The sequence below is a fragment of the Xyrauchen texanus genome, chromosome 14, assembly GCF_025860055.1.
Source record: "Xyrauchen texanus isolate HMW12.3.18 chromosome 14, RBS_HiC_50CHRs, whole genome shotgun sequence".
Lineage (NCBI taxonomy): Eukaryota > Metazoa > Chordata > Actinopteri > Cypriniformes > Catostomidae > Xyrauchen > Xyrauchen texanus.
This window is the reverse complement of record NC_068289.1, coordinates 18,437,711-18,509,799: the sequence shown is the minus strand read 5'-3', so window position 1 is coordinate 18,509,799 and position 72,089 is coordinate 18,437,711. Positions and strand designations below refer to the sequence as shown.

The 72,089-nt window shown below is 39.7% G+C and overlaps 2 protein-coding genes across 2 annotated transcripts in view; both read left to right on the top strand.

Moving 5' to 3' along the window:
• kif5aa (kinesin family member 5A, a) overlaps positions 1-31,024 on the top strand; it is a 42,360-nt gene extending 11,336 nt beyond the window's left edge. Inside the window, exons 8-29 of the mRNA XM_052142895.1 lie at positions 1,105-1,229; positions 1,983-2,087; positions 3,892-4,040; positions 5,213-5,361; positions 6,620-6,843; positions 8,112-8,180; positions 9,446-9,652; positions 9,737-9,883; positions 10,787-10,975; positions 11,284-11,401; positions 13,620-13,678; positions 15,374-15,480; positions 16,522-16,623; positions 18,664-18,724; positions 19,291-19,362; positions 19,482-19,586; positions 21,460-21,676; positions 23,656-23,797; positions 23,880-23,944; positions 24,648-24,675; positions 29,801-29,892; positions 29,993-31,024. Of these exons, the coding sequence (XP_051998855.1) occupies positions 1,105-1,229; positions 1,983-2,087; positions 3,892-4,040; positions 5,213-5,361; positions 6,620-6,843; positions 8,112-8,180; positions 9,446-9,652; positions 9,737-9,883; positions 10,787-10,975; positions 11,284-11,401; positions 13,620-13,678; positions 15,374-15,480; positions 16,522-16,623; positions 18,664-18,724; positions 19,291-19,362; positions 19,482-19,586; positions 21,460-21,676; positions 23,656-23,797; positions 23,880-23,944; positions 24,648-24,675; positions 29,801-29,879 (2,519 nt within the window). The 3' untranslated portion in view covers positions 29,880-29,892; positions 29,993-31,024. The remainder of the gene's footprint in view (positions 1-1,104; positions 1,230-1,982; positions 2,088-3,891; positions 4,041-5,212; positions 5,362-6,619; positions 6,844-8,111; positions 8,181-9,445; positions 9,653-9,736; positions 9,884-10,786; positions 10,976-11,283; positions 11,402-13,619; positions 13,679-15,373; positions 15,481-16,521; positions 16,624-18,663; positions 18,725-19,290; positions 19,363-19,481; positions 19,587-21,459; positions 21,677-23,655; positions 23,798-23,879; positions 23,945-24,647; positions 24,676-29,800; positions 29,893-29,992) is intronic.
• Positions 31,025-43,623: 12,599 nt separating this feature from the next.
• Positions 43,624-60,174, top strand: LOC127654919 (poly(rC)-binding protein 2). Its single transcript, XM_052142479.1, has 12 exons — positions 43,624-43,809; positions 44,369-44,508; positions 47,373-47,405; positions 47,518-47,634; positions 48,282-48,413; positions 48,547-48,675; positions 54,527-54,601; positions 54,685-54,726; positions 54,894-54,966; positions 55,512-55,567; positions 58,858-59,027; positions 59,158-60,174. The coding sequence occupies exons 2-12, from the start codon at positions 44,416-44,418 to the stop codon at positions 59,192-59,194; spliced, it is 957 nt and encodes a 318-aa protein (XP_051998439.1). The 5' UTR covers positions 43,624-43,809; positions 44,369-44,415; the 3' UTR covers positions 59,195-60,174.
• Positions 60,175-72,089: the final 11,915 nt, after the last annotated feature.

Sequence of the window (72,089 nt, the reverse complement as noted above, 5' to 3'; positions counted from 1 at the left end):
CTCGCCGACCCAAGCCACTGCGGGTACCCTGATGGCTACCCTGTACTGGTATAGGTGCTCCACAGGTAAGGCCTCCTGCTCGGACTCCCCTGTGTGTAATTCCACGGTTCTGTCCCCTTACGAGCGGACCCCGTATCTCCCTTAGGCAGTTACAGCTGCCCGGTCGCTGTGCTGTAGCAACTCCCCCTTTCGAGGCTGGATCTACCACCGCACCATACTTTCCACACGAGCCCTAAGGCGGCCGTGTGACGTGTCTACCACTTTTCCTCCCCAAGAAAAAGGGCAGGTGTGGTCTCCGCGAGGGTCTGGGTAAGACCCCTTCCCTACGTGATTGCTTTATGCGAGAAACATAGAGAGAAAAGAGGCCCAGCCAGGCTGGCCCGTTCCCATGTTGGCAAACATCGCCTTGTTCCCCTTCCAGGGTATCTAGAAGGATTCCGATGTTCTTATGGGGCATTGGGGAAGGGTACGTGCAGCCAGGTACAGACGATGCGCGGCACTGGATGAAATCCCTGCCCGCCTCTGTATCGGCGGTTCACGTACACGGTTCAGCGCATGGCAAGATTGGAATGGGTCCCCTAGTGTCGCTTCTCTGACACAACATGGAGAGAGCAACAGAAGGGGAACGTTTGGTTACGTATGTAACCTCTGTTCCCCGAGGGAGGGAACGACACGTTGTGTCTTTCCTCCGCCATGTCGCTGAACCGAGCCACTGTTGTGGCCGGACCATTTCCGGCTCCTCAGAAAAATCCTGAATGAACTCCCGTATTTGCGCTGCTTAAATACCCGTATGTCCGTGGGCAGGACATGCAAATACCGGCTGCCAACTCTCATTGGCCTTTTTTCATAGATCAGAGGTGGATATCGGCGCTCAAGAGAGACCCCTAGTGTCGCTTCTCCGACACAACGTGTCGTTCCCTCCCTCGGGGAACGGAGGTTACATACGTAACCAAACGATTCACCTCGGAGCTGGTTGGATTTGTCCATAGCTTACAACTCTTTTATGAAGGATTTTATTAAATCCCTATGGAAAAAATTTATGGAAAAAATAGTTCCGGAACCAAGCACAGCACAAATCTAAATCCGAAATCCTTTCTCTGTCAGACATGAATGAGCACAGCTCTCGCAGTCACAGCATCTTCCTGATCAACATCAAACAGGAGCATGTGGAGACTGAGCAGAAACTCTGTGGAAAACTGTACCTGGTGGATCTGGCCGGCAGTGAAAAGGTCTTGAGTCTTTCTTTGTTATTATATTAACAAAAAAAACGTTAAATCTGCATCTTTAAACCAAACACGTCAAGGTAATGTAACACAATGAGTGATGTTGTATTTAAGTAGTAATCTACCATGGGCAGTGCAGACTGCTTTTCACTAAGCATTTGGAACCTTTTAAATTCTATTTTGTTTTTGTTTTTGTGCTTCAAGGGAATTCAACTAAAATAATTAATTTAATTTACACCTTTTTCTTCAGATTTCTAAAGTGCTAGTTATTCTGAAAAATCCATGAGTTGGCCACTTTACAGAGCCTATGGTTCTAGTGAATATATTTGTTTAGTACATAAAATATATATTATATTATATTATGTAGACATAATCATCCATATAGTATATGGGATACCATATATTATGGTATGGGCGGCAACGCTACCTGCTGCACTGTTCCAGATGACAAACTAAAATGAGCAGTTAATCTTAGCAATTTTATTTGAATGTTCCTTTTTCCTTTCTTTATTGCCTAAATTAACCTCTTCTAATGTGTGCTATCATTGTCTCACATCATGTTTACCACATCTGCTAACATTTAAAAAATGTCCTTTAGTGATTTTAGCAATTCTTGTTTAGTTAAATAGACTAGTAAATGATAGATGTTTCAAAAGATCTGTCAAAACCTCAAAACTCTCAGTCTGCATGAAAAGCAATGAAGTGAAATGAAATATATGATATGAGTTAAGCTTGTGTTTGCTAAATGTTGGTGTGTAGGTCAGTAAGACTGGTGCAGCTGGAGCTGTTCTGGATGAAGCTAAAAACATCAATAAGTCTTTGTCTTCGCTTGGCAATGTCATATCTGCACTCGCTGAAGGAACTGTAAGTACTGTGTACACACACACACACACACACACAATCATTATGTCTTTCCATAGACATAAGGATTTTTATACTGTACAAACTATAGATTATATCCCCTAAACCTAACAGAACCCCTAAACCTAACCCTCACAGAAATCTTTCTGCATTTTTAATGTGTTTTTTAAGCTATTTAAATTATGGGGACACTAGAAATGTCCTCATGAACCACATTTATAGCTTAATACCCTTAAGTATTACCCTTAATACCATTAAGTAATTACCAGTTTGTAACCTAAAATATTTTCCTCGCAAACCACATAAACATGCCCACACACACACACACACACATACAAATGCATGGCAAAAACAAATTCGAAAAACATTAGCAATTTTACAAAAATCTCACCTAACTCTCATGGGGTGGTTCTTTTTCTTAATGTTTACATGTACTTTTATTCAGGTGGAACAGTTTTTATCTCTTCAATAACCTGTTTCCCAGCAAGACATGATGCAACCATGTGCTAAATTACATTGTTGTTCTTGGAAGATACTTATAAAAATCGACTTTTAAGAATAACTTAAAACAAGCAGTTTAAGTTAAGCAGAGTAGTACTAAATCAATAATACTCACCAAGACGCATTATGCATATTTACAAAAGTTGACAAAATATACTGAAAATAGTAGGACTGAAAGATTTGGACAAAAAATTACAGTGTGATTATATTGAAAAATATTTTGATTGCGATTAGAACTGTAATATGATAAACATATAAACCCCATGCTGCTACAGCTTGTAAATAATTTTTAAAGCAACAAAAAGGCATTCAATTACATTAAATCACCAGCTCTCATGATGAACAATGTGTTAAAATTTGTTTAATTTCTTCTGTTACTTGTGTGTAGTTGAGTTCCAAATATGGTGCAATGTTCTCCTCACCCCTTCTGGCCACAACACCTGTCATAGATTTAAGTAACTTGTAGTGGCCAAACATATTTAGAATGACCCAAATGTGCAATTAAAGTAAATCTGGAGCGCTTTCAATATAACATGCTCAGCAAACATTAGTGATCCGCCTGAACCAAACTGGGAGCATATATGTTCTGTCTGTAGAGCATAACACAATCAGAGCATGAGATGGCCAGGGGTTAAATTGGGATCACTTCTTTTTGTAATAGGAGGTGCCGGAATGCCGTTCCGAACTGTTCCGTCCCAATGTAAACCCAGGTTGTAGTGATGGCCACTTGCGAAGCTCCAAAACCTTTATGAATCTTTTGTTTTCAAGCCATTGCTTCGGAGTGTGAATCAAACTGGCCAAAGTTGAAAAGTTTTGCTGATTTGACACTATTATGGCCGTGTATAGCCTATTATCATTAGCATTAGCATTAGCGACATGATTGCCCTTACAACAAAACTAAACTTGCCCCAAACTTGCAGCAAATTTGACGCTCGTTTTTTTCACATGCAAATGAGCTTGTGATTCGCCACAAATGTTTGCCAAAAGTTTGCAGCCCTTTGCCGGTAGTGGTGACCCTCTGGCAAACCTTTGGCAACAATGGACAATTTGCCGCAAGTTTTCCACAAAACTCATTTGCGTGTGAAAATTATCAGTGCCAAGTTTGCTGCATATTTGCCATGAACACTCTAATTTCGTAAGGGTGCAGAATGTAAACATGACAAATGACACATTATGTACTGTAAATATCTTGTTTTCAGCTATCATCGAGTGGTTCAAACAGCTTCTTTTACTGATCCGTATGTGTGTGTGTGTGTGTGTGTGTGTGTGTGTGTGTGTGTGTGTGTGTGTGTGTGTGTGTGTGCAGAAGACTCACGTGCCGTACCGTGACAGTAAGATGACCAGGATTCTGCAGGATTCTCTAGGGGGAAACTGCAGGACCACTATGTTCATCTGCTGTTCCCCATCCAGCTACAATGATGCAGAGACCAAATCCACACTCATGTTTGGACAGCGGTAACACACACACACACACACACACACACACACACACTTATACATACACTCATATGTACATAACTTACTGCAGAATTGTTGAATTTGGAAATGTTGGACGGTATATGTTGAGAAATTGAACAAAACTGTATTCTGCCATGCTAAAAACAATTAGCTCATATTGTAAACTTTTGTGTTTCTTTTTGAGACCCATTACTTGCTGAAATACAATTTCAGCCCTGAAGCATCACATTTGTATTCCCATCATGAAACATAATCATCTAACTTTCAAAATGCACGGTTAACATGAACTTCAGATCAATTGAAGTTAAATCAAATAGTCAGCAGAACTGTAAATACAACATTGCAATCATTTTATTAATTTAGTTACTTAGTAGTCGTGTAATAAGCTGTGCTTAGTCAATTACCCCAAAAAGTAATTCACTACAATTGACTAATTACTTCTCTAAAATTGTAGTCAGGTTACTGTATTTACTGATAACTGTAATGAAAAGTAATCACATTACAAATTACTTTTAATAATTTCTAAGACTTTACCAGAAAAGTTTTTGTTTTTCAACTTAATTAATGTAAAATAATCTCTGTATTTCCTCCTTTTCATTGCTGCACACAAATCATACATTTAGCACCATGTTTTTCGCCTTTACAATGACTAATTTAGGGAGCGCACGCACCTCACACACACAATTAGACATACATATGTGATTAACCTTAACTTGTATTGAATCCAGAATATTTTCTTTTAACTTATTTAGAGTCAGCAACAGATTAATTGGAATACTGTAACTAATCATGTTGTAATTAGATACACGAACACTGGTAATAAGTGGGATAATGTACAGTCAGCTCAAATTCATATCAGGGTCCTGATCACCCTATCAGGATTTATTTTGCGGTAATATCCAACGGACTGTACATTATCCTTTACTTACATTTACTTACAGTTCCGTGTTCCAAAAACTGCCTGAAAATTACATTTAAAATAAATTCAACCAATTTAATGAGCTGTTGTAAAATAAATTTCCATTGTGTTGTGTTTTCCTGTGTTCCTTACAAGTGCTGTGTCAGTCTTGTTTACATCCCTTTATAGGTGATACTGAAACCTCTCTGTCTTTGTGTGTGTGTGTGTGTGTGTGTGTGTGTGTGTGTGTGTGTGTGTGTGTGTGTGTTAGTGCTAAGACAATCAAGAATACTGCATCTATTAACCTGGAGCTGACAGCAGAGCAGTGGAAGAGGAAGTATGAGAAGGAGAAGGAGAAGAACAAGAGCTTTAGGGACACCATCCAGAAACTGGAGCTGGAGCTGAAGCGCTGGCGCAGTGGTGAGACATTAGAGCTCATCTCACCAGTCCACACACACACACACTGATGGCTAGAAGTCCACTAAAGAAAACCACAAAGGCTGTGAACAACTTTTAATCATAAAATGACAAAAGTGTCACGCTACGAAGTCCAGCTCCAAGTGCGGCATTTGAGGTGGGGTAACACATTAATTATTAGTATAAAAAGAGCTTTAAATTTTCTAAATGGTCTTCTTGAGATGGGACTACTTTTCTAGGTGGATGACCTTCTGGTCTGAGTTTGCTCAATGTAAGCAGTGCTTTAAATATCACATCCTTTCTTGGTATTCTTGTGTGAACAGTAAAAGTAACCCGGTTTACTTTACTTGCCGGACATGACATGAGTTGAAAGATCGTGTTGGGTGTAATTTGATTACAATTTAATTAGTTACTGTTGTTATTTAATTGACTTTTTAATTGTAGAAAATGTACTGTAATCAATGACATTTTAAACTCTTGTAACTAGTGGAGTAACTTGGAGTGGTGGTGGCATAGTGGGCTAAAGCACAGAACTTGTAAGCAGAAGGTTGCATTGGTTCCTTGAGCAAGGCACTTAACTCCAGGTTGCTCCAGGGGGACTGTCCTGTAATACGTGCACTGTAAGTCACTTTGGATAAAAGTGTCTGCCAAATGCATAAATGTAAATGAAACTTTATTGCAATTACAGATTTTCAATTAAATATAATACATTTAAAGCACGAATGATGTTCATATTTAATACTGTTTGTGTTTCTGTGACATCTGAAGGGTGTGCGACTCCAACAGTAATTTACGAGAGAAATGAGAGGTGCTGTGTGCATGACTATTGTGCAAAATTATACACAAAGGAAATAAGAGACATTGGTTGGAATTGGTTGTGCAGAAAACAAAACTTTTCTGTGAAAAGGTTTTTTAGAAAGTAACTTAAAAATAAACAAACATCTGTAAAGCAATCTGATTACAGTTTTTAGAGATTAGTCATTTTTTTTTATTCATTTTTGAGTAACTTAACATTGGTGGTAAGTGATTTTATCACACTAGTCTCATGCTAACATGTTGAGGAGTTATAGTTATATTTTAAAACATTGTGATAGTTGCATATTTTGAACATTTATTCACAGTGCTGCACAAAATAAATGTGTAAAAAGAGAAATAACAATCGCACTTGTATTGAAGTACAATGACACGTGTTGTTTTGTTGTCTTTGATTATAGCTAGACAGACCGAGGATTAAATAGATTGTGATGTTTTTTTTTTGAAGGAGAGAAGGTTCCAGAAATGGAGCAGACTGATCCAGCTGATGCAGATGTGGTGAAGCTGGACGGCAGTGATGACGTGTCTCTAGATAACGAGAGATCATCCGAGCGTCAGCGTGAAAGAGAGAGAGACTCGGACACGTCCTCTATTGTGGTGCGAATCTCTGAAGAAGAGAGGCAGAAATATGAAGAAGAGATCCGCAAACTCTACAGACAGCTGGATGATAAGGTTACAGTTGGATTATTATTTATGTAAACACTTAATAACAACAAATATCAAATTCACTGTGCACCATGTGAATTGGTACATATACCATCATATACATTTTATACAGTCAGTGTGTGGGTATTTCTTCAACTTCGGGCCCTCATCACTGTGGATAAAAAATTAATTCTCATTTAAAAAAAATTCAAACAGAATTTGTACAATTTGTAGAATGAATTTAAATTGTTAGTACGAGTTGAACAACTACAGGGTGTCCGATAAGAACAGGGATGTCTCACACCAGGATTGTATTTAAGTAAGTAGTCTTTATTGAGTACCTATGCGTGAGTGTGCAATTATAAAAAAAACTATTGAAAATATAAATAACATATATACAAATATAAATAACTACAACGTTCTCTGACAGACAAACTTTTAAATAAGTACAGTTATAATAAAGATTTTTTAGACAGGAATGTTAAGTAAATCATTAAATACAGTGTGAATAATAAATAGTTATTCACTTATGCTCACTAACGCATGACTATACTACAGTATATAACCTATGTATTTGAGTAGGGTGCACTATCGTCAGGGTATGAAATTAGCACCTGTCGCCTGCTAAATGAGAGTATTTCATGTGCATTGATGGGTAATTTTGCTCATCTACCCACCACTATGGCAGGTGATCTGTAAGATGTCTTGGACTGATATACGACAAGAAATGCCATTAGACACAATGATGCATGCTTGTAGAAACACACTTGATAGTTTGAAAAACTGACAAAAGAAAAGACATCAATGCGCGTGTCTGATTCTTGGTGTATTCAGAGGGTCATTGGCGATTTGGTACTCACACGCTTATGATGAGTTTTCACTATTTCTTCTCTGTCAGTCATCTTGAAACAGCAAGAATAATGTCATCTATGAACGCTGTATATGATCTCAGACCATCTCAGGATACATACGCAGGCTACAGGTAAATTGTCATATGTGTCATCATTATTCAGTACAGATTGTTCTTGAACAAGAAGTTTATAGAGAGAGAGAGAGAGAGAGAGAGAGAGAGAGAGAGAGTACACATGAGTTTCAGTGCATCTCCAAGTAAACAACACGAAGGCCCGAAGTTGAAGAAACACCCATATAGACAAAACAAGATGAACATGAACTTATTGCAGGCTATGATTTTTACTTCCACTTCTAAACTGTCAATATCTGTGTGTGTGTGTGTGTGTGTGTGTGTGTGTGTGTGTGTGTGTGTGTGTGTGTGTGTGTGTGTGTTTCTGTTGTAGGATGATGAAATTAATCTTCAGTGTCAGCTGGTGGAGAAGTTGAAGGAGCAGATCTTGGACCAGGATGAGGTCAGATCTTTAAAGTTTGTTGTTAATTACTGTATGTGAATATTTAATTTGCCAGATTTTCACCTTTTAGTGTGGAACTAATTAAACTTTAAATATTACCATTCATCACAATATGGTCTAATTCTTGCGGATGACATGAATTTATGGCTGTGGCAAGGAGGAAGGCGGGGCCAGGCCGTGATGACACACGCCCGGCCCCTAATCAGGCTAATCAAGCTGATGAGAGGGATAAAGGCAGCAGGAGTTCGGGAGAGAGAGAGCTACAGGCAGCTGCCCTGTATGTGTTTATGTTTGTTTGTTTTTGTTTAATTAAATATTACTTTGATGCTTCGTCTGGTTCTCGCCTCCTCCTTTCCATTTTACCCCGTTACATTGGTGCCGAAATCTGGGAAGGAGGAGGGATGCGCCGTAGTGAAGTCCTTACCACTACCATCCGCCCCAAAGAAGCAGCTGCGGACATCCGCCAGGGGACTGAGGAGCCTGGGCACCTGAAAGCGGAGGAATGACCGCCGACCGTGAGGGAAGGAAGGGCTCCCAGGCGGTCGGGCCACTGCCAAGGGCAGAGGAGACCCCTACCGGCCACTAAAATGCTGCGGGGTCAAAGATATGACCGCTGTCTGCGAGCGGGGGAGTGGGAGTGGGAGTGGGAGAACCGCTGCCAGGGGTGGAGGAGATCCCTACCATCCACCAAAACGCGCCGAGCCATTCCTTCCGCCAGGGGCTGGAGGACTGCTTCTGATCAACCTGGGGAGGAGCGGCTGTCATCCACTAGATGCTGGAAGAGTGACCGAGGACCAGGCTACGGCATATCAGAGAACCGGCGAGTAAGCCTCTCTCTCCTCTCTCTCCCGCTGTCACTCCGTGTTGGCCTTTCTCCTCCCCTTGTCTCCCTCCCAGGTCCGAGAAGGCAGGGAAGAACTTGTACAAAACGCACACCAGATTAGTGCTGGTTTTGTGCTGGTCTAGCTGGTGGACCAGTAGAGCTATGTTGCTTACCAGCAAAATGTAAAAGATTTTCAAGAAGAGTGACACTCATATGGCACTGATAATTAATGTTAATACATTAGGCATTTAAAGCATTTAATATCATTAAAATTCATTGGATTGTTACTTTTATTTCAAATGTCAAGTGTGGTTATAATTCCTGAGTGTCTTATTGCTTCTATAAAACTAGGTGCATGAAAATAGTTGTGCATCTGTGTGTGTGTGTGTGTGTGTGTGTGTGTGTGTGTGTGTGTGTGTGTGTGTGTGTGTGTTTATTACAGCTGTTGGCGTCCACACGTGGTGATAGTGATAAGGTGCAGACGGAGCTTGGCCGCTTGCAGACGGAGAGTGACAGTGCTAAAGCGGAGGTGCGTGAGGTGCTGCAGGCTCTGGAGGAGCTGGCGGTGAACTACGATCAGAAGAGTCAGGAGGTGGAGGAGAAAAGTCTCCACAACAAACAGCTTGCAGAGCAGCTCAGCCATAAGATGGTGATCTTTGTCACATCATTCAGCCATAGATATGTGTACAGAGCTTATTTCATGGTGTGCTCAAACATCTTCGGCTCTTTCCAGGCCAGTCTGATGGAACTGGAGGCGGAACTTGCGCAGATGCAGGAAGTGAGCTCACAGCAGAGGAAGCGCATCGCTGATGTGTTGAACGGGCTGATGAAGGACCTCAGTGAATTCAGCAACATTGTCGGCAACGGAGAAATCAAATTAGTAAGACAAGAGACATAAATCAATTGTTTGTTGTCTAGAGCAGAGGTTCGCAAACTGCTAATTTACAAAATATAATATAAACATAAACATTTACTTATTTTCTAATTTCTGTGTCTAAAACTTTGAAATGTAATCTGGTACTTATTATAAATTAAACACTGACATTTAATTGTGCGTGGTACAGAAATCAAATGCCCTGTGTATATTTGCAGAGTGTATTGTGAGCTGTCAAACCAGTAATACATTTTGGGTAACACTTTATAATAATATTCCCTTTCTTAAGGGTTTATAAAAGCATTATAAATCTGTGATATGCAGTTATAACAACGTGAATTAAAAGTGCAGCTGTCATGCTATACTTGCCAAATAGTGAGCCATTTTACCGTATGTTATAAATGCTTAATAACACTTATTCAACATTAGTAACATTAGAAAATGTCCATCAATTTAAATTGGACACATATAAAGCATTTATTAAGGAGTTCCCAACTTTAAAAACCTATGTGTACATAAAGTTCAGTATGGTTCAATTATCATCAGGCTTTATTATATGATATCTGATGTGAATGAGCATGAAGAGCTGAACAGTGTTTTAGTAGAGGACTTTAGGTAACTAGGACTAGTTAAAAAATTATTTTGACATCAACATGAAAAGGAAAGTGAGTCACAGGGTTACACAAATGAATCAAGACATTACAGTGATGAGTATAAACACAAAGCGGACTGAAGCAATATGACATAATCCCTCCTTTTAATCTCAGTATAAAGGTCTATTTTTGCTGCACTGTGACATAAATCGTGAATTAGGACAATTTATGTTTTGATTAATATAAGTATAATTAAGTGTAGTGTCTTTGTACATAATCACTCCAGTATTCTCAGGCTCTGTCTCTGTGTGTGTAGCCGGTGGAGATCAGTGGTGCGATCGAGGAGGAATTCACTGTTGCACGTCTCTACATCAGTAAGATCAAGTCGGAGGTGAAGTCGATGGTGAAACGTTGCAGACAGCTGGAGAGCATGCAGCTCGAGTGCCATCGCAAGATGGAGGAGACCAGCCGAGAGCTGTCCTCCTGCCAGCTGCTCATCTCACAGGTTTGTGTGTGTGTGTGTCTGTGTGAGAAAGATTATTTCATATAGTGCCCATGCTCTTTTTTAATCAGTACATCAAGTTCAAATCAAATCAATCAAATCAAGATTATTGTTTATTCAGGTATCAGTGAGACAAATCCCAAAAAAATTCACAACGTTATGAACGAACATGCTGACTTCCTGACCTCCAACTTATCGTGTGGACCCAAATCTACTGTTTGAGTTTTGCTCATGTATGGCACTAACTACATGTCTTTGTTTGTTTATATTTGTGTGTATGTGTGTGTGTGTGTGTGTGTGTGTGTAACCAGCACGAGGCAAAGATCCGCTCTCTCACAGAGTACATGCAGAACGTGGAGCATAAGAAGAGACAATTAGAGGACAATTATGATGCTCTCAGTGAAGAACTTTACATAATGCAAAACTCAGGTATTTTCAAGATATATGCAGTTGAAGTCAGAAGTTTACATACACCTTAGCCAAATACATTTAAACTCAGTTTTTTACAATTCCTGACATTTGATCATAGAAAACATTCCCTGTCGTAGGTCAGTTTGGATCACTACTTTATTTTAAGATTGAGAAATGTCAGAACGATAGTAGAGAGAATGATTTATTTCAGCTTTTATTTCTTTCATCACATTCCCAGTGGGTCAGAAGTTTAGCATTGCCTTTAAATTGTTTAAATTGTTTAAAATTGTTTAACTTGGGTTAAATGTTTTGGGTAGCCTTACACAAGCTTCTAACAATAAGTTGCTGGAATTTTGTCCCATTCCTCCAGACAGAACTGGTGTAACTGAGTCAGGTTTTTAGGTCTCCTTGCTCGCATATGCTTTTTCAGTTCAGCCAACACATTTTTTATCGGATTGAGGTCAGGGATTTGTGATGGCCACTCCAATACCTTGACACTTAAGCCATTTTGCCACAACTTTGGAGGTATGCTTGGGGTCATTGTCCATTTGGAAGACCCATTTGCGAATGTGCTTTAACTTCCTGGCTGATGTCTTGAGATTTTGCTTCAATATATCAACATAATTTTCCTCCATCATGATGCCATCTATTTTGTGTAGTGCACCAGTCCCTCCTGCAACAAAGCACCTCCACAACATGATGCTGCTACCCCTATTCTCCACGGTTGGGATGGTGTTCTTCAGCTTGCAAGCCTCATCCTTTTTCTTCAAACATAATAATGGTCATTATGGCCAAACAGTAAAATGTTTGTTTCATCATACCAGATGACTTTTCCCCAAAAAGTAAGATCTTTGTCCCCATGTGCACTTGCAAACTGTAGTCTGGCTTTTTTTGGTGGTTTTGGAGCAGTGGCTTCTTCCTTGCTGAGTAGCCTTTCAGGTTATGTCGATATAGGAGTTGTTTTACTGTGGATATAGATACGTATCTACCTGTTTCCTCCAGCATCTTCATAAGGTCCTTTTCTGTTGTTCTGGGATTGATTTGCACTTTTCTCTTCAAACTACATTCATCTCTAGGAGACAGAATGCATCTCCTTCCTGAGCGGTATAATGGCTGCATGGTCCCATAGTGTTTATACTTGCGTACTATTGTTTGTACAGATGAACGTGGTACCTTCAGGCATTTGGAAATTACTCCCAAGGGTGAACCAGACTATTTTAGACCAGAAGATTTCTTTTGATTTTCTCATGATGTCAAGCAAAGAGGCACTGAGTTTGAATGTAGGCCTTAAAATACATCGAAAGGTACATCTTGAATTGATTCCAAGTAGCCAATTAGCCTATCAGAAGCTAACTGGCTAATTGCCTAAATGCTTGACATCATTTTCTGGAATTTTACAAGCTGCTTAAAGGCATAGTTAACTTAGTGTATGTAAATTTCTGACCCACTGGAAATGTGATATAGTCAATTTAAAGTGGAACATTCTGTCTGTAAACAGTTATTTAAAAAATTACTCATATCATTTACAATGTAGATAAACAACTTGCCAAAACTATAATGTGCTAATATGGAATCTAATATGATAATGGCGATGATTATCGATATATATCATGATTTGTCTTTCAGATATAAATAAGGCTGCTTGTTGCATAATAAATGTTATGTTGCCTCCTTGTGGTCTCCCAAAGCTATTAGGTCAGATTAGATGAAATAAAATGCAACTAGCATTGAATTGAAAGCATATAAATTAGGCTTCTAATTTAAATGTCGGCCAATGTTAATATATCATTGTCTTAAAAATGTAGTGATAAAATAATGTCCCAATAAATAATCGTTATATTGATGTAATAAAAAAACAACATGTTTAGCGAACATATGGTTTACTCACCTCATTAATATAAAAAGTATGTAAAATATTTTATTATAAAATGAAAAAAGTGAATAAAATAGTGTGGCCCTTTTGGCTAAACGGATCCAGCTTTGTGGACACTGAGCTTTCCAAAGTTGAGGAAGCCTGGTCTAATCAATGCTTTACTCGACTGCCACAATAATATAATTGACAGTAATTATTACATTTAATGAATATAATTTGCACCTTTGAGGAAGTCAACAAATGTCCCCAAAGGAAAGTTTTGTCAGATTTTTGTTAGATTTGTCCCTAAAGGATTTAAGTTAATACACACATACACACTCACAAACTTTGCTGTATTAATGGTGCTGTATATGTGCCTATCAGAGAGTCATGGGACAGATGTGGATGGAGGAGAGAAGGCAGACAGAGAAGCTGATGGGAAGGTAAGAGTCAACTTGCATTCTTTTGTTTAATACATTAGAGTTGCTAAGGTCATTATATACCTGGAAATATAAAGAACATTTCAATTGTGATTTCCAAAAGTAATTGACATTAACACAAATTTATAAAAAAGTTACATCTTAAAAAGTAAGCCACTCTGAAACATCAGTCTGTCTGTTAAGAAGAAAGTCTTGGAGACAAATATTTGTACACAAACAAGTAGAATTATTTAAATAATTTTTGAAATAATGAAAGATTATTGCCTGACATTCAAATGAAAATCCAAACATCAATAACTGTAAAAGTATCTCTAAGAATAATAAAGATTATAATGCAGTTCAATGGAAAGGAGGAGGCGAGAACCGGCTTGACGACATAAATAATATTTTAATGATTAACTTAAACCAAAGACAAACACACACACGACGGACATGTCCGTAAACAATTTCTCTCTCCCGCACCATCCTCCGCAGTCGGCCTTTATCCCTCTCGGAGGCTTGATTAGCCTGATAAAGGTGTGCAGAATCACGACCCGGCCCCACCCTACACCCTGCCACATTCCTCCCTCGTCCTCTCAGGCTGGGGAGCCCCCAGCATGACGTACACCCCCCCCTCCTCTTTCCCTGGGGAGGGCCGTGCCTTTCGCCCCGTCTGCCGGCAGGTCATCTACGTCTACCTGGAAGAGGGAGGGGACAAGGGGAGGGAAACAGAAATAATAAAAATGGGGGGTGTACTTCCTGTAACAGTGTAGTACCCCCCCCCCAAAAAACACTGTAAAATTTAAACGAGAGGGAAAAAGCCAACGCGGAGCGGCAGTGAGAGAGAGAGAGGAGAGAGAGATGAGAAGAAAAAAAAAGTACTCTGCAGTTCTCCGATACGCTGTAGCTTGTTCCTCGGCCACTCCTCCACCCTCTAACGGACGACAGCCGCGCCTCTCCAGGCGGATCGGAGGCAGTCCTCCAGCCCCTGGTGGATGGAATGCCCCGCCGCATTCTAGGGGAACAGAAGGGTTCTCCCCCGCCCCTGGCAGCGGTTCTCCCGTTCCAGACGGTCGGTTAGGAGCCCCTTCTCCCCTCGCAGTCGGCGGCCGTTCCTCCGCTTCCAGGCGGCCGGGATCCTCGTCCCCCGGCAGATGGCCGCGGCTGCTCCGTAGGGGTGGATGGTAGTGGCGAGAACTCTACTACGGCGTATCCCTCCTCATTCCAAGGTTTCGGCACCATTGTAATGCGGTTCAATGGAAAGGAGGAGGCGAGAAACGGCTTGACGACATAAATAATCTTTTAATGATTAACTTAAACCAAAGACAAACATACACACATGACGGACAAGTCCGTAAACGATCTCTATACTCCCGCACCATCTTCCGCAGTCGGCCTTTATCCCTCTCGGAGGCTTGATTAGCCTGATGAGGGACCGGGTGTGTAGAATCATGACCCGGCCCCACCCTCCACCCTGCCACAATGATGTTGTTCATGATGGTCACTCAGTGGTTATGGGTTTATCTCGAAGGACAGAATTCACCTTCTCCACACATCTCTCCCAGTCTGGACATTAAAGATGATTTTATATGATAAATGAAAGTCAAATGTAGTTTTAGATTATACAGTATCTGAACTGAATGTTAAATCTTACTTCCCTGTACAGGTATGGGAAATCTAATTGTGTTATTCTCATGTTTTTTTGGTGTGTTTGTGTAGAAGGCCTCTGGTCGTCCTGCAGTGCATGCTGAGTCTAGACAGATGCAGCTTAGTCACCTGCGTGATGAAATCAACGAGAAACAGCGACTCATTGACGAGCTTACCGAGTCAGTCACATTACACAATTTTTTTCTGTACAGATGAATATAGATACACTGTGTGCAGTGGGGTCCAAACGTCTGAGAATATCAATAAATCCATGAAATAAACAATGCTTTAGTATTTTGACAAATTTAAAACAATGAAAAATGCAGATCAATGATTATGATGTAGCAGAAGATTCTGCTACATTAAGATTTTGTGACATTGAGCTTGTTAACGTTATTTAAAACGCTGGTAACCAGTTAATAACGTTATTATTTCATTCTGATAATTTGTTTTTATGTGCATATTAATATAAAAGCAAGGACCAAAGGGTTTATAACAGTTAATGTTTTTATTTACACCAGTGTTTGCGTACAAAAGAGAGATTATTAGTTGAGTGTAGTTGGCCAGTTGTGTATTTGAAATATTTTGATTGTAATTATTTTTGGGGACATATTTAATAAACATTATTTTATATAGGCTACTGTATACTACGCTAATAAACCTAGCAAGCGTATTTCACTTATTTTGTTGAGACAAGTCCATTGTTTTGAGCTTATTTTTCAAGACCAGGTCACTTGTTTCTCTTGCAAGATCTGGCAACACAGCAACTGTTAAATCACCTACCCTTAGCACAGCGTACTGTCATTTTAAAAAGAACATTATTAACCTTTTTGTTTTCTTCATTGTAACCAGTTACCATTTGGAAAGGAGGCCGCGGAACACCGAAACTGAATAAAAAATACACTTTCAGCTAGGAACGAACCGAAATTATAAACATTTACTTTTGAATTCCTTTCACGATCATCAGGTTTTGTTCATGCCAGCTCAAGTGTATGCTGTCATTAAAGAAAAAGGGGGACATACCAAATACTTCTCAAATTCATGCAAATTTTTTTGGTTCAAAAAATTTTATTAAATAAGGAAAATGCTAAATATTTACTAGTGGTCTCAGACTTTTGGAACACACTGTAAATGTACTGTAATCTAGTAACAGTGAACATTTCAGTCGAATCCTGGAATATGATAAATCATTGCTGATGATGTCATAACTGGTCTTACAGTAAGAATCAGGCTCTGGAGTTGGAGTTAGTGCACGTGAGGTCCAGCTTCAGTAATCTGAAGAGGCAGGACGACACCAAGAACGCATGTCTGGAGCATCTGTCGTACGTTAAACTACACACAAATACACAAATACAAACTATTAAACACAGTGTGTGCATGAGCAGAGTGTGAGTTTATAGAGCAAAACAGTCTAGATCCAGAAGTAAAATTTATTATTTTTAATTAATTATTTAATAATTTATTAATATTTTTTTTTCTATTGGTGAATTAATTTACTTTTAACTTTTTCTTGAGGTTAACTTTTAATGTTAGGAAAGATTCTTGCATAAAAAACAGTCATAATGTAGTATTGCATGAACTTTTCCACCTTGTCTCTGGCCTTCTGTCTGAAACACTGTTTTTTTTACTGTCTAACATCTTTGCAGAGCAAACCCCACCCCACCCTGCCATAACATGTGTGGAACTGTTTTTTTTTTTTTCAAGAATAAGAAAATAAAAACTTGAAAAATATTGAGAAATTCCCCTGAAAGCACTCTTGGCAGTCATTAATATCTATATATGTCCCAATTTATGATGTGAAATGACAATAGAAAACTGAACAAAGTCGGCAGACTGTTGCTCTCGAATAATTATTAGGTATGTTAAACTGACAACTGTGAAAATATTCCAGACTAAGACAAGATGTGAATGTGAAGAGTTAATAAATCTGTATCCAGCTCTAGGTTGAGTTATGAAGGACAGTCAAGGAAGTTGCCCTCTGTTGTGCTTTAATACACAACCAGTGTACAGTAGGTAAATATGGGATGTTTTCCAGGTGGGGACTCCCCCTCAATCCTTTCATACTTAAATGCGGGAAAATGGGAATCCTAATGCGTTTATTTTTGCAAAAATATGGGACGTCCTGGCTAATACGAGACACTTGAGACAGCTGGCAACCTTACTACCATATACTACACAATTGTCCTTTGATGCATTCTTCCTACATAAAAAATTATTTAATCTGAAATAAATATTTTATGAGCAATTGTCCAGTCCTGATCATGGTTTATTTTGCAATAAAAATGGCTGACTATACAATTCCTAACAAAGCAAACAAACAGTAGTATTACATTTGTTAAAATTGTCCAATATACAGAAGTTGGCAATGATCTATCTTTCAATATTCGTTTCTTCACAGAGCCTACATCTTGGTTCTCAAAAGAATCCTTAGAGAAATGTGTCAGACAAAGGTATAGTCCAACACTGACACTCTCAGGAACTTTGTTTTAAATAAATTTAAGCCACGCGAGTTGCTTTTGAGTGGAAACAATACATTCTCTTTTTGGACTAGAGAGGAAGTTTGGAGTTCTGAAACTTACAGTATGTTTTTATAGTTCAATGACTTCTGAAATGACAAATATCAAGGCAAATGTTATTCCTCACGACATGACCTCTTTAAAGACAGCCCTAACATCAGCTCTGAGGTTGCTAATCGATGATTTATGCTTCTGTTGAAGCCATCAGTCCACTTTATTTCAACATAATTTTATAGACACTGAGTTTAATAGCAGAATTCCTGATGAAGTTCTAGACTACCCATGATCCAGAAGGGAAAGGATCCACCAATCAAACAATCACAATCCAATGTGAATGACGCAAACTACTTGTATATTTGCAAGTATCAGAATATTTTGCAATAGAACTAAAAAAAATATTGTTTCTATACATATAATCAATAAACATCAAATCAAAAGTTTTATATTTTCCCATAGTTTTTAATTTGATTATGTAATTCGCAATTCTTCATGGGATTGTAGTTCATTCCCTCATTGAAGATAGTGAGGACACCTTTGTCTTTTTGTCAGATTTTTAAATACTTTTATGGTTCAAATCAAAGTTTGTAATGTTGTCATTTCCCTCGGTTTGGTTGGCTTCGAACTCTTTTATGAAATCCCTATGGAAGAAATGAACTGAAAAATACTTCCGGAACCAAGACGGATGAACGGATGAAGTGGGCGGGCACTGTTGTGCTTTATTGTCATTTGTTAGTACTACTTACACATGCGTGTTTAAATGATGTTATGTGTGTGTGGGTCAGGTTTTGACTTGGTCCCCTTAAGATGTGTGTGAATGATGTTTGTATGTGTTTTCTCTCTCATCAGCTTTCAGCAGGAGAAGCATGAGCAGTCGAAACAAGATCTCAAAGGTCTGGAGGAGACTGTTGTAAGTCTTACAAATACACTCTTTATTTCTTTTAAAGTTTGAAATCATATCCTTTTACAGAGTGCGCATCTGAATTTCTGCACTACATTGAAAAGACAAAAATATTTTAACAGCCAAATTGGCTGTTAAACTCTTTTGAAGTGCTTTATATTGTAAAGATGTATAAGTTGTAAAGAAATAATTTCAAATTATTTGAATTTCAATAAATTCAAGTGTTGAAAACCTACCTTTTTTTTTTACTATGTACAAATTATAGATTTATAATTAAAAACAGACTGCATCCATCGAGTTAATTCGGTAAACACAATTTTGGTGGTGTCATGGGAGGGTTTGGTCTCACATTCACATTGAATAAGTCTTCTGAAATTATTAAAAAAAAACTGTAAATTATGAAATGCGTCATTGAGGTGAAACAAAGTGCATATTGCAACAAAACAATTGCAATAAACATGATTATTAGATTTTAGATGATTAGATGTATGCCAAGAATGTATGAACATGATAGTTACAGTGAATATTAACAGACTGACTTTCATATACTTGTTTGTGGTCTCACTCTGTCTCAGGCCCGTGAACTCCAGACCCTCCACAACCTGCGCAAGCTGTTCGTTCAAGACCTCACGTCGCGGGTTAAAAAAGTCAGTTCTGCACGTGAACATTATCTGACTGACTGATTGATTGATAGTTTTATTTTCTACTCTATCGGATGAATATATGGTTGATCAAATTTTCTTTTTGAAATGCTGTGTTTGTGTAGAGTACAGAAATTGGACCTGATGATAGTGGGGGGTCTAACACTCAGAAACAGAAGATTTCCTTTCTTGAGAACAACCTGGATCAGCTTACAAAGGTTCATAAACAGGTCGGGACACACTTATACACATGCACACACACACACACACACACACACACACACACACACACAGATTGACATGTTTATTGTGAAATGGTGATATTTATTTAACACATGAAACAAAGTGTGTTACTTTGGTGACTGATTAATGGAATAGAATATAATTCAGACAAATAAAGACAAAAATAACAATTTATTCAGGTAAACACATTTTTGGCAACACTTTACATTAATATTTCCTGTATTAAGGGTTTAAACAGGGGTTTATTAATGATTAATAAGAAAATTACAAATTAACTATAAATCCGTGATATGCGGTTTTAACAATGTGAAAAAAATATTTGACTTTCATATAATACTTGCCAAACAGTGTGAATCTTAACTTACATGTTATCAATACTTAATATATAAACTAATTCATATTTATATGAATAAAAACATAAAATTGCCTAATTCATTAATTATATCACATTGCAGCACAAATAGACTATTAAAGTGATATTAAAAGGAGGGATTAAGTCATTTTGTGTTTTTATTCATTAGTGTAATGTCTTGTCTCTCATGTCTTGTCAAAACAATGGTTGTAGTCTGAGTGTTGTCCCAACTAGGGTTGCCACTTTTGAATTTGTAAAATATGGGAAACACAAATGCATTATTAACACTTAAATGCGTTATTAATAATACAAATTGTATATCCTTTCTTATATGCTAAAATTAGTACTTTCCTGACACATGACATATAGATTTTTTATATATAAAAAAATATATACTTTTTTAGAAGTTAGAAGTATTTATTTGTAATGATTTTTATTTATTTGATCCTAAACCTGTATCTTTATGCCTCAGTGATTGTATTCATACATTGTTCAGTTTATTTAATTTTATATATCTTATTGAACATTTATATAGAAAAAAATCCACATACTTTTCAGATGGTCCCTTGCCACCCCCTCCACAATATTAGCATGTTTTAGCACAATTTATGAACTTTTCATATGGTACCTTACCCACCGTAGGCAAAATTTCCAACTTGTATCAAAGTTAAATTAGAGATCTGGAACAATTTCACAGGTGGAAACCCTAGTCACAACTTAACTAGTACTAATTAGTCTTCATGCTCATTCACATCAGATATCATATAATAAAGCCTGATGACCATTAAACCATACTGAACTTTACAGGTTTCTAATGTTGGCAACTCCTTAATAAATGCTTAACACATGCCCATTTTACTTCAAGGTACATTTCCATAGGTTAATCTTTTTCGCATATATTTAAATATTGCAATATCATGCTTGGTATTGATAGGCTTTTATGTTGTTGACACTGAATTATACAACTCAACATTTTTTAACCCTTCACAATTACAAAAGCTATTTGAGCTGTAGTGTTGTACCAGTTTGAGCAAATTACTCAAAAAGTAATCCATGACAAATTACTTCTAAACTTTGTAATCAGATTACTCTACTGATTATATTATCAGAAAGTAATCACATTACCAATTAATTTACTTTTGAATTACTTTCTAAAACACTATTCACATAAAAGTTTGTTTTTCCGCTGAGCAAATTAAAAATGTCTACGTACTGTATATTTCCTCCTTGATGTCCCCTCAGCTTACACAAAAACACAAACAGATATGTACATATATATCCATATATTAGATGTATTGTAGTGTACCCATGTCTAACCCAAGTAATGTACTTAAAAGTAATTAACCTTTATTGAAAGTCAGTAACTGTAATCAGATTACAAGAATGCAAAATGTAATGTGTTGCACTACATTTTGACAAAAAGTAATAAGATTACAGCAACTAATTATTGTGTTATCAGATTGCACCATACATTTAAACTGCGTTCTCGTCACTTTCTGTTTGCGCAGCTGGTACGTGATAATGCAGATTTGCGCTGTGAACTTCCGAAGTTGGAGAAGCGTCTTCGTTCTACGGCTGAGCGTGTTCGGGCGCTGGAGACAGCACTGAAGGACGCTAAACAGGGTGCGATGAATGACCGCCGTCGCTACCAGCAGGAAGTTGAGCGCATTCGCGATGCCATGCGTCTGCGTTATCCTCTGCGTCGTCCCAATGTTGCGCAGATTGGTACGGAAACATTTGTTTTCTTCATATTCAGTATTTTATAGTCAATTTTATTTATTTTTTTCACTTCATATTATATATATGTTCAACAGCATTCACCTCTGAGACTGTGAATACAGATAAAGCTAAACTTCCCTGGAAAAGGCAAATTCCAAAAACTACTCATTTTGCCAAAATTGAGTTATGATCTTAAAGGGATATTCCAGGTTCAAAACAAGTTAACTTTAACTTTACACATACAGTGCATCCGGAAAGTATGCACAGCACTTCACTTTTTCCACATTTTGTTATGTTACAGACTTATTTCAAAATGTATAAAAATAATTATTTTCCTCAAAATTCTACAAACAATACCCCATAATGACAACGTGAAAGAAGTTTTTTTGAAATCTTTGCAAATTTATAAAAAATAAAAAATAAATAAAATCGCATGTACATAAGTATTCACAGCCTTTGCTCAATACTTTGTTGAAGCTCCTTTGGCACCAATTACAGCCTCAAGTCTTTTTGCGTATGATGCTACAAGCTTGGCACGCCCATTTTTGGGCAGTTTCTTCCATTCTTCTTTGCAGGACCTCTCAAGCTTCATCAGGTTGGATAGGGAGCATCCACAGCCATTTTCAGATCTCTCCAAAGATGTTCAATTGGGTTCAAGTCTGGGCTCTGGCTGGACCACTCAAGGACATTCAAAGAGTTGTCCCATAGCCACTCCTTTGTTATCTTGGATGTGTGCTTAGGGTCTTTGTCCTGTTGGAAGATGAACCTTTGCCCCAGTCTGAGGTCCAGAGTGCACTGGACCAGGTTTTCATCAATGATGTCTCTGTACATTGCTGCGTTCATCTTTCTTTCGATCCTGACTAATCTCCCAGTTCCTGCCACTGAAAAACATCCCCACAGCATGATGCTGCCACCACCATGCTTCACTGTAGGGATGGTATTGGCCAGGTGATGAGTGGTGCCTTGCCATTCTCCCCCGATCTCTCAGTTTGGCCAGGCGGCCAGCTCTAGGAAGAGTCCTGGTGGTTCCAAACTTCTTTCATTTACGGATGATGGAGGCCACTCTGCTCATTGGGACCTTCAATGCTGCATAAACTTTTCTGTACCCTTCCCCAGATCTGTGCCTTGATACAATCCTGTCTCGGAGGTTTACAGACAATTCCTTGGACTTCATGGATTTGTTTGTGCTCTGACATGAACTGTTAATTGTGGGACCTTATGTAGAAAGGTGTGTGCTATATAAGGTCCTATAAAAGGCTGTGAATACTTATGTACATGTGTTTTTTATTTTTAATACATTTGCAAAGATTTCAAATAAACTTCTTTCACATTGTCATTATGGGGTATTGTTTGTAGGATTTTGAGGAAAATAATGAATTTCATCCATTTTGGAATAAGGCTGTAACATAACAAATTGTGGAAAAAGTGAAGCGCTGTGAATACTTTCCGGATGCACTCTAGATAAGGTTAGTAAGCGATTACATCACTCTAAAATCACGTTAACGTGTAATGGTTACGTCTTGTAGCCATACTTTGTTTACTATGTGTATTGTAACCTTAATTGAATTGCCCCATTCATTTCCACTGTGAATGCCTCACTGTAACCACAATTTCTGCTTTTTTTAATGTAGGAGGGACGAGTCGAAATATTTTTTTTGTGGTAATCAGCATTATGCTGCAAAAGCTGTTCAGTAAGCTTAACCTGTATTGAACCCAGAATATTCCTTTAATCAACCTAGAATGAGTTATGATCTTAACTGAGCACCCCTTTGAACCCTAAAATGTAAAATGGGACACCTTACGGTCTTGTGGACTTTGCGGGCACACGAAAAGGAAGGCCATTAGACAACAAGTCCACAACAAGTGCGCCTTTTGGGAAAGGGCCACTGTCTAAGACTCTAGACATCTGCTAGCATTTAGCTGATGTAAATATGCAAATAGGTAATTCTGTATAAACACAAAATATGGTTTTTATTTCATCACAGCTAAGCCGGTGAGACCTGGACACCATGTTGCTGTGACGTCACCCATCAGTTTCTCGTCCACACGCGTGAGCAAACCCGTCACCTCCTATAGCAATGCATTTTTCCAGCAGGAGGATAAAACTGCTCTCCAGAAAACCAGCACGTGAGTCTGTATGTCTTTGTCTAGTGTCTGTCTCTCTCTCCTGTTCTCCAGTCTTCCTCTCACAAACTGCTGTGTGTTTCAGAGTTGGCTACAGCACTGTGAGATCCACAGACATACTGAGCTCCTGTCCGCTCGACGTGGAGAATGGTGAGTGTGAGAGTGTATAACTCTCTTTGCATGCTTTCACACAGTCAGGGGCAAATTCACCAAACAGGTATTCAACACAAAAGCATTTATGTTGGTTCTAGAATGTAGTTGTCACCATAAAGTAATGTCAAGCAGTGCGCAATGGCTTTTATGCAAAATATAACTGGAATAATATTGTACAGTCTGACAAGCAAATATCATAAAGGATCATAAAAATCATAGTGTGCACCCCGCTTAATATTTATGACCTATCCATCCCATTGCGTTTATGATCACTATTCCCACCACTTTTATTAAAAACTTCAAGCATCAGGTAGTGTGCTCTGATGAACAACCTGGTTCATAAGAGCATTTAATCAATATAAGAATATCATCTAGAATCTAAATCTAATCTTAAATCTTAAAAATGTGCTGCAAAAGACTGTTGCAGACTTCATCTGTCAGTTCACTTTCATGTGTTTTCAGACGGTACTGCTTATGAGGTATCTACATATGTACTGTATATCTATGGTTGTCACTTTTATTACCAAACTGTGTATGAACAGAAGCGTATGTAGAACTACAAACAGGACTCACAACTGTATTCTGCCATTGTGTGAATGTAGCCTTAATTTGTTTGACTGCCCTATGTAACAATGTGAATGCTATTTGTTTAAACATGTAACAATAGTAACCTTTCATTCTGTTCCTTTCCCTTCTGTAGGAAACAGCAGAGATATTAATGATAACAGGTAAGTGGATGTTGAGTGACTCCAGTCAGGCTTCCTAAGCAACCAATTAGCCTGGTTGCTAGGGAGGGTAGAGTCACGTGGGGTAACCTTCTTGTGGTCGCTATAATGTGATTCGCTCTTGGTGGGGCGTGTGGTGAGTTGTGCGTGGATGCTGCAGAGAATAGCGTGAAGCCTCCACACGCGCTTGGTCTCCACGTTAACACACTCAACAAGCTACACGATAAGATGCGAGGATTGATGTCTCAGAAGCGAAGGCAACTGGGATTCGTCCTCCGCCACCTGGATTGAGGCGAGTCACTATGCCACCACGACTTAGAGCATATTGGGAATTTGGCATTCCAAATTGGGGAGAAAATGGGAGAAAAAAAATGTTTAACAGGTAAGGGATCTCCTGTAACATGATACACTCTCACAAGCCGTTTCCATATTTAAACACATGCAGGATACAGTAGAAATTATAGATATCTTCGATTCAATTATGATTAGTTAAAATGCTAATTCTTGATATAGATTAATACTGTTCATTTGCACTAGTGAAAATGTCTTAATATAAAAAATGGCATCATTACTCATGGAAATACCCCTTCTTGATATCAACTAGTAAAAAGGATAATTACTGATATATGTAACTGCATTCAAAGTATTTCACAATAATCGTCACGGTTACTGTTGTAACCTCCGTTCCCTGAGGGAGGGAACGAGACGTTGTGTCGAATGAAATGACACAAGGGGTCTTCCTTGGAAGCCTTGCGTACCTCTGAACTTGTGAAAAGGCCAATGACAAATTGGCAGGCAGAAGTTGCATGTCCCACCCCCAGACATATGGGTATAAAGGGAAGCGGCCATGTGTCTGTCAGTCAGGATTTTGCAATGTGGAGCCGAGAAACAGTGGTAGGTCTAGTGCCGTGGCAGAAGGGACACAACGTCTTGTTCCCTCCCTCAGGGAATGGAGGTTATAACAGTAACCGTGATGTTCCCCTTCTGTCACTCACTCGACGTTGTGTCGAATGAAGTGATACAAGGGGTCCCATTCAATAGCACCATGCACTAGCCCGTGTTATTTGAACTGCCGACACAGGTACAAGCAGGATGCTGCGTGCTAGAAGTAACTGAGTCGGTCGCACGTAGCCCTCCACAACGCCCCCAGAAAAGGTGTCATATGTAGACCTTAGGTCCCAGCACCCCTGAAGGGGGGAACAGGTGCTACATGACCAGCATGGGAGCAAGCCCGGCAGCCGCGGCATTTTCTCTCTTTGTGTTTCTCGCATAGAGTGTGAAGCGGCTGGGGCTATCTTAGTGCTATGGAAATGCGTCTGGGAAGGCGGACTTTCCCGATCCTATTCTTTCAGGGGTAAAAGACCCTGCAGAGACCACATCATGCCCAGACTATGGGGAGGTGATATGTGTCTAATACATCACATGGGTTGTCAAGCCACACATGGGAGCGGTGCAGTGGTAGGTCCTACCTGATGAGGGAGGAGCTCTACAAACACGGCAACCGGGGCCAGTGGGACTGTCCGAGGGAGACACGGGTCCACCGACAGGGGGACTGTACCGCTGAAAATACATCACAGGGAGTTTCCTGAAGAGGGATTGAAGCCTGTGGAGCCCTACCCCAGTACAGGACACTTGTGGCTCATGGGTCTGGTCGCAAATTCGCAGGCCAGAAGGCTAGGGAGAAAGAACATCCAGGAAGCGACGCTTAATGGCTAGCCTGGGAGAGAAAGCGCACTGGATCAACTTGGTGAAGGGTGCTGGGCGCAAGCGGAACACCCGGTCGGCTGTTCTGCATTACCGAGTTTTCTACCAGCTTGGACCTGACAAAACACGGGACGAGACCGACTCAACCCTGAGATTGTAAAATCTCACAAAGGTATTGGGTGTTGCCCAGCCCACTGCTCTGCAGATGTCTGCCAGGGAGGTGCCTTTGGCCAGTACCCACAAGGATGCCACACTTCTCGTCGAATGTGCTCGAACCCGCAAGGGGGTTGGCACGGCCTGAGTCTGGAAGGCCAAGAAAATGGCTTTGACGACCCAGCAAGCAGCCTCAGTTTGGAGACAGTGTTCCCTTTCCACCGTCCGCCAAAGCAGACAAAGAGCTGCTCAGAACATCTAGAGCTCTGTGTGCGGTCCAAATAGATACGCAAAGCACTTACCGGACACAGCAACGAGAAGGCTGGGTCTGCCTCCTCCCAGGGCAGCTTGCTTGCAGGTTCACGACCTGTTCCCAAAGGGGGTCGTAGGAACTTTGGGCACGTAGCCAGGTCGCGGTCTCAGGATTACGTGAGTATGTGCCGGACCGAACTCCAGGCAAGTGTCGATGATAGAGAACGCTTGCAGGTCCCCAACCCTCTTGATGGAAGCTAGCGCTATCAGGAGGGTGGTCTTCAAGGAGAGGGCATTGAGCTCAACTGAGTCAAGCGGCTCAAAGGGGGGTCTCTGAAGGCCCAAGAGGACCACTGAGAGATCCCAGGAGGTGAACAGGCTTGGCCGGGGAGGATTCAGCCTCCGGCGCCTCTAAGGGACCTGATAATCAAGTCGTGCTTACCCAAGGACTTGCCGTCCACTGCGTCGTGGTGGGCCACGATAGCGGCTACATGCACCTTCAAGGTGGAAGGGGACAGCCTCCCCTCCAACCTCTCTTGCAGGAATGAGAGCACTGACCGAACTACGCATCTCTGCAGGTCTTCAGATCGGGAAGAACACCAATTCGCAACAAGCGCCACTTCAGGGCATAAAGCTGCCTGGTGGAAGGAGCTCTGGCTTGGTTGATCATGTTTACCACTGCAAGTGGTAGGTCACTCAGATATTCCACGTCCCATCCAGGGGCTAGATGTGGAGGTTACAGAGGTCTGGGCGCAGATGCCAGAGGATGCCCCGTCCCTGAGAAAGAAGGTCCTTCCTCAGGGGAATTTGCCAGGGAGGTGCTGTCGAGACGAGCGTGAGATCCGAGAACCAAGTCCGGGTGGGCCAATAAGGAGCCACCAAGGTGACTTGTTCCTCATCCTCCCTGATCTTGCACAGCAACCGTGCAAGAAGGCTCACTGGGGGAAATGCATACTTGCGCAGCCCTGGGGCCAGCTGTGTGCCAAGACATCTGTCCTGAGAGGGGCTTCTGTCAGGGAGTACCAGAGTGGGCAGTGAGTGTTGTTCTGGGAGGTAAAGAGATCTACCTGTGCCATGCCGAAATGGCCCCAAATCAGTTGGACCACCTGGGGGTGGAGCCTCCACTCTCCGCTGATCAAAACCTGTCACGACAGCGCGGTTGCCAGGGATATGATTGCCACGCAGCAACCTGAGTCCAAAGGAGGAGATGGCAGGCGAGTTGTGACATATGACGAGAGCGCATGCTGCCTTGGCGATTTATATACGCTACCGTCGTGGTGCTGTCTGAACGGATCAAGATGTACTTGCCCCGAATCAGCGGGAGAAACCTCTGCAGGGCAAGGAATACAGCTAGCAACTCTAGGCAGTTGATGTGCCAACGCAGCCGGAGCCCTGACCAGGAACCAGCAACAGCGTGCCCGCTGCACACGGCACCCCTACCCTGTTGAGAGGCTTCTGTGGTGACCACGACATGTCTGGACACCTGCTGTAGAGGGACTCCTGTCTGTAGAAAACAGAGGTCAGTCCAAGGGTTGAAAGTCTGATGGCAGGAGGGGGTGATTACCACATGGTATGTGCTGCGGCGCCATGACCATCTTGGGACTCGAGTATGAAGCCAGTGCTGAAGCTGTCTCATATGCATCAAACCATGCGGCACAACCGCAGCTGAGGATGTCATATGCCCCAGGAGCCTCACTTCCGGATGCTCACTTCCCATAGCGGGGCAAGGGCTGCCTCTGCGATCTTGGTAAAGACGCGAGGGGACAGGGACAGGCCGAAGGAGAGGACCTTGTACTGGTATGCCTGGCCATTGAACTCAAATCGTAGGAAGGGTCGTGTTGAGGCAAGATGGAGACGTGGAAGTACGCGTCCTTCATGAAACAAACCAAACTGTGACAAATTAGAACCGTTACACCGCTAGTCCGCACATGGGGGCTGCCATGTTATAATCACATGACCAGCCTAATACTACTCTCTTAATCTCAATAACCATCCTGTTATTTGACATTTTCGCTCATTGATTAAATTAATCATGGCTGACTGTGAATACTACATTTCTACAAAGGCATCTGAAACTGAAAACTATTGATTTCAAATTATGCTTTATCCAGACTGCTAGGTGTCAGTGTAACGGCGGGTTAACACATCCTCTATGAGCATGGCATGAGCGAGGCGCCAGCGGTTCGTGAGCGGGGTGGTCACGCTGGACATTCATGTTGGCCGCAACTCTTCAGCGAGAAACAGCAGCGCCTCTGCACAGGAAACAAAGTTATTAATGGGATCCTAAGCCAATTTTTTTCTTTAATAAGGTCATAATAAGCTGAGGTTATTACTGCTTTCAAGAACAACAGCAGGCAGTCACATGCACTTCATCTTTATCAGCACACTTGGTTGTGATTGGTTAATGTTGTGTCTATTCTGTATACCAATATACACAGAATGGTAAAATGTCTGGCAGTTTATTAATTCTTTCCTTTATTAAGTTATTTTATTGAGTTTACTTGCATGCAGACATATATATTGTAGTATACTATAGGTTCGGTTTGAACAATTTTGATTTGCTTTTGTCTTTTCAATAACATCCTGATTATTTTAGTATTGTACTGCACCCACACTCAGCGTGAGCTGCGCTGCAAAAATAGGCTCAACGGCGAAACTATCCACTCACTGCCTCATCCGGGACACGTCTGGGACGCTTCCGGGACGCGTCACCTAGCGACCTTGCAGGGTAAACGGTGTCATCTGTTAATATGGCTGTCAAAACAAAAACACGCCGCTCGCCCTGCTCACACCCCGCTCGCTGAGAATGTGTGAACCCGGCGTAAGTCCAAGATGATACACTGAAAAAAGTTAATGAGTGCAACTTTAAGTGTAAATTCTGTTAACAAAGTCTAAACAGAGAATGTTAATTTTGATGAAGCTTGTCATCATCAGCTCCTGATGTCATTTGAATTGAATGTGTAAGGTTCATTCAGAACAGTTCATGCACATATGACGTTTCCACTCATTGATGTTTCAGGAGTGATGTTCACTGTGGCAGTGTGCTGGATGATTCTTCACAAATGTACATCATGCAACAGCAGACTGCAGCCAGTTAATCATTCAACACAGGTGAACACTCTCACACAAACTTTAATGAGCTTAGAAACTACAGTCAATTACAGTCAATGTACTCTCTATAATTTCTTGTTTATTTCTCTGCTCTCTTCAGATGTTCCAGTTCTCTGCATGCAGCCATTCAGTCCTTGTCGCCTTCATTCCCACAATCCTTTGCTCTGTACTGTCTTAAATTGTAAAGAATACTTGCTCCGTCATGATTCATATTATGTATTCTGTCTTGTGTAGCTCACCGTTGCATGTTGGTCATGTTTAGTAATAAAATTACACTTAGCTTGTCACATAGATATTTGAATACATCTATATTGCTTGCATTAGAATACAAGAGAGTCCTATAAATAACATCCCTTTAGTCTGAGAAAGGCTGAGCCTTAAAATCAAACGTTCATCATTGTGTATACAAGTACACACTACTAGATATACATATAACACAGTGTATGCCATTGTGTAGCTTTTGATACATATTACAAGTACTGACTACCTCCAGTGTGCATAAACCATTTGACATATTATTTAATTTGCATTGTGTCTACAGTATGTTTTCACAACAACAATGAATAAGGATGATATTGGCTGTGATATATCAACAAAACGTATCAAAAAGAGTTTAGTTATGATCTACAGTTGCTGGAGTTACAAAATGTCCCAAATGCTTCAATTATTCTACTGAAAGCTCTGACCAATCACAGCTCTGAATTCTCTCACAACATCCTGATCAGCCAGTCAGGATGAGAGAATCACGAGCATTGAGGGTCATTGAGAGTGCTGTTTCTCTTGAAGGTCTCTGACATGAATGTGTGTATACATTTCCTGCTTTTTCTCATTTCTCATTCAGACTGACACAGATTCAATTGTATATTTATCAAGACAATGCCTGAGGCTGTATAAGCTGTATTATGATGAAGTTTTAATCATAGATTTAGTTGACACTGAAATGTACGCTACTCACTCCTTCCTTAATGCAATCCTGTACTGTCACGATAAGAAGAGAAAGTACTTGCGAATCAGATAAAACTAGTTTGTGCAATTGCTGGTTTACCCAAGATACTGGATCATTATTGAAGGCTGTTTTATGTTATATGTATAGTTTGCTGGAAGCCTGTTCAAAGAAATAAATGTAAATCCAAGAAAATTGTGATATAGAATGGGTTTTTCATCTTGGAGGTGTGAGAAATTCATTTGTATGTTTGTGAACATGGCAAACCATTTGATCTTTTGTAAAATATTTAAGAAATTAATATGGGTAACACTTTAAAATAAGGTTCCATTTGTTAACATTAGTCCATTAATTAAAGGTGCACTCAGTTATTTTTACTAGGCTTACAGTGACACCTAGTGGCCTGGATGCAGCATCATAGTTTTCAGTTATAGATGCCATTGTAGAAAATTACTATTCACAGTCAGCCATGATTAATTTAATCTATGAGTGTAAATTTCCAATAACAGGCAGTTACTGAAATTAAGCTAGTAGTATTCGGCTGGTCTATTGATACTAACATGCAGCCCCCATGAGGCGCCCCTGCTTTATGTAGAATAAAAGAGGTTGTAACAGGTATCTACTTGTTTGAGATAGGAGGATGTGGAACCAAATAACAATCAACAGACTTTAAATAAAACACTGACAAAGACTTAACATAAACAAAAGTGCACACATAAACACTGCTGCGTTTGTCTCTCTCTCTCTCTCTCCCTGGTGTCCCCGGCTCCTCATTTTTTCTCCCGCTGATTGGGCAACACAGTGCCGGGCGTGCATCCTCTCAGCCTGGCCACGCCCTCCTCCTCATCACATACACCCACCGCACAATTCAGGTTGGGGAAACCTCTGGTCTCACTTACTCCCACCACCTTCCTGGAGGGGAGGAGTTGTCCCTTCAGCCATTCCATCGCCAGCTGGTCTTCCCCACCTCCTGGGTAGGATGAGGGGAGGGGTGAGAGACAGAGAGAGAAAGAGAGAGAGAAAGAAAGAGAAAAGAAAAAACTCTGGTTCGCGACCACGCCACCAATCATTTCTCAATCAGCCGTCCAGGCCCTCCTCCTAGTCACAGAGGTTTTATAAGGTTACTGAGTCTTCATTTTAATGTGAGTGGTCATGATTTCCTACATACATTGAAAATTACAATTCATGTCTTTAGGAGTTTTTAATGAAGACAAAATTACTGAATGCAACTTTTACATGAATAACAATGAACAATACTTTTACAGTATTTGCCAAGAACAGAAAGCTGAGGCTGCAGTGGGCCTACCATCTGTTTACCTCAGCAGAAATTGAGTTTTTACTTTACAGTCTTTAACTGTCCAGTTTTGGTGAGCCTGTGACCACTGCAGCCTAAAATCATGCAAATAACTGAAAGCTCCTGATCCGTTTCTGCATGATTTTATGCATGTTACATGTTTGGCTGATTAGATTATCGCATTAATAAGTATGTGTACGGGTGTACCTAATAAAGTGAGTCTGGGTGAAAAATGTATTGCCTTATATATTCTAAATTATTTGGCAAATCAAACTTCTTTTGATAGCATTTTTTCATGAGGGTCTCTAAATAATACACAGAGTTAAAAAAGTATGTTTTTCAGAAAACTCAAAATGGCAAAAAAAAAGGTCAAAATATACTAGATGTCACAGTGCCACTCTTCAGTGCTTGGACCACTAAAAATATGTTTTATTTTTACGTTTTATACGCTTTATTTCTTCCATCATACACAAAGGGAGACATTTTAAAGAATGTTCATGCTCCTTTTCCATACAATGAAAGCCAAACGTCGGCAACATAAGGCTGTTTAATTGTAATATAAAAATAATTAAGGCTCTTGCACTTAACTCACATCAGCTGTTTTACTTCTTATATTTAGGCTAATTTATGTGTACAATAACTTCAAAATAACATAAATGTGTGGTTAAAACACTTGAATAATCAAATGAAAAGACGTAATAATATAATATTTATTATGATGTAATAAATGATGATGATCAACAATGCAAGAAACAAAACAGTTCATATGTTTTAGGTACTAATCAAATGGCAAAATACTAACAAGAATATAAAAAATGTAAACTTCTGCCCTGAGACCACTGGCCTGGTACTGCTGTTTTGAAATGGCTTGCAGCCATAGTGCTCTTCCTTAGGCTTAAGTTTTTGTTGGTTTTAGCATGTCTACTTAAACTTTTACTGGTTCAATTATTACTTGATTGGATTACATTACATTTTAAAATGTTTGTAATTAGATTACAGTTATTTTTAATACACTTTTACTTCAAGACTGTTACTTTTAATGCACAGAAATTAATATACTGCATTGAAAGCGCTTAACACAATCCACAAATAAAAAAAGGTAATTTGGTTTTTGCTTTAATTAAATTAAGCTTCTAAATTAATGCACAAAATTGTTACACCCTGCTTCGAAAATAATGTTTTAAGTGTTTCAAACACCCTCAGCCAACTGTCCATAATTCTAGACACACTTCTGTAAAAACCACTGTGATAAGTTCTAAGTTTGTGGGCAAAAGAGGGACCAGTCTTTAATTAATGGCTCCGGTACACAATTAACAGTAACTGTAGATAACATAAAAAAAACTTGCAGACAAATGAAAGCACTAAATAACAAAACACTCTTTCAGTTTAGGGCTGTCGTGCTGTCTGGTCACTCTCTCTCCCACACTGACACTCCTGCGTACCTTTTCAGGTCTCCCTCTACCATCACTACAATTAGAGACAGGAGTTAGAGAACTCACAACCCAGGAGACGAGCCTTACTGCTCTCCCTCACCCGCAAACTGACACATGACCATGTCCTCCCATGCCAAATGCCCCCACCACCGACTCATCCGGCCTGCCCACTCCCCATTTCTGGAGAGAAAGTCAGCCACATTCATCTGCACCCACGGTCTGTGGACCACCTCGAATTTAAAGGGCTGAACAGCCAGATACCAATGGGTGATCCGCACGTTAGTATCCTTCATGCGGTGGAGCCATTGCAGAGCAGCGTGATCGGAGCAGAGGGTGAAGGCCCGCCCTGTTACTAGTCAGTCTGATCCTGTTCCGTTCCTGTTCCCGGTTGGTCTTAGTTATTATACTTTTTCTAGTTTATGTTTTGTTTTCTCTCCTCCGGGATATTTTTGTGTTACCTGCTTTGTTTTCAGTTGCTTTAATACAATTATTTTTATTTCACTCATTTCTGCATTTGGGTCCTTATTCCTGAATCATTCTGGGACAAAAGGAGGATCGACCAGTTATTAAATCCAAGCGTTCACTTTTTTTTCACAGATCTGTGAACGTTTAATGGGATGTATTCAATAAAGACATGATGAGTTATAATTGTTTGTGGGTTGTTAGCTTAAGCACATTGTGCTTTGTTTATATTTGAAGATGAGATCACATTTTATTACCAATTCATGCAGAAAATCAGTTTATTCCAAAAGGTCTGCATACTTTTCATTGCCTCTGTACTTCTTAGAAGTATTATCCTTTTAATCAATATAATTCTAAATTTAACTTTAATTGGAGTCAGATTTATCTTTATGTAGTCAGATAATAATTCAATAAGGGGGCTTTCACACTAGCACTTTTGGTGCGCACCCCGGTTCGAATGACGTCAGAGTTCGGTTCGTTTGGATGATGTGAACGCTGTCTTCCGAACTCGGGTGCGCACCCGCGAACCGTACTCGGGTCCGCTTAAAAAGGTGGTCTGGGGTACGGTTCATGTGAACTCCAGTACAGTTCGCTGCTGATATGAACGCAATCGAACCAAACTGCGGAAGTGAACCGCTATTGATGACGTATAATGTGGTTGTCAGTCTCACACGCGTCACTTTCAAAATGAGCGGAAAGAGTTTACTTTCGTGCGTGCGTGCGTGCGTGCGTGCGTGTGTGTGTATACACTTACCTTGACGAAAAGCGGGATTGACGCACATTCACACGCACTGCAAGCAGAGAGATGATTTCTGCTTGCCTTCGCAAAAATTGTCTTCGGCGGACAGCCCGCTGTCTTTTGAACGATTTCAGTATTTTTGCGGCAGACAGACGCAAGTGTGTTTCTGTATCTTGATGTTGAAAACAAAACCAAAGGTTAAAAAAAAGAAGAACAAATGTGAACCGAGCAAGTCTATTCATTGAATTTTGACGCCTTTTCATTTCGGTTATCAAGCAACACAATTACGCACCAGCTGCAGCTTGATGACGCAAGCGTACCGCGGTTCGGATACAAATATATAATGTGAACACAGTCCATCGGGGGCAGGGGGGAGGGGGGAGCAATCGAACTCGGGTTCGGAACAGGCAATCGAACCAAGTGTGAAAGCCCCCTAAGAACACATCATCCTTCAACTGCTTTTAGTTGGTTCAAAACAGCAGCCTAGGCTTCTAGCCTTACAATTTTATAAATAAAGAAATTTGTCACTTCTGTGCTGCAATGCAATATCTGGTTCAGTCAAAGCTTTGTTCCTTGTGAATTTAGCCACCATACAGAATTGATTGTTATATTTATTTTCTGTGAGTTTGCTAAACTATGTAGACCTGGCAGCTTTCAGAGACTGCCATAGCTAGAGACACTATACTTCCATGGACCACCTAATACCTCTAATTTTGTATTCTTCTTCCTGCGTTCCATTTCTGAAGCTGCTGCATGTCTACAGAGCATGAGTAATGTCATTGTAACACAGTGCAGGGCCTTTCTCTTTAACTATCTTTAATGAAAGGGGGGAATCACTATCTAGAGTGGTAGAGACGTATGTATCCATATTTTCTGTGACTGTTTATGAATGTTTTGGCATACTGATATTTAGGACAGATCTGTAAGAATATTACTGGTCGAAAGAATATCTCTACCAATAGTGTGTTGTAGATTGAGTGACCTTAGCTAAGCGCAACATGTAAGAGACGAGGTAATGATCTGAGAAGTCATCACACTGTGTCAGAATTGCTATATTATAAACATCAACCCCATGAGACAGAGTTAAATCTAGCATATGATAATGGAAATGAGTTGGATCTGACAAATTTGAGACTATTGATAAATGATAATCCCAATGTGTCATTTTTGTATCTATGTGAATGATGAAGGCACCAAAAATTAAAGCTCTATCCATTATAACTACTAGATCTGACAGAACATTTAAAAAAAAAAAAATCAGAAAGGAAGTCTCAAAAAGCGGTCTGTAACAGCCATGGGAGGAACACCACTCAGCGTTAAGGAACCACTTTAAGGCGTAGATTCGCCTGGTAAAGGAAACCTAGAGTGGTTTGGCCACTCCGGCATAATCAACTGCACGCTTTCCTTGTCTTCCCGAACCTTGTACAGCACTTGGTTTAGCAAGTGCAATGCAGGGAACACATACTTGGTCACCACCTTACTATCTCGCCTAGGCAAGGTGTGCATGAATGCAATCTATTGCTTCTTTGCTGACTGGACTCTCCCAGTGAAAGAACCCATGGAATCACCAAGGAGTCACTGTTGCGACATTGGAGCATTGAGTAGAAAGGTCTTGTCCTTGTCAAGTATCTCTGAAAAGTTCAACCAGAGATGATGCTCAACAGCAGTGCCAGGTCTGTGGGGTTACACATTTTCTTTGAGTGACTCTTGGTTTGGGCCGATTTCATCCATGTCCTTCAGCAGGTCTGCCTGGTAAGCCTTCAAAACCGCCATGGTATGCAGGGTCAAAGCAGCTTGGCCCAGGGGAAGCACTGTATATCCTCTCTGCATGGCTCGATCAAGAGACATGAAGGCCGCTGCACCAAAGAAATACACTCTCGCTGACTAGGGAGAGCACCATGTCTTAACCAGCTATTCGTGCAACTCGGTAAAGAACGGAACAGGGCGACGGGTCTTGGAGTCGTGTCGGCTAGTTAAAAAACATTCATCGAGTCAAGAACGTTTTTTCATGCGCTCACAAAGTGCCATTTGCCAATGAAATAGCTGTGACTCAGTAAGGGCTTCAAAGAGTGTCACTCCTTGGAGGAGTTCCCAAATCTTCAGCTAAAGACGCACCATCGAAATGACTGAATTGAAAGGAACACTGATCTTATTCACACAGATAAGGTTAGTTAGCAGTAGGTTATTAATTTATCACACTAAATCATGTTAACATGTAGAAATTCTACATCTTGTGGCTGACCTCAGTGCTGAAAATATTACTTCTAAATTGTAATCTGGTTCTGATTTCAAATTACAGTCCAGTACAGGTGTATAATGGTAGGCAATACCATGACAACCAAATAATTACATGCATAATGAAAATGAAATATTCATATGCATAAAAATAAATATACCTGTGACAAGGGTGTCACACACTAGCCAAACGTGGTCTTACTCTGGCAATTTCTGCATTTCAAACACCATCCATGTGTGCTAACAGATAAGACCAGTTATATTTGTCAAGCGATGTCACAAAAATGGTCTCAAAAGTTATCACAAAAGCAAAAGTGCATTAATTAACATTTTTGAAGGGGAGTACAAAAGCGATTTGAGAAACTGAAACCACACTAATGCAATCGTTTCAGCATTCATGTGTGGATTGCATTGTGAATATAAAATTATGCATATTTGTGCATTTTGATGTATTGGATTGACAGAACCCTTCCAAATACATAGGGACACATTGTAATATGACACACAGAATGATCATTTAAATAATAATTCAAATGTGTCCATCAGGAGTTGGTTCGACTATGCTATGTAAAGTTGAGAAACCATACATGCAAGGACATCTCCAAATGTTTCTTTAGATTTGATGTGGAATCGTTTGAAGTGTACAACATTGTTTCAGCAAGTTTCAGGAGGTAGAGTTTACATTGCACAGCAATATTTTTGCCCTGTGTCTCTTAAAAGTTAAATTATTTTTGTAAATCCAGTGGTCAAATGCTGAAAGAGACAGCACCATCTTCAGTGTAATTATAGTCACATGGCTATAGAGGCTAGTATCAGGTCTGTGTGTGAAATTCTCTTCTAAAAACACTCAAAGACTTACCAAACTTACAGTATATCAGCGGTTGGCTGATTAAGAGATACAATTTTAAAATATTAAAAAAGAAGACTTTTTGCTAAATTCTGAACTATTTACTGCTGTTGCATGATTAATATGTAATCATGTAATTCATTCAAAAGCATTTATAATCTGATTATGAGCATTTTTAAATGAAATGCAATCTAATTACAAGTACTTGGTTTTTAGAATCTGAATATGTCATCCAGATTACCTATAATCCATACTACCCAGCAGTATCTTTACTTTTACATTTACAGCACTTTTTTTGTATACTAGAGGCAAGTAAAAAAGTTTTTTGTTGTAATCATCATTGTGCCACAAATGCTGTTGATTGAGCTCAACTTGTATTGCTTTAAAGGTGCTTTAAATGGAACAATGGAAAGGAGGAGGCGAGAACCTGCTTGACAATATAAATAATAGTTTAATGTAAAACTGAAACCAAAAGACACAAACACACACATAGGACGGACAGCTGCCCGTAATCGATCTCTCTCTCTCACGCACAACCTTCCGCATTTGGCCTTTATCCCTTAATTAGCCTGATAAGGGATCGGGTGTGGTAAAAATGTGAAAGATTAATTTTAACTATTATTATATTATTTATATAGTGCTATTAATTTAAAGTGCTATTAAACCTCACACAACTTTGGTTGTGTCCCCCTCAAGGCCCTGGCATACCTAAGGTGAATTGCTTCTTTGCTCAGCAGTAGATAATGTGTAATTTGTTATGTTTACATTCTGAATTCATGACGCTAATGCGATTACATGCTGTACATTGCCCTAATATGCACCCATTCAACTGATACTACTGCAAATATAGGTGTATAAAAAGTGTTAGTGGTAAAATACAGACAAAAAAATTATGATAAGAGTGGAATATCTTGATGTGTGAATGGCTTTCAGCTGCAGACGGCAAATGAGTGAAGCATCTTAATAGAGTGAATGGGCACTTAAGAGTATTTTAATAGATTTTATTCTTTTTGTAGACTAATTAAACAAAAAATTCACATGACATGTTCTTGAGAACATATACAAGTACCTTTTACTCAGATTGTTATTCTGATTATATAATTTGTAATGAGGGGGGTTGCAGACACATTTTATACAAGTACCTTTTACACAGATTGTTATTCTGATTATATAATTTGTAATGAAAACGTCTGCATTACATTATAAAACAGAGCATTTTTACTAGTGAATCACTATGAATATTTGCTATAAAAACACAATATAAAATAAATGATGAATCGAAAAATGGAGTACACACATAAATATACAAATAACAGTGAAACATTGTTGGTCGAGTCATCTTTTGATTCGAGTGGTATGATGTTGTGATCCGTAGCTGCCGTTGCCAGTATTACCATGGCAATACTGGTTTTATTTTAAGTATTTTCTGGCAATACTACTTTTCTTTGTTCATATAGCTTCATTAACCTGCATTTTTAACTCTGGTAAAGTGGCCATTACAAAAAATCTAAACTAGTTGCAAATTTGCAGCTCGTTATTTTCATTTGATTTGCCACAAATATTTGCCAGAAGTTTGCAGATATTTACTGGTAGTGGTGAACCTCTGGCAAACCTTTGGCAATAATTGACAATTTGCAGCAAGTTTGCCACAAAGCTCATTTGCATGTGAAAATAACGAGCAGAAAATTTGCTGCAAATTTGCCATGAACTCTCAATTTTCATCAGGGCGCACATACCGCGTCTCTTTCACTCTCTCTCTCTCAGGCAGCATTCCGTATGCTTGTCGAGTTTAATGTGAGCGTAAAGTGCGCAAAAGAAGTTCCACATTTGCTGAAATGAAAGATTACACCTATATAAACCTGTTAATTTAACATGAAAATACTATACTGCATCTCTGCAAGCAAGTGACGCTTGTTTATACAGTGCAAGCATGCAACATTGGAGCGATTTAGTTTTGTCTCGTCACATCATGGTGCACCCTTGTAAAACAGCACCTTTGACAAGAAAGGCTTGTGTGTAATGCTAACAGAGTTCTGTAGTTACTCATAGTGAAGAGAAATGCTTAAAACAGAATTCATCACCCAACACCTGTCACATCCCTCATATCCATCATCTGACGTAGGCTATACAGGTTTTTTTCTCTGCCTTTGTGAATTAGTCAAGTTTAATAATATAAGTATGCCATATGTACCGGTTATAGTATAAATATTAATAATATGAATACTTTTAGTATACATGCATAATATTCCAAATATAATTTTAAATATACAGTACACGTTATTGTCTTTCAGCAAGCATCATAACTGATTTAGCAACAAGGTCCCCTCTTTTAGGATTTCATCTGTTAACATGTTCAGTGCATTTGACTTGTGAGCATTGATTGTTAAAGGGATTGTAGCAAACGATTAGCTATTGGCAGTATTATACCATTCGCCAATGAGTTGCTAGATCAGGGAACTGACCCACCACAAGGGGTCTGGTTAGATGGTGGGAATAACCCATTTAATTGCCAACATTCACACTCAATTGACTGGCCTGTTGTTGTTACGGTTGTGATTTAAATTGTGTGATGAGCTATGTGTAGTTTTCTACAAAACAGAGAATAATACAGACATAAGTATATGAACAATGAGTCCAAATTGTAATGTAATTGTCAAATTGTCAAACAGTCTGTTTTGTCTCTCAGCTGCACTGAGCCTTAATCCTGAAATTGTTCATTTAAAGCCGTTTAAAACAATGTCCTAGCTTGAGTATTGTAGTGGTAATACGAGCGATCATAGAGCGCAGTTATATGTAAACAATGACTAACGGATTCACTTCACCTCAACAACTGGCACATATTACACACAAAAATGATAATTTGCCACCACCTGCATATATATATGTGTGTGTGTGTGTGTGTGTGTACATACTGGCAGAATACTTACATTGCTGTAAGTATTTATATTGCTGCTTGTGCTATTATAACATAATTCCTAATTTCAAATTGAATCCTCCCCTCCTAGTTTACATTGATGCAAAATCATCAATGACGTTGTCAAATCTACCAGCAATCAGGTTGGTACTTATTTTCTCAAGACCACTGAGTCGATCCTGTGTCACGGTGTACCTGCACTGTTGATTATTGTTGATTTCTGTTTGTTCAGAATGTAAAAATGCATTATGAACATCTATAATCCTAACCATTTAGAGCCTTTTAAGCTGAGTAGCCTGTTAGGAACAACTAGGGGCACATTTCCCCATTGTGATCTTGCGAGCTCTGTGCAGGGGCGATCGATCCAGAGAGCGTTGCCGCCCTAGGCGCCTGCCTATATCACCTTTGCCAGGATCAGCTACTGTATATAGACTTAATTACTAGCGGGCATAATACACGGTGAACAATTGCTAATAACGTGCTTTTAATGCACAAATGGTTACAGAGACATAGAACTGGAAAATTACTTCATGCATTCACGCACAACACTTCATCAATAGTCCGATATATAAGCAATTATTGTGCCGTGTATACTTTGCGTCCGTCTCCGCGTCCAGATCGACTAAACTTCTGTCTCTCTGCGGGCAGACGATCGCTCAGCGTCGCACTCTTGACACTGATTGGTTCAAGGAGGAGGCTGTGTGTGTGCACGCGCGCGTGTGTGTGTATTTATAAAATTTACCAAATTTACCCTTAAGGATGGTAAAACCCGAAATATTTGACCTTGTGGTGAAATTTTTTTTGTCCCCATGAAGAAAACAGCTTATAAATCATACTAAATTATGTTTTTTGAAAATGTAAAAATGCCGAAAGTTTTCTGTGAGGGTTAGGGGTAGGGTTAGGGGATAGAATATATAGTTTGTACAGTATAAAAACCATTATGTCTATGGAAAGTCCCTGAAAAACATGGAAACCCAACAAGTGTGTGTGTGTTTGTGTGTGTCTTGTCATCAGAGAGAGAGAGAGAGAGAGAGAGAGAGAGAGAGAGAGAGAGAGAGAGAAACACAGTGGCCTAGTTTACAAGGATAGTTCACCCAAAATGAAAATTCTGTCATCACTTCACATTTTTGCAAACTTGTATTAAATTTTTTCTTCTGTGGAACTCAAAAGGATATGTTAGTCTGAAAATTAACTTTCATTGTATGGAAAAAAAGATGCAGTGAAAGTGAATGGTAACTTAGTCTGGCAATCTGCCTAATAATTCTATCGTGCTTCACAAAAGAGAGAAATTCATGAGGTTGAGTAGGCTAGCGATAACAGAAATAACATTTTGAGGTGAGCTATAGTTTTAACAACCTGTTTAAGTTTTTGGTAAAGGTATCTAGGTATCTGCCAAGAACAATAATATAAATGTAAGTCAGCACATGACTTCATTAAGTCTTGCTGGAAAATAGTGAATTAAGAAAAGCCATAAGGCTGTAAAAAATAACTCCATCTTTTTTTAAAAAAAAAAAAAAAAAAAAAGATTCTAGAGGAGAGAATATAGCCACCAGTGAGATTTAGTTCAGATGGTTTCTCACGGAGTAAAACAGAGCTATGGATGAAGTGGATATGTCTACAATCATTTGAAAGGTAACTTTATGAAACTTCAACTAGTGCTGTGTTTCGTGAACAAGTCTTTTAGAAATGCTGTTTTAGGAAATAGATTCATAAATGTTAATACACATATTGAAGAATATATAAAAATTATCTCAAAGTAACCAGAATTTAACACTTTGGTTTCTGCAAAAAAATTATCTGTAGACAGTAAAGATACACTTCTTTACTTGGCCAGGTTCCTGTGAGTGATCACAGATGAAATCCTGCAGGCACCCCTGATAACATGTATATGCAAAGTAAGAGATTTAAGTAACAGACAGTAAAATAATAAAAAAATATGCTTGTATGTATATAAGTATGCAGTGATAATCTACTTATGTACAGTAAATGAACACAAATAAAAAAAAAAAAACATGCTTTTATAGCAGATAGTCCATATTTCGTGATTTCTATGAAACAGATATAGGACCATGGAGCAAAACAGAATGCTCATCTATATGCCGGAGTGGGTTGTCCCATGATGCTCTCGTATATGCTGTTACTACCAGCGTCCGCGACTGACTGCAGCGAAGCATAATGGACTTATAATATTTTGAACAAGTACACTCACTAAATGGATCTAGAATGTGTGAAAGGGAACAAATAGAAAGGAACATACAATAAATGTAATGGATTGACAAACAAGCTTTTTTTTTTCTTTTTGAACTGAAGGCTAAATAAAGCCCATGGCACCAACCTTTAATAAACCCAAGCTCATATACCCAACATCCACACCGGCGCCCATCTGTAGCTATATTTCAAGTCAACTTATATTACATTTTTTCAACAACAACGACCAAAATTTACTCTGAAATACTGTGTTCCATTGCTATGCCTGAAGTAGAAAACACACCACCTTATTAGCATACATACAAAGAAATGTAGAAATAAACAAATGTGGAAATGAATAAATGTAAAAATAAATAAACGTGTAAATAAAAACTAGGCAATATATATATATATATATATGAATAAATAAATACATTTGGAAATAAATAAATTAGCAAATAAATTAATGTGGAAATAAATTAATAAATACACAAATACGGAACTAAAAGTATAATGTCACATTTGAAAATTAATTTATTTATTTTGTGTACTTTTGGGTTTTGTTTTACAATTATTTTCACATATATTTATTTATTTTAAATTTTGACAGACTTGGTCCTCCATATTAAGTCAGCACGTACACTGCGTAGTAAACAGTGAGAGGCGGGCCAGTGCGCAGTGACGTCAGAAAGGTCGTGGGTGAGAGGTGATTGGGACTCATCTTGTTGTCTTTGTAAGAGTGGAGCTCGATCACGCAGCCGTGTCTTCCCTTTTCCCCGAATCCTTTCAAAACTCCCTCCCGAACCTTTCCCTCTCACCCTCCGGACCCCGGACCCTCATCCCCTCCCCGCCTCGCGCGTCAGGTGAGTCTTCCCCGCGTTGAACGCATCCATGAGTGCGACGGGCCTGTAGGCCGCGCGAGGAGAGCGTTAGCGCTCGTGCTAATCACGCGCAGCTATTCACTGGCAATTTTGCACGATGTTTAAACATTCATACTATGAATGTGGCCTTTAAATCACGAAATAAACACTGTTTATACGGCAGAAATTGGTTTGTGTCGTTTAAAGAGCAATCCACTGTTATTAGAGCGTGTTACGCAGCTGGTAAACACGATGAACAACCTGCTGAAGTGAATGTGTTTTTGAATAAGCAGGTAATTTAAATTGATATTTATCGCAAATACCTGCTATCTGTATATGCATAATTGGCATCAGGAGCAATGAAATACATGTTTTTAAATGAAACTTGTTATGTTTTCCTTCTCTAATTTACACTCGTAAGACCTTGGAGTACCTTGTGCTATATTAATTTGCTTTTTCTCCAGTACTATGGTACCACCACAGTCCTTGTTTTGTAGGGGGTTTATGATGTTAGCTTATTATTTTGCATAATGTATTCTGACATTGCTTGTTTGTGTGGTAGGTTGATCACCCGTGACCAAAGATCCAGAGCTTAACTCATCGTTAATCATGGACTCTGGTGTGATTGAAGGAGGACTCAATGTCACGCTCACCATCAGACTGCTCATGCATGGCAAAGAAGTGGGCAGCATCATTGGGAAGGTGGGTTTGAACAACAGCAATTTAGTGAGAAAGCATTTTGTGAATTCTAGACAGCCTAAAAACTGACCTATTATGCCCTAAAATGCTGCTGACTCTGAAGGGGCAGATAACAGCCAAAAAGGCTGTCTAGGGAGGGGTTTAACTGGTTTTGTGACACAGCCAACATCTCGGTGATAGCGGTACATGCCTGCTTCCACACAACAATAAGCATTAAAAGGGTGAATCTCAAAAACATGCCCAGCTCAGTTTTCACTCAAATCAAATAAAGCCTTATTTAGATTAAGATTTTTTTTCAAGTGACATTGTCATGACAAATGTAACCCTTGGATGGCTTGCTGGCAGGCCCGTCAGGAAAAAAAATATTAATACAACTTGACCAACACAAAATGGGTATCGTTTTAAAGATAAGGAGCTCTACGTTACATGCATGTAGGCATTATGACAAAAACTGAACAAGTACTTTGAAATTTGCAGACAAGTGTTCAGTTTTGATAATTGATAAATAATTTTGAACTGCACACATTATTGTGATCAGTTAAAACATCAAAATGATCAAATAGCCATGTGTCATATGTACCGGTAGTTAAAAAGCTCTCAAAAAGTAGAATACAACCAAATTATTTATTTTACTCACAACAATATAGCGAGTAGTAAGTATATGTCTTTGACATGCATGTTACATGTAAACAGGTGTTGCTTTTATGGTGCATTCTCACTTATAACTTCACGAAAAATAAACAGAACATAAAATATCATATACCATTGCTTAGAGGAGGTGATTATCTTTAAAACGAGTCCCCACACAATATAATATGGTAAATTGATCATTAGATAATCCACATGAAGCACAATGTGCACACAGCATATAATGTGCTATCTGGCTTAAACACATTAGCTTTTCTCAATCGGATGACTTAATCTGAAATAATGTAGTACTTTGTCCAGCATGATGGAATGCTAAACCAATCGTATTAGGATTCACATCACTACAATCAGAGGTGGAAGTCATCCAAATATGGTCAGAGAGGATCGTTCACTTCAATTACATATGGCCACCAGGAGATGGGGCCAAGTACATGAAACGGACTCAATAATGACTCAAATGACACCGAATGGAACTGATCCACCCAAAAATCGTGAAGATTTGAAACAAATGGTCATCTCTGGAATCGAAGACCTTTAGTATTATTTTCTGCTGGGTACCTGGCCACTCGGGAATCTCTGGTAATTAAGAAGCAGATAAAGCAGCATTATCCTCAGAACTAGTAAAATTCTCTATTCCATTCACAGACCTAAAAACAACATTAAACGTATACACTAAAATCAAATGGCAGTTGGAATGGGATCAGTGTTTAAACAACAAATTACAGGAAATAAGCCCTGTTGTTGGGAAAATACACATATTCCTTTTAATAATCATTGGGATCAAGTCACTTACACTCTGCCGGATGGGACACGCAAGGCTCACACACCAAATTTGACTATTTGGAGAAAATTCACCAAAGTGTCCATCCTGTAAGAACTCACTATACATTAAACATGTCTTACTGGACTGTAAAACATCTACAAACTTGAGGAACCTATATTATTCTGTTGACACTTTTGAAAAGGTTTTTAACCTAGTAAAACATATTTAATTTTAAGGTTTTTAGAAAAAATGAATCTAAATACCTTTTTTAGTTTTTAATAACTAAACTTGCTTTTGTATATAGCCATAGAAGCTAGCATGGCGTTAAAAAAAAAAGTTGTTTGGAGATGTTTTTGACACTAGGATCAATTATATTTGTAATGCTATAACTTTTGATTGCTTTGTCCTATCAACACAACATTTTACTCAGTTACATGTTACATGATTGGGAACAATATGAAGGCAGTTTTTCAGAGCAACCTTATTTACACCTAGAGATATATAATGTCAAATCAGAATTGGCTCAGTATTTATCAATCTATATCATTAAGAAATGTGAAAAGTTTTCTTTAAAATGATACCAACTACTTGACCATCCTTGTTTTTTACCGTTAATTTGGGGTATTTCACAAACAGGAAATCTTTAAAAACACCTTCATGGGTCATTCCATGTCAACTCAACCAGAGGTCTCCAGCATAAACATTTTGTAACATTTTTTTTTTTTTTACTGGTGATAGACAAACAGGAATGATGATGAAAGCCAAATTATAAAATGTCATGTATCAAAATTTAGTGGGTAATCCATTATATTGTAGAGTATTGTAAATCTATGATTTCGGAGCAAAATAACAGGTCAAAAAATAACTTCAGAAGGGGTAGCATCATTATTTCTTCACATAGATAAGTAGGTTTATTACTAAAATCAGTTGACTTAAGCACCCCTTGTAGCATTATATGCTAATAAAGTCCAGACTGTAAAACAAAACACTTTTGCAAATGTATTTTTTGAAAATTTTGCAAAATTGGAGAGCCTATAAATCATGATGTATTCAGGTTTTCTAAATAATCTATTAGATGTTAATGTGGGTCACAATGTAAAGCTAGATTTTCTTGTGTACAAATCATGTTGAAACTAGAGATGTACCTTTTATTTATTAACATAAAACAATAATGTTACAAATACAGTATTATGAAAATAACCAACACACTTGACTCTTCCGTTAGTGCAATAAGTATTTGGATTTTAGAAAATGTACATATGCAAAAGAGTGCTTTAATAGGGATCCCAACACCACAGGTGCTGAAATTCATGTATTTGTGCACATCTTCTTATTTTGCTTTTTCTAAAGATGATTGAGAATGAGAATTTATCAAATTAAGAGGGAAGGGTACAATCTAGCTGATTGTTCTGTAGTTTTGTGTTCCTATTCCCAACATGGATTTTTGTGTTTGCAGAAAGGTGAATCGGTGAAGAAGATGCGAGAGGAGGTGAGATATATAGTGAAGTCTGTGTGCTTTGGTGTTTATCATATTACATTAAATCTTGATAATTATTGTCTTTAGACCCAGTTGTAAAAGGTTTTTGTTTGTATTTCTGCAGAGCGGTGCTCGGATCAACATTTCTGAAGGCAATTGCCCAGAACGCATCATCACCCTCGCAGGACCCACGACCGCCATCTTCAAAGCCTTCTCCATGATCATCGAGAAACTCGAGGAGGTACTAATTACTTTCATAAACTATATTTGTGGTTCAATACAAGCTAACCTTAAGCGACAGCATTTGTAGTATAATTTTGATTACCACAAAAATACTTTTCAGCTAGTCCCTCTCCTCTTTAAAAATAAAAATAAAATCAAGGTTAAAGTGAGGCACTTACAATGGAAGTGAATAGGACAATCTGTAAACATTAAAATACTTAAAAATTATAGCCACAAGATGTGAACAAAATGTGTTTTAATATGATTTTACTGTGGTAAAATTGCTTACCCTTACTTTGTTGCCATGATGATGCAACACCGTAAACCCTAAAACAAATGTAATAGCGATTTAAACAACTTTGCCATTCATATAATACACCATTTTTAACAAAAGAAACACATTTTGGCCTTTTAAACCCTGCAAAAGTGGGCCCCATTCACTTCCATTGTAAGTGCCATTGTAACCTTTTTGCTTTTTAAAGAAAAGGGCAGATGAGTCAAAATATATATATTTTTTGTATTCAACATTATGCCACAAATGCTGTGAGCTTAACCTTTTTTAATTAAACCTGGGAAATTCCTTTGAGATGATCACTGGTTAAAATTATTCCCAAGGCAGCCTTTTCAGTGTAAGTTTGGGAATGTGAAAAATGTATGTTTCACCAGGACATCAGCAGCTCCATGTCTAACAGCACGGCCACTTCGAAGCCTCCGGTTACGCTGCGAATTGTGGTGCCGGCCAGCCAGTGCGGATCGCTCATTGGCAAGGGTGGCTGCAAGATCAAAGAGATCAGGGAGGTAAGTGTTCATTTTTGTTTGAAATACAGTTTTCTTTAGATTCATTTACATGTTGTTAACCCTGTTGTTCGTTAGTTCTTGCTGAGGGGAACTCAAGGGCATTATAGTAAAGCTCTCTTTCTGTTTTTTGTAGTCAACAGGAGCTCAGGTACAGGTGGCTGGAGACATGCTGCCTAACTCTACTGAGAGAGCCATCACTATCGCTGGAACACCACTCTCCATCATCGAGTGTGTGAAACAGATCTGTGTGGTCATGCTGGAGGTAATGCTCTCTCTCACACACACACACACACACACACACATACGCACACACATAGTAAATCCAAAGCGACTTACAGTGCACTTATTACACGGACAATCCCCCCGGAGCAACCTGGAGTTAAGTGCCTTGCTCAAGCACACAATGGTGGTGGCTGTGGGGATCGAACCAGCGTACTTCTGATTTACAGTTATGTGCTACGCCACCACCAATCCTTCATAATACATAAAATGAAGCCCAATTTGGACATTTTCACTTAGGGGTGTACTCACTTTTGTTGCCAGTGGTTTAGACATTAATGGCTGTGTGTTCAGTTATTTTGAGGGGACAGCACATTTACACTGTTATACAAGCTGTACACTCACTTTACATTGTAGCAAAGTGTAATTTCTTCAGTGTTGTCACATGAAAAGATATAATCAAATATTTACAAAAATGTGAGGGGTGTACTCACATTTGTGAGATACTGTGTGTATATGTGTGTGTGTATGTATGTGTGTATGGCATACAGAAAATGTAAGAAATTATGAAAATATGTAAACACGTGCAGTGATGAACAGCCCACGCAAACTCCATCCAGTTTGGTTCAAGTCTGCGGTATTGGCCGACCGATATTTTGTATAAATATAAATATAAAAAAAAAATTCAGGTGCCGATAGTTTAATACATTTCAAATGTCTGACAGAGTTCAATATCTATCTAAAATATAATTAACGAACCTTGTGAAAATCCAGCGATTTCTTCCTGTGAAGTGCATGTTCCTTTTGACCGTTCATAGATCTTCCTCTAAAACATGCATTATATCAGTCTGAATCAAAACTGTCACTAATTCTGCATGACTGTCTGGCCGTGACAAAAGCAGGTGTTGATCCGGGCTGTGTAAACTGAAAGCAGTCAGTTGCTTTTGCTGGATCTGCACCAGAGAGAATGCAATTATCAACACCAAGGGCTGCAATTATATAAATTAATAAATGTGCTGCTGTGCTGCTTGCTGTGCTTTACTGTATGTTTGCAGCTCTGTTCTCTGTAGTGTATTACACATACAAGCTAGTAATAGTGTTGTGAGAGTGGTTCTGTGTTTAAAAATGCACACATTCCTTCTTGTGCTCAGTTAAAGGTGCACTCGCTAATTATTTTCTCTTTAAAAAGATGTTTGACTCCTAAAGACATGAATTGTAAATTTGCAATATACAAGGCACATGACAGCCCATCTGGAGTTTGCCAAAAGGCACCTGAAGGACTCTCAGACCATGAGAAACAAAATTCTCTGGTCTTATTAAACAAAGATTGAACTCTTTGGCCTGAATGGCAAGCCTCATGTCTGGAGGATACCAGGCACTGCTCATCACCTGGCCAATACTATCCCTACAGTGAAGCATGGTGGTGGCAGTGTCATGCTGTGGGGATGTTTTTCAGCGGCAGGAATTGGGAGACTAGTCAGGATCGAGGGAAAGATGAATGCAGCAATGTACAGAGACATCCTTGATGAAAACCTTCTCTAGAGCGCTCTGGACCTCAGACTAGGGCGAGGGTTCATTGTCCTGTTAGAAGATGAACCTAAGCACACAGATAACAAAGGAGTGGCTAATGGCAACTCTGTGAAATGTCCTTGAGTGGCCCAGCCAGAGCCCAGACTTAAACCCAATTGAACATCTCTGGAGAGATCTGAAAATGGCTGTGCACCAATGCTCCCCATCCAACCTGATGTAGCTTGAGATGTCCTGCAAAGAATAATGGGAGAAATTGCCCAAAAATAGGTGTGCAAAGCTTGTAGCATCATACTCAAAAAGACTTTGAGAGGCTGTAATTGGTGCCAAAGGTGCTTCAACAGAGTATTGAGCAAAGGCTGTGAATACTTATGTACATATGATCTTTGACCATTTTTATTTTTTTATAAATTTCCAAAGATTTCAAACAAACTTATTTCATTATGTGGTATTGTTTGTAGAATTTGAGGAAAGTAATGCATGTAATCAGTTTTGGAATAAGGCTGTAACATAACAAAATGTGGAAAAAGTGAAGCGCTGTGAATACTTTCTGGATGCACTGTATGTAGGAAATCATGAGCACTCACATTAAAATGAAGACTCCAGTCATATGAGTAACCTTATAGCTGTTTTATTCAACATGGAGAGGGTCCACACATGGCATGTTAGAGTAAGCCAGCTGAATACTAGCTTAATCTCAGTAACCGTTATTTGACACTCACTCATTGATTAAAGTAATCATGAATGACTGTGAATACAAAATTTCTACAATGACTTCTGAAACTGAAGACTATTGATTTTAAAATATGCTGCGTCCAAGCCGCTAGGTGTCAGTGTAAGTTCACGATGACACAAAGACAAAAGTTACTGAGTGAACCTTTAACAGATGTGCTCAAGTCAGACTATTTAGCAGAGATGGACCACTTCTATTCAAATGAATGGGAGAAACTGGAAGACCCAACCAAGGAGCTCTAGTGCCCAACGGTCGATGGATGTAGAAATGAAGTCCCTCCTTATAGGTAAAAGAGCCAATCACGTTTTAGATACAGACATTACCTGTCAAAAATTTCCAAGCCAACACATTTTTTGTGTAATATATGAGGTAAAGAATCACAATTTATTATGATTTCCAGATTTTTACTGCTGATTTAAAATGACCTTTATTCATAATCTTGACCAACCATTTTTGAGATTTTGGTATTCCCCATTCAAATAGATAGGAGCTGATGATTGGAAATAGCCTCCCGGGAGCGTTTTCAAAGATGGCTGGCATTGGACTGACTTGCTAGAAAGACTTTGCTCAAGTTCAGTTCGATGTGCCAGCATGCGCAGAGTACGCACTCTAGATTAACTTATTGCACATTTTTGTAATTCCAAATATGCTTGACTGCTAAAAGTTACCATCCAAACCTAAAATAAGCTCATAACACTGGGTTTTAATGTATAGAGGAAAGAATGAGAGCATTTCACTGCATTTTCTGCTCTTAGTTGTGTTTAAAGGCTTGAGGATTTGACCGGACTGCATAAAAATACTAAATACAAGTTAAGAAATTATTACAGAAACATGGTAATATTGTATAATACAAATAATAATACCAAAAGAAAAAACTAGTGATAAACCATCCTGCACTCTAGATATTGGCATCGGCCATTAAAAAGTTATATCGGTCAGTCACTAGTCTGCGGTGCGCTTTGCTTATATCGTGTTCAATTTGTATCTTCATGTATGTCAAACATTTTTGCCACATAATTTTACTATACAAATCTATTAATGTGACCCTGGGGCACAGAAAAGGTGATGGCATTTCACCAAATCTTTAGTGAGCGTATTAGAAATGTGAAGAAATTATTAAAGAAATTGTATCATAAAATTCAATGCCAGTATTTTGATATAATATAACATCAGATTTTTTTTACACATCAGTTAAGTGTTCATGGCTGCCTCAGGGTTTCTGTGGGGCATTAAAAAGCATTAAAAGTCATTAAATGGATTTTGCGAAAATTAAGGCCTTAAATAGCATTAAAAAGCATTAAATGTTATTCCTACAGGCATTACAATTTTTAGATGGTTTTGAAAATATAATAGTATCAATTTATTTTGAATATAGCCTTCACAATTAATAACTTTGATTTGCTGTCGCAAAATATGTACATTGGTGTGATAAACACGCGGATCCAGTTTGGTAATTGCCTCTGGCCGGTGCAAAATTTGTAGTATGTGTATGTGCGCTTTATTAGTCTTCGGATGTCAAAGAAGTCATACGATTGCTTTGTGTGAAAAATGAACTGAAATTTGTTACTTAAAATCATCCCCCTTGATATTTATTATCATATTCTTCTGGCAAAAGTAGGTTTGTCATGATACCTTAAGCAGGGACAACAACAAAAAACAATTCTGACAACTAAACCACAAAATGAGGTGTTGACAACTAAAGCCTTACTTGCACCGCAAACATGGCACATAAATTGTGTGTTGACAGACTTTTTCAAATAAAACAAGGAAACTTTTTTTGTGTTCAAATTGGAGTCACGAGAATCCGAGTAATGTGCACTTGAATGTTGATTGCCGATGCAGGCAGATGGTTTCATTCACAGCTGGCAGAAGATGTAAACTGATTGTCTTGACGCTGAAGCACGCAGCATTTGCCTGGGTTTGCTAATGAATGCATTAACCATAAGATAAAAGTGTGGCTCTAATCAGGTTCACTTTTTATTCGCAGTCAGTTTCCCTTAGAACAGACATGGGCAAATTCTGTCCCATAGCTCATCTATCCTAAAAGCATTTGTTTTTTTCATTGGATAGTTCAGTTATCATTCATTGGGCCCTAACGTGCCTCTACAAGCATTTAATATGCTCATTGTTGCCAGTTAAGGGATGCAAACCCCTCAATTATAGATTTATACTTGTGGAAATATTCTGCCTACTGCCATACTTGATTTGTGCAATCTGACAACCATGCATGGGTGTGAACACTTTCTAGTTCTCGCTTCTCTAGTTCGATATTCTGCTTAAGGAAAAGTGTGATACGGCCACTCCGTATCGATTCTTGAGGCTGCTTGTGCTGTTTGGTGCTTCTGAGTTTGAGAGCAAATGACAATCTCTGCATCATTGAGGAGCGAAGAGGTAATCATTGATATGCGAGCAAAAGCAAGTGAGAGACGAATATGTATTTGTTTTTAATTGTGTAATTTAGAAATGTCCCTCACCTGTATGTGAATCTAACTCTTGCAGTAATAATTTATCATAGACATGCAGCCTGTTTCATTCAGTTGTGTGCTGAATGGAATGCCAATCCATTGACGATACCTGCATCATGACCCATTTAGCACGTAAACGGGTAATGTCTTGAGAATTAAATAAGTGAACTAGCCTGCTTTGCGACAAACATTAAAAGTTCTTTAATTTCGGGGCAATTGCAGAATGGTCCCATCAGCCATGACAGCATCACATTAATGAATGCTTTAATGATTTATTAAGCCTTGCAATGGTATGTGAAAGGGATGAATTCAGGATTTGTGGCATAATGTTAACTTGCCTCCCAAATAAATTTCAACCCTCTTTTTCTTAAATATTAGCTTTTTTTTTTTTTAGATTACTGTGAGGCACTTAAAATGAAAGTGAATGGGGCCATTTTTTGAATGCAAAAATGTGAAGCTTGTAATTTTATTACGGCAACTTTTCTGTTAAGAATTCTCAAATGTATGTAAAGTTTATTTTTTTTTTACAGTAATTTTAGGGTTTACTGTATCACGTGTTCATGGCAACGAAGTTTTTAAAACTAAATATTTTTTACAGAAAAGTTTAAGTGATTTTTTTTTGCACTAAAATCATATTAACAAGCATATCTTTTGTCTTGTGGATATACTTTTTCATCATTTTAGCATTTACAGATTGGCTCCATTCACTTCCATTGTAAGTGCCTCACTGTAACGGTTTTATTTTTTGAATTCTTTTAAAAGAAAAGTAGGGACCATTTAAAATAATTTGTGGTAATCCGCATTATGCAACAAATGCTGTCGATTGAGCTGAACTTGTATTGAAACCTGAATATTCCTTTAACTGTATACTGTCTACAGCCTAATCACAGCTATGCTTTTATACATGACCAACAGCAGTCTTGCTCATGTGAAGTTGCTTTAATATAGCTGAATAGCAGAAAGAGTAATTCAGACTGGTACATTTTGCTTTATCTTTTTTTAGTTTTCAGTTGCTTTAATTAAAAAAAAGTGACTTCTCTCCAGTGTGTCTAGAGGGTTGCTTGTGTGGATGTGGTTGTCTCAGATCTGCCGAAATTGTTGCTTGTTTAAGCAAAATCTGATGCATAGTTATTTTACCCATCATCCCTCTGTGTTTTTTCTCATTGCAGTCTCCTCCCAAAGGTGTGACTATCCCTTACCGACCCAAACCCTCAGGATCGCCTGTTATTTTTGCAGGAGGACAGGTGTGTGTGCGCCTGTTTCTCTGCAGCTGTTGTGTGTTTGTGTGATATATCGTTGTTTCATCTGGTGAGTGTGTGTGTTACAGGCATATGCGGTGCAGGGACAACATGCCATTCCTCAGCCTGATGTAAGAGACAGCTTTGTTTTAAATAAGTGAGCTCTGCTGATTCAGGGCTGCATTTGTTACTTAATGCCTCTTAAAAAGCTCTTGCGAATAACATAACGCTCCGCTATTATCTTTAATTCTGTAGTGTAATATTCAAGTTGTTAATGTGCTCTCTTCTGTCTTCACAGCTCACTAAACTGCACCAGTTGGCAATGCAGCAGAGTCCGTTTCCTCTTGCTCCCAGTAGCCAAGGGTTCACTGGTGAGAGGACATGTTTTCTCTGGCCACATCATCCACTTTAATCTGTTTACTTTTGAAACCTCAGTTTCCTGTTTTCTAACATAATTTTCTAAATGATGTGGTTATGGGGAGCATTTTAGAAAGGCTTGGCGTTCTGGTGTGGATGAGGTGTTAGCGTAGGAAAATCCAACAAAAACGTATTAGTTAAATAATATAATAAAATAAAGCTGAAGTGGTCATTCCCGAAAAGAACGTTTTCAAATGACCTTCCTGCCATTGTTTGAACAAACTGATAGTCCTGCCCCAAACTCGTGCCATTTGAGTCAGAGTTGTTGTATCAGGAGGTTGGGATGCTCAAAACAAAGTTTTATAGTGCTTTAGATGCAGTGTTTACAGTTTTAGGAAATCAACCTACAAATGGCTTATTGTTAATGTTTATTAAGCTTAGTAGGAGAATGTGTTATAACATGGAAAAAGTAAAACACTTCAGCTTTAAATCCCATTTATTAAACTGTAATGCTTTATTGGCTTGAAGATTTTCTTTCATTGACTGTTTTCCTCTGCAGCTGGTATGGATGCCACTGCACAGACAGGCTCTCATGAACTGACCATTCCAAATGATGTGAGTTTCTGCTTAATTAACATTTGAAAAAAAAACATGATGCCATATTGATCATAAGATTCAGATGTTTGGAAGATTGAATGTTTTATTTGATGTTAGGATGTTGCTGTTTGTTTGCGTATCAGACATAACCAAATGGCAATAGTCATATCATGCTGTTCATGTGTTGTGCTTGTTATAGTTTTTCACATTGATTCTAGGGATGGGGATTATCAAGTAATTTTTTGCTCATACAAAAAATTAGTAATAAATTACTCATAAATTGAAATGTATGCAAGTACAACATGTACAGTGGGTACGGAAAGTATTCAGACCCCCTTACATTTTTCACTCTGTTATATTGCAGCCATTTGCTAAAATTATTTAAGTAAATTTTTTTTCCCTCGTTAATGTACACACAGCACCCCATATTGACAGAAAAACACAGAATTGTTGACATTTTTGCACATTTATTAAAAAAGAAAAACTGAAATATCACATGGTCCTAAGTATTCAGACCCTTTGTTCAGTATTTAGTAGAAGCACCCTTTTGATCTAATACAGCCATGAGTCTTTTTGGGAAAGATGCAACAAGTTTTTCACATCTGGATTTGGGTATCCTCTGCCATTCCTCGCAGATCCTCTCCAGTTCTGTCAGGTTGGATGGTAAACGTTGGTGGACAGCCATTTTCAGGTCTCTCCAGAGATGCTCAATTGGGTTTAAATCAGGGCTCTGGCTGGGCCATTCAAGAACAGTCACGGAGTTGTTGTTAAGCCACTCCTTCGTTATTTTAGCAGTGTGCTTAGGGTCATTGTCTTGTTGGAAGGTGAACCTTCGGCCCAGTCTGAGGTCCAGAGCATTCTGGAGAAGGTTTTCGTCCAGGATATCCCTGTACTTGGCCGCATTCATCTTTCCCTCGATTGCAACCAGTCGTCCTGTCCCTGCAGCTGAAAAACACCCCCACAGCATGATGCTGCCACCACCATGCTTCACTGTTGAGACCGTATTGGACAGGTGATGAGCAGTGCCTGGTTTTCTCCACACATACCACTTAGAATTGAGGCCACTGTGCTCTTATGAACCTTAAGGGCAGCAGAAATATTTTTGTAACCATGGCCATATCTGTGCCTTACCACAATTCTGTCTCTGAGCTCTTCAGGCAGTTCCTTTGACCTCATGATTCTCATTTGCTCTGACATGCACTGTGAGCTGTAAGGTCTTATATAGACAGGTGTGTGGCTTTCCTAATCAAGTCCAATCAGTATAATCAAACACAGCTGGACTCAATTGAAGGTGTAGAACCATCTCAAGGATGATCAGAAGAAATGGACAGCACCTGAGTTAAATATGAACACTTAGGACCATGTGATATTTCAGTTTTTCTTTTTTAATAAATGTGCAAAAATGTCAACAATTCTGTGTTTTTCTGTCAATATGGTGTGCTATGTGTACAATGAGGAAAAAAAATGAACTTAAATGACTTTAGCAAATGGCTGCAATATAACAAAGAGTGAAAGATTTAAGGGGGTCTGAATACTTTCCGTACCCACTGTATGTAAAATTTATATTTTGTTTTATGCAAAAACATTATCAAGAACTTTACCAATTCATAGTTCAAAATAAAGCATCATTTGTTTAAAGTATTTATAATAGTAAACATTTTCACTCACCCAGAGCTTACATAGAAACCAATTCTAATGGCATTAGTGTTGTAACAAATTGGGCTTACCCTTATCAATAAACTCAATAGTTACCTCAAAGTTTTGGAGGATCTGGGGTAGTGCAAACAGTTAACACAGTGTAAATTGTTCAAACTTAGTAAACCCAACACATGAGGTGGCACATAAAATTTAACAAACATGGATGGTGATGCTGCAACAAAACTACAAACACTGCACCATAAACCAAATTTTTTTCTTATATTTATAAATATCCCATAGAGTGAGTGCCCAATCTGGGATAAATGGTTAAATCCCAGAGTCCATCAAAAATCTCAGTTCTTCTCAAATTGCAAAAAAGTTTCAACAAGGTCCAAATGCAATAGTGTTGGCCAACAACAAAAATAGAATAAACAGTCTCACCAAAAATGGTCTTCTCGTGGAAATAGGGTCTGCTTCAAATAATCCATAAATCAATTCCAAGAAAGAGAAAAGTTGTTTATACTGGCAGCAGGCCCCCACACAGGTAATCCTCCAATTTCTTTTGACACTCTCCTCAAAATGGCTACCCCATGTTAAGCCATGAAGCTGTTTCAAAATGAGCGTCCTTTCTGTTCTTAACAAGAAGCAAAAACAGTTTGAATAAGGGTGCTTTTCACACTTGGTCTGATTGTTAATTTCCACCTCCTCCCGCTGCCCATGCTGATCTGTATTCGCATCATATTATTTGTCCGAATCGCTGTCCGATTACATCATCAACGTGAGTACAAGCGGCAGCTGTTTACCACTTTAACTAGGTAACAACTCAAAGACGTCACGTTTTAAGTGCACTATTAAAGTTTGTCTCTTTGGATTTATTATGAAAAATTGCCATGCACAGAACAACTCGTGTTTGTCTCCCGCTGATGCATTGAACGTGCAATGATGTGATGAATATTAGCGTTTGTCTTCCACGTTGCAAGAGATGTGAAGAATATAAGCTGCTCTCTGAATGTGGTGTATTGGACAAGCAGGAAGGAGAAATGCATATAATAATTGCAATGGCGAGTCTGAAAAGATGCGAATTGTCATCACAAGTTGTTTACTTCTGCAATTTGGTACGATTGCGTTCATATTCGCGGTGAAACATACCAGAGTTCACATGAACCATACCACCTTTTCAAGCGGACACGGGTGTGCACCAGAGTTTAGAAAAGTGTTCAGTTTTAGATGTTCACTTCAGATTTAATGTACAAACACCTATTCTGGTCTGATAAGCTTCAGAGTTTCTTGTACCGCTTTGCAATTTCCTTCCACCATAAAAGCAGATCCTTGTTAGTTGGTATATGTGATTCTAACAACAATCAAACACCAATTGATTAGAATTCAATAAGAATCAAAACATTGTAACTGATATTTGGTGAGCGATCCAGAGGGAAAGCACAGTGTAATTCAGCTTTGTGTATGACAGAAAAGTGTGCAAAGGAAAATCGTTTTGCAAATTTCGAGTTGTTTTTTAATAGTTGATAGTTGGTGGAGAACAAGTATTCTATTTGTAAATTACTCATGCTTACCCAACACTGGTCCCATAAAAAGTTGAGGTATGCATTTAAGGGTTAAAGGTTTGTTTGACCTGTCTTTGCTAATCATATTAAATTAATCAAATCTGACAGTTGATTGGCTGCATCATCGGCCGTCAAGGTGCCAAGATCAATGAGATTCGTCAGATGTCAGGTGCACAGATTAAGATCGCCAACCCCGTGGAGGGCTCGACCGACCGGCAGGTCACCATCACCGGCTCGCCAGCCAGCATAAGTCTGGCCGAGTACCTCATCAACGCACGGTAACCTTTACATATACTGTTACAATTGCCTTAAGATGCATTGCTGCGTGGAAGTTAGTTGTTACACATTTACATTTTGTGTCTTACACCTGTAAACGGCTTTCATTGATTTGATATCTTGTGGTTTTAGACTCTCATCTGAGGCAACAGGACTGGCTGCTAACTAATGCTCTCCACCACCCTTTACTCCTCCTCATCACACATTTACACTCTTTAAGTGCAAAAAGAAACCAAGTATTCTCAACCTATCCTTTCACCCACCCGAGCTATGCTTCATGGATATACACAAGTATTTTATTTATTTATTTCATGGAAATGTTTTTAAAATCCCTTTGCGTACAGTTTTTAATGTCTTGTTTTTCCTTTGATGCATATTCTGTCAGTTAACATTACCACAAGAAAGTGACAGTGGAGTAAGTGGGAAAAATCTGAATAGACATGTTTTTGTTATACCAGATTTTTCTTATTAAAACAGAAAAAACAGTAATAAAAAAGAGAGCAACTAATTATGATAGATTGAATGCTTTCCCTGTATTGAACATTTATTTATTTTAATTTAACTCTAGGAAGTTACAGATGTTTTAAAATCTGAGGTGAGCTTAAGAAGATGAGCTCTTGTTTTTCTGCATCAGATCCATTTGAATCAGTTTCAGGTGACTAAAGATTTTCTTTTAACTTTTGAATATGTCATTCCTTTTCTTTTTTTTTTATCCTGAAGTTGGAGATTTTGTTAGAGGGAGGGATGAGAGATGAATATTGCTGTAGTTTCTGCATAAATGACATTACTGAAACAATAATGAGTTGAAAATATTTCTTAGAGAATAGAGAATATTTTTTTTAACCTTGTGGTGTGGAGCCCAGACCGGAGGATTTCAAATTGTCAAGTTTATATGATGATGCAACTGAGTTACTGAACAATGACATGACTAGAAGGAACTTTCTAGAATTAACACTAGTTTCCTCTCTACTCTGCTTGAGTAATAGTTTTGTTTTGTATTATTTTTGTTTTTTGTTTGTTTATTTCTTGCAGGAGGACGGAAAACCTAAAAACCTTTTTGTGCACGTTTTCAGAATATTGTAGATTTGGAGTGCAGCAGGATTGAAGAATTAAACATGCTAAATTAAAACATGAAATGCTGAAATTATGGAATTGTGTCCTGTGTTTTTAATTTCTTGGTTTATCACAATTGTGTTTGTTAACATTTAATAAAATACACTTATTACCATTAGAAAGTGTTAAGACCTCTTCACCTTTTTTAGTTTAATTTATTTAACTAAAAGCTAGTTCTTATGTGTGTTCCTACACCATTGATCATTTGCCAATACTTCTGAGCATTGTTCATTTGGGACCTTTTTCTTGTCCAATTTTTAAATTGACAATCAATTCTGGGCCGTTTCTTAAACTTAGGTTTTTCCATTTTTTTTAAATGCATTAAATATTAAAGAATGATTATGAGCAATAGTGGAGTGTCTTTGTAAAGTTTTTACAATCACTTTCACAAATTTCTCAATACTGAGAACACCTTTTTAAAACTTGATACAGTCAGGCCAACACAGTGTCTGAAGGGATTTTGTACCAAATTTTAGTCCTAAAGACCACATCTATCAAAATTCATGAAATGTTTTCTCACAAAAAAAAAAAAAAAACATTAGCAAAACGGTGCAGCTCATTTGCCAACTGTTTTCAAAAACAAGTAAGCGGATGTAGTATATTTACGGGTGAAGAATATTTAAAATCTAGAAAAAAAAGAAAAACAAAGACCTTCCACAACTGATAGATTTACTGTACGAGTTTCATTACCATCTTTTCAAAAGATGCAATCTTTAATGTAATTTGTAAATACAGTATGTCTAACAGAGATGAATTAGTAATGAAACGATTTTATTCTGCAGGTTTATCATTAAGACAGTCTGATGTGGATGAGAATGGAATTGAAAAAATAATATATATATGGGCTGTCAATCAACTAAAATATTGAATTTACATGAATTTCCAATTGATTGAATTCATCGCATAAATCAATAATTTACTGGGAAAGGTCCCCAAATAAAGATAATTTGGCATAAAAAATATAAACATTTCAAATATTATAAATAATAAATATAATTCAGATTATTCAAAAACATCCTTTATATAAAGCATGATGTGCAAAAGTTACTCCTATGAGTGTTTCAGTCATGTTCAAATATTTTGTTTTCTTGTGGATCTCTTACTTAGACACAGAAACCAGACTCTAGTCTGCCATGTTGAAAGTTTACATCTTCCAACTCGGCGGGGATCAGGTAGGTGCCCTGAGCATTATTACTCTGTCACTGCTCTGATCGCCGATAATGCTGAAGCTGTTAGTATAACTCTATTTCTCAGCTATAGTGTTGTCAAAATCTGGGCGATCATGGAGTAAGGGGGCTTTCACACTAGCACTTTTGGTGTGCACCCCGGTTCGAATGACGTCAGAGTTCGGTTCGTTTGGATGATGTGAACGCTGTCTTCCGAACTCGGGTGCGCACCCGCGAACCGTACTCGAGTCCCCTTAAAAAGGTGGTCTGGGGTACGGTTCGCTGCTGATATGAACGCAATCGAACCAAACCGCTATTGATGACGTATAATGTGGTCGTCAGTCTCACACGCGTCACTTTCAAAATGAGCGGAAAGGGCTTACTTTCGTGCGTGTGTATACACTTACCTTTTACGAAAAGCGGGATTGACGCACACGCACTGCAAGCAGAGAGATGATTTCTGCTTGCCTTCGCAAAAATTGTCTTCGGAGGACAGCCCACTGTCTTTTGAATGATTTCAGTATTTTTGCGGCAGACAGACGCAAGTGTGTTTCTGTATCTTGATGTTGAAAACAAAACCAAAGGTTAAAAAAAAGAAGAACAAATGTGAACCGAGCAAGTCGACACCTTTTCATTTCGCGGTTATCAAGCAACACGATTACGCACCAGCTGCAGCTTGATGACGCAAGCGTACCGCGGTTCAGATACAAATATATAATGTGAACACAGTCCATCGGGGGGAGGGGGGAGCAATCGAACTCGGGTTCGGAACAGGCAATCGAACCAAGTGTGAAAGCCCCCTAAGAGACAATTGTGGATGACTTAAAAAACCTCCTGCACTAACTGGCACAGTTTGAAAATATCTGTTCAACTCGCTCACAACACGCTCAAGTCTTTTGTCGCCACCTGCTGATTTAAATCTTTAATGTCACAGGGATGAATGAAAATTCACACATATGCACTGCTCTTAAGCATTAGTTTGGAACACAATGAACACAAGTGGAGTGAAAAAAACATTAAAACGTCCTAGCACTGATGGTGTGAGCTGTTAGATATACCATGGAACACAGTCATCATCAAGTTTAGAAAATATGGCACAACAGAGACATTTCCAAGAACTGGACGTCCCTCCAAAATTGATGAAAAGACGAGAAAAAAACTGGTCAGGGAGGCTTCCAAGAGGCATACAGCAACATTAAAGGAACGGCAGGAATTTCTGGCAAGTACTGGCTGAAGTTTTCAAAAACAAACATCATGTCTCCCAAAAGCACGTGGAAAAATGTGTTATGGTCTGATGAAACCAAGGTTGAACTTTTTGGCCATAATTCCAAAAGGTATGTTTGGCTCAAAAACAACACTGCATATAACCCAAAGAACACCATACCCACAGTGAAGCATGGTGGCAGCATCATGCTTTGGGGCTGTTTTTCTTCAGCTGGAACCGGGGCCTTAGTCAGGGTGGAGGGAATTATGAACGGTTCCAAATACCAGACAATTTTGGCACAAAACCTTCAGGCGTCCGTTAGAAAGATGAAGAGGAAGTTCACCTTTCAGCATGACAATGACCCAAAGCACACATCCAAATCCACAAAAGAATGGCTTCACCAGAAGAAGATTAACGTTTTGGAATGGCCCAGCCAGAGCCTAGACCTGAATCCAATTGAACATCTGGGGGTGATCTGAAGAGGGCTGTGCACAGGAGATGTCCTCGCAATCTGACATATTTTGAGCGCTTTTGCAAAGAAGAGTGGGCAAATATTGCCACGTCAAGATGTGTCATGCTAATAGACTCCTACCCAAAAAGACTGAGTGCTGTAATAAAATCAAAAGTTGCTTCAACATAGTATTAGTTTGAGGGTGTGTACACTTATGCAACCAGGTTATTGTGAGTTTTTTTTATTTTTCCCCCTCAAAGATTTCAGTTTGTTTTTCAATTGAATTGTTCACGTTATAGGTCACATTAAAGGTGGAAAAAGTTCTGACATGATTTATCATTGTCTCATTCTTTTACATCACAAGAACCTGGCATTTTAACAGGGGTGTGTAGACTTTTTATATCCACTGTAAATAAGCTTCAGCTGATTCAAAATGCAGTAGCTAGAGTGCTGAATTGAACCAAGAAATATGATTATATTAGCCAATATTCTTACATTACTTGTTAGGTTCCATCTATCAGGCTAAAATCCATCACGTTCACTTTGATCGCAAAATTCCAGTCTGTTAATAGTACTTAGAATATGAAAATCCACAAAAGGAGGTAGATCATTTTCCTATTTGGCTCCTAAACTATGGAATAGCCTTTCTTGCATTGTTCGGGACTCAGACACACTCTCTCAGTTTAAGTCTTGACTAAAGACTCATCTTTTCAGCCAGACATACACCTAATTTATCCCTCAACTCATAGTTATGTTGCATTAGTCAGCTCTATCATAATTGGAAACACTTTTCATATTCTGATACAGTTCTACTCAGCAGACATTGAGTCTGTGTTCTGCATGTCAGTAACTTTCTGGTTTGGTGCAGCTATGACATTGGATATCAGTAGACTACAGAGGACAGTTCAGACTGCTGAGAGGATTATTGGTTGCCCTCTGCCCTCCCTTCAAGAACTGTGCACTTCCAGAGAGAGGAAAAAGGATGGAAAAATCACTCTGGACCCCACTCACCCTGCCCACTACCTTTTTAAACTGTTGCCTTCTGGCTGACCCTTCAGAGCTCTGACCACCAGAACCGTCAGGCACAGCAATGTTTTTTTCCCTCAGGGTTTCCATCTCATGAACTGATAAAACTGCTCCATTGAGCAATAATTCTGTGCAATTCACAGTTTAGTCTTTTTATATCTATCCAACACATCCTACCCTTCTGCCATTACATTCACTTGCACTGTGTATAACAGATTTATATATATGCACTAGGTATATATGTATATATGTGTGTGTGTGTGTGTGTGTGTGTACAGTACTGTGCAAAAGTCTTTGGCACATATTACTTACACTTATTTCACAAAAGCATTTGTCTTAAGATGGTTATTTATATAATTTGCTTTAGTGTGTCAATAGGACAAATACATTTTAGACTCCCAAACATTACTTTTGCAAATAGAAAAGATTAGAAGAACAGGAAGCCCTGCAACAGATGTCATGGCCCCACAAAGCCCCCCGCTGAACATTGAGTTTGTATGGGATTACACAAAGAGACAGAAACAATTGAGACTGCCTAAATAGATAGAAGAACTGTGGTGAATTCTCCAAGAAGCTAGGAACATCCCATCTGCCAACAACCAAGAAAAACTGTGTCCAAGTGTACCTAGGAGAATTGATGCTGTTTTGTGGTCACACCGAATAATGATTTAGCTTTTTTATGTTTACTAGACTTTGTATGACATTAAGTGATAAATGAAAACTATTTATGTGATTATGTTTGAAGGCATCCTCACTATGCAACATTTTTCACAAGTGCCAAAAACATTTGCACAGTAACCTACTGTATATATATATATATATATATATATATATATATATATATATATATATATATATATACAGTATATAATATTTTTTTCTTATTGTGTATTCTATGTGTACTTTATTTTCTATCCAATTTTTATTCTTGTTCTATTTCTATTTATTTTTTTATTGTCATTATCTCTGTCTTGTTGCTGTACTGTATTGTTGTGCACTGGAAGCTCCTGTCACCTGTCCTTGTATGTGTAAGCATACCTGGCAATAAAGCTAATTCTTATTATATAAAAGCTGCTTTAAAATCCATTTGTTAACCAGTCTAATCCTCGGGATACCTGTCCTGAGGTTACCAGCGCCTGCCAGATCCAGCTTCGGTCCAGCCCGATGTCACACTCACATAACCGATATGTTGCTGAGCGATGACTTCTAACTGCTGCCAGTGACAACCAGACAGGGGCACTGCGATGATCACTTTAGTTTATTACAATGGACTTCACAGAGGATGAACAACTGCAAACTCCAGCAGTATGAATAGGAACACTACAGTGGCCAATGCCTGCACCTCGAAATTAAGATCCACTGCAATCCAGTCAAACAGTGAGGAACACTTGTGTGACCACTGCTTGCAATACAGCATAATTTCTGTAAAGTTACTTTGAAACGATGTATGTTGTGAAAAGTGATATACAAATAAAACCGACTTGGCTTTTTAAATTTTATATCGTTTTTAGTTTTTGGCATTCACAACATTTATGGGATTGTAGTTAATTCCCTCATGAAAGATGGTACTGTACACAGTGATACCCAAAATTAATCCTCAAATACAATGAAAAGCAAAAATGAAATAAAGTGAGCCTGTTTAAATAAATGCCTCAAAAACATTGCATCAATAATATCATTGTAAAAGTCATCGACTGAATGTTATTTCAATTAATTGACTGTGGAGGGTTTGTGAAAGCTTGGCTAACAGTGAAAGAGTAGAGGCAGCTCAACCAGATCTTTACCTACAGCAAGCAGAGATTATTACATGGACAGAGGCCTTAGGAATCTGATCAACACATTCACTTAATCATATTACTTTTATGTGTGGAGTATATACGTACACATTAGTAAATGAGTTAGTATCTGTCATTGTGTTCATTATTGCTACACTAGACCAATTTGAAATTAATTATTATTTTCTTGCCTCAATAGTACTGTCCCTCTGTATACTACAGAGCCCCCGACTTAGAAAGGCAGGGATTCTTTTTTAAATAGTTTTACATTCCCTCACAGAAAGTATTGCATTAACTGCAATAAATTTAACCATGGTTTTACAAGAGTAACCATAGTTGAATTGGTATTTGTAGTAAAACCACAGCAACCACATAATTGATGCTGGTTTTAGTGGTATTAGTAATGACTGAAGTTCCCCTTCTGTCACTCACTCGATGTTGTGTTGAATGAAGTGACACACGGGGTCTTCCTGGGACGCCAAATGTACCTCTGAACCTGAGAAACGAGTGCCAGTCAGAATTTTTCTTCGGAGCCGAACGGTTGTGCAACAAGCAAGCTGAAGTTCACCACTTTTTCACTCACCTCTGTCAGCGAGAAGCATTGCTTTTGGTTCTACGGCTCGTTTCCAACGTGCGTTCTCTCTCTCTGCACGCTGTGCAGCCTACGCTCCTGGGTGCTTCAACTGCGCGTTGCGGTCGCAGCTCTCCTTCCTCAAGGTAAATGCCACTTTAGCCGCCCCCCGCGCCGCTCCTTCTTCCCGTGGGATTGAGGGCGACCCGGCTGGCGATGAAGGCGATATGTGGATTACGACGGGTTTGGGTTTGGTGGAGGGCACCTTTTACTGCCCGTAACCGACCCCTCCGCTTGTCCGCTCTCACTACCCTGGATGGCAGGGCGGTCCACGTGTACACGGAAGTCCCCCAGGTGGATAGGGCAGTTGCGATCCACCTATGCCCCGAGAACATCGCCACCTGGCGGGACTGCCCGGAACTCCCCTTCAGAGCCTGTAGGATGACGTCATCATTGACCTCCAAAGCCTACAGCACCACTGGACAGGCCACCTCCGTCCTACATGCCATGGCTATCCTGCAGGTCCATCAAGCCAAGTCACTTAAAGATCTTCACCTTGGTAGTCCCGACCCCGATGTGCTGCAGGAACTGCGCTCTGCCACCGACCTCGCTCTCAGAGCCACGAAGGTCACAGAACAGGCACTCGGGCGGGCGATGACCACCCTCGTGGTCCAGGAGCGGCACCTCTGGCTGAACATGGTCGAGATGCACGACGCTGACAAGTCACGGTTTCTCAAAACCCCCGTATCCCAGCTCGGCCTCTTCGGCAACACTTCGACGACTTCACCCAGCAGTTCTCGGAGATAAAGAAGCAGACGGGGCGATTTCTCACATCATGCCGCGGTGCCGCCCAACCAGCGGGCGCCCCCCCCTGCGACTAAATAACAAACAGGTCCACCTCAACCTGGGCCCAGCTCTCAGCCCCAGTGTGAGCCCACCTCGCAGGCAGCGTACACCCCCCGTCTCCAAAGCGCTCCTGAGACGGGCAACCCAGGCAGTCATATGTTCACTCCGGAGCTGGTACCAAGACCATTCTGTCCCCTGGTGGAGGGCCTGGAGGAGAATCCTTGTTTTCATTACTTTCATTTGCTGCACCGCCTTTGGGCTGCAGTACCCACATTCTCAATAAAAAAGCGATTTCCTCACTCCCTGGGTCATCCAGCCGGTGCGTGACGTTCTCCCGGCACCCCAATCCAAAAGATCTATAGTCCCGGCTCCCCGGATGCAGTTCCCTCGCCTCTGGCCCCACAACTGCTCAGCCCCGGCAGGCCAGCGCTGATGAGTTCCGAAGACGCCTCTCTAGGACCTCTTCCTCAGTCTCTAACCCGCCCCCTGCTGGGTGTGCAGAGCAAGGTAATTGCTTTGAGTGTCCCAAGCCTCAGGACACTCTTCTGCCTCCAAACGTGCTATTACCTAACCCCCCCCCCGTGAAGCCCCACCCGGTAGTGCCCCTCGCGCGGAGCTTTGATGCGTGGCTTTCACTTCCCAATCTGTCGCGCTGGCTGGCCAGGACCATCCGACTCGGCTATGCAATTCAGTTCACCCGGCTCCTGCCTCGTATCAGCGGTGTCCGCTCCACTTCCGTGCGTGGCGAGAAAGCCAGCGTCTTATGAGCAGAGATCACGACCCTGCTCCTCAAGGATGCGTTAGAGCCCGTCCCTCCAGCCGAGATGGAGAAGGGTTTCTACTAGCATCTCTTTTCTCGACATAGAGTTAGGCTCAGTCTCAATGACAACACATCTCACCAACGAGCGCTCTCAATCAGTGCTCAGGTGCCTCGCTCTCTTCGAGCCCGCCACATCGGTTCCTCTAAAACAATTCCAGAGGCTCCTGGGGCATATGGCATCCTCAGCCGCGGCCACGCCACTCAGGTTGATGCATATGAGACCGCTTCAGCACTGGCTACAGGCTCGAGTCCCGAGATGGGCCCCTTCTTGAAATCAGACTTTCAACCCTTGGACAGACCTCTGCTTTCTGCGGACCAGAGTCCCCTTGCAACAGGAGTTCAAATGTGTTGTGGTAACCACAGGTGCCTCTCAACAGGGTCAGGGTGCCGTGTGCAACGGGCATGCTACCGCTGGCCCATGGGGAAAGGACCCTGGCAGCGTTGGCACATCAACTGCCTAGAGGTGTTGGCTGTATCTCTTGCCATACAGAGGTTTCTCCCACTAATCCGGGGCAAGCACATCTTCATCTATTCAGACAGCACCTCGAAGGTAGCATACATAGGCGTGCACTCTCGTCATATGTCACAACTCACCCGCCATCTCCACCTTTGGAGTCAGCCACGACTTAGGTCGGCAGATGCATCCCTGGCAACCGCAACACAATGGCTGTCATGGCAGGTTTCACCCAGAGGAGAGTGGAGGCTCCATCCCCAGGTGGTCCAGCTGATATGGGACCAATTCGGCAAGGCACAGATAGATCTCTTTGCCTCCCAGGACAACTCCCACTGCCCACGCTGGTACTCCCTGACAGGAGCTCCACTCGGGACAGACGCGCTGGCACACAGCTGGCCCCAGGGGCTGCGCAAGTACGCATTTCCCCCAGTGAGCCTTCTTGCACGGGTGCTGTGCAAGATCAGGGAGGATGAGGAACAGGTCATCCTGGTGGACCCTTACTGGCCCACCGTGGCCTGGTTCTTGGATCTTACGCTCCTCGCGACAGCACCTCCCTGGAAAATTCCCCTGAGGAAGGACCTTCTTTCTCAGGGATGGGGCACCCTCTGGCACCCACGCCCAGACCTCTGGAACCACCATGTCTGGCCTCTGGATGGGATGTGGAAGATCTTGTGGATCTACCACCTGCAGTCGTAGACACAATCATCCAAGCCAGAGCTCCCTCCACCAGGCAACTTTACGCCCCAAAGAGGCGCTTGTTCGCAATTGGTGTTCTTCCCAAGCCAAAGACCCGCAGAGGTGCGCAGTTCGGTCGCAGCCCACCACGACGCAAGTCCCTAGGTAAGCACGACTTCATTGTCAGGTTCCTGAAAGGCACCCGGAGACTGAACCCTCCCCGGCCTAGCCTATTCCCCTCCTTGGATCTCTCAGTGGTCCTCTCGGCCTCCAGAGACCCCCCTTTGAGCCACTTGATTCAGTTGAGCTCAAGGCCCTCTCCTTGAAGACGGCCCTGCTGATCGCGTTAGCCTCCATCAAGAGGGTTGGGGACCTGCACATTCTCACTTTATCCTGAGGCCGTGACCGGGCTACGTGCCCAAGGTTCCCACGACCCCCTTCAGGGACCAAATCGTTAACCTGCAAGTGTTGCCCCAGGAAGAGGCAGACCCAGGACTTTCGTTGCTGTGTCCGGTACGTGCTTATCTATTTGGACCGCACGCAGAGCTTTAGATATTCTGAGCAGCTCTTTGTCTGCTTTGGCGGACGGAACGCCATCTCCAAACAGAGGTTAGCTCACTGGGTCATTGATGCTATTTCTTTAGCTTATCACACCCAGGCTGTGCACCCCCCCCCCCTTGGGGGTTCGAGCACACTCTACGAGAAGTGTGGCATCCTCGTGGGCACTGGCCCATGGTACCTCCTTAGCAGACATTTGCAGAGTCGGTCTCGTCCCGTGTTTATGTCAGGTCAGAGCCGGTAGAACTCGGTAATGCAGCACAACCGACCGGGTGTTCCGCTTACACACAGTGCCCTTCACCAAGTTGATCCAGTGTGCCTTCTATCCCAGGTTAGCCATTAAGCGTCACTCCCTGGATGTTCTCCTCCCTAGCCTTCTGGCCTGCGAATTCAGCAGAGCAATTTGCGTCCAGACCCACTACGAATCACAGGTGCTCTGTACAGGTGCTCTGTACTACTGTATTCGACACAACGTCGAGTGAGTGACAGAAGTGGAAAGTCATCGTTACTGTTGTAACCTCCGTTCCCCAAGGGAAGGAAAGAGACGTTGTGCAAAATCTTGACTGGCACTCGCTGCCCCGCATCCCTTTATACCCTTATGTCCGGGGCGGGGCATGCAAATTCTGTCTACCAACTTGACATTGGCCTTTTCTCAGGTTCAGAAGTACGTTTGGTGTCCCAGGAAGACCCCTTGTGTCACTTAATTCGACACAACGTCTCATTCCTTCCCTCGGGGAACAGAGGTTACAACAGTAACCATGACGTTCAGCCATGTAACTCTTGTGAAAAAACTGTTTTCTGCATATCAGGCATTTTCAAAGAGTAAATGTGTGCATAATGTGAATTATTATGGTTTGGCCTTTTAGAAAATTCATTTGACATGGTCTTTGAAAATGAATCATAAACTCAAAATATGATAACTTTGACCATATGATTAGGATTAGAATATGGTAAGATTTGGCTTTGAATGAATTGAGTTAGGTTGAGGCAAGGGGAGTGTCAGTGTTTACAGTGGAAAGAAAAAGTATGTGAACCCCATTGTAATTAGCTGGTATTTTGCATTAACCAGTCATAAATTTGATCTTCATCAAAGTCACAAGTATAGACAAACACAATGTGCTTAAGCTAACAACACACAAACAATTATAATATTTAATGTCTTTATTGAACACATCCCATTAAACTTTCACAGTGCTGTGGAAAAATTAAGTGAACTGTTGGATTTAATAACTGGCTGATCCTCTTTTGGCAGCAAGCATTTACGTTAGCTGCGGATTAGACCTGTACAACGTTCAGAATATAATTTGGACCATTCTTCCTGACAAAACTGCTTCAGCTCAGCCATGTTCTTAGGATGTCTGGTGTGAACGGTGCTCTTGAGGTTATTCCACGGCATTTCGATTGGGTTAAGTTCTGGGCTCTGACTGGCCACTCCAAAAGTTGGATTTTATTTTTTTGAAGCCATTCTGTAGTGTTATTATTTTGATGTTTAAGGTCATTGTCCTGCTGCATCACCCAACTTCTACTGAGCTTCAGCTGGCGCACAGCCACCCTGACAATATCCTGTAGGATATCTTGATAAACATGGGAATTCACTTTTCCCTCGATGATGGCAAGCGGTCCAGGCCCTGAATCAGCCCCAATTCATCATGCTCCCACCACCGTTCTGCATGTTGGTATGCGGTACCATTTTTAAGCCATACGTAGTGCTGCGTGTTCTTCCCAAACAATTCAACCTTAGTTTCATCAGTCCACAAAACAATTTCCCAGTAGTTTTAAACCTACACAATGAATGTTTAAATGATGTATTCAATATGTACAAGAACAATACAATAATTTGTGTGTTAAAACAGATAGTGTTTGTTCATTATTGTAACAGATTTTAAGACAAATTTATACAAACATTCAGTTAATTACAAAGGGTTCACATACTATTCTTTGCCACTGTATATATGAAAATAATATTTGCAAATAGTTTACAATAATTTTAGCTTTTCTAACAATTTTCTTTTATTCTGACTTTGGACAAAAATCTCCTAAGTGTCTTCTTTTAAAATCTCCTAAGTGTCTTCTTTTAAAAGAGACCAGGGTTCATGAAATGCAACCATATTATTTTGGGCACAGTATGTCAGGTCTGTGTTAAAAAAAAAGAAGCAGCCTTAGGAGTAGTTCACCTAAAATAAAAATTCTGTCTTATGTTATTCATACCCGTATGCTGTTATGTTATTTTTTCTAGTTTGTGGCAATTAATATGTAAAGTGTGGACATTGCCTGTTATATAAACTAAAAGTATATGGGACAGTAAAAGTCCAACTTGTGAAGGTAGCTTCCTGTATTCATTTTGCCTGTTGAAACTTTAGATTCCAAATTATAAATGTGATTTGGAATACTAGCCTGTGCAATGA

What these genes read in the sequence shown, in the direction of transcription:
- LOC127654919 (XM_052142479.1), top strand. Translation starts at nt 44,416, where the DNA reads ATGGACTCTGGTGTGATTGAAGGAGGACTCAATGTCACGCTCACCATC. An exon ending in AGATCAAAGAGATCAGGGAG is followed by an intron (nt 48,414 to 48,546) that starts GTAAGTGTTCAT and finishes TGTTTTTTGTAG; the next exon opens with TCAACAGGAGCTCAGGTACA. An exon ending in GAGTACCTCATCAACGCACG is followed by an intron (nt 59,028 to 59,157) that starts GTAACCTTTACA and finishes TTGTGGTTTTAG; the next exon opens with ACTCTCATCTGAGGCAACAG.